Source organism: Petaurus breviceps, unplaced genomic scaffold, assembly GCF_028583685.1.
Source record: "Petaurus breviceps papuanus isolate PSGF00001 unplaced genomic scaffold, PetGlider_PUasm1.0 91041, whole genome shotgun sequence".
NCBI lineage: Eukaryota > Metazoa > Chordata > Mammalia > Diprotodontia > Petauridae > Petaurus > Petaurus breviceps.
The window spans coordinates 33455166-33517696 of NW_027187400.1; the positions used below are offsets into that span (position 1 = coordinate 33455166).

The window sequence follows — 62531 nt, forward strand, 5'->3', positions numbered from 1 at the left end:
CATAGCATACGTGTGTCCTACAAATGAATTTCAGTCAGTTTGGTTCTAATAGGAAGGTGAAAAAAAGTCTCCAATGATGCTTCCCTGTGTGAAAGCTCAGTCACCAAACATGGGCCAAAGTTCTTTAAACCTGTCAGTAATGACAAGGAAAATTATATTTAAGGGGAATTTGGGGGGCAAGGTGAGACCAATAAAAACTGGAGCTCTGCAAAGGCTAAAAACAGAGCTATTGGGACATTAACGGGAAAACCTTCAGATGCAGATACCATTACCACCCTGAAAATGGAACTTTAATGACATATGAAGAGAGCAACATGACAGTGAACACTGCTCAGACATTGACTGCACTCCCACCTTGGTCCATACGCAGCCACTCAGCTACACAAGATTCTTTAAGGAGTGTCTATCAGGGATAGACTTAAGCTTGGAGACACTAGAGGCAGGAGGATTTCTGCTCTGTGATCTAAAAGGCTTTGTCTCTGGGGCAAAGATTCTGCTTCTGGTGATGAAATCTCTAAGGGAAAAAGATTGTAGGTAACGTGGACTGGCTTATGAAGGGGAAAGACATCTGGGAAGAATTTGTTCATAGGAAAGGTGAGTTCATATGCCTTGGTATATGAGCAGATAGAAAGGGAAAGATTAAAAGACACTGTGAAGGTCAAATTGACAAGACTTGGCAACTGGTTGGATATGGCAGGGAGGGAGAGTATGGAGAGAAGAGTAACTCCTATGTTGTGAATCTGGGTGACTGGAAGGGTGGTGGTGTCCATAACAGGCACCCAGACAGCTAGGTGGAGCAGTGGATAGTGAGCTGGGTCTGGAGTCAGGAAGATCTGAGTTCAAATCCTGCCTTAGACACTTACTAGCTGTGTGACCCTGGACAAGTCAACTAACCTGCCTGTGCTTCAGTTTCCTCATCTCTAAAATAACACCTACTTCACAGGGTTATGATAAGGGCCAAATGAGTTAACATGTAAAGAGTTTTTCAGACCTTAAAGGGTCATAAAAATGCTAGTTATTATTATTATTATCAGGAATAGGAAACTTGGGAAGAGGTGAGGTTTTGAGATTTTAATACATACAAAATGCCTGCCAACTTTAGAATGCTATATAAATATCCATTGTTCTGGTGGTTTCTTTTCACCTTCATGTTCTATGGAACTCAAAAATGATCCTGGAATAACTCACTATGCTGATATTATTCTTCTGTGCTTAATATTCAGTAAACTATTGAACAGGAGGTAAATGGTTGATTTAAAAAAAAATAATTGAATACAAGTATTGGAATTGTGATGAATAAAAAAGCCCAAGAGACAGATTTTCTGAGTAATTAATAATCATTTTATCAATTAGACTAGCAAGCAATCAATAAATTGATAGTTCATGGTTTCTCTCAGTCACCAAAGAAAAACCCATGGAGACACTAAATGTCTTAAATACCCTTGTAAAAGGGAATGCCCCTGACAAGTGAAAATCAACTCTAATTGGTGGACATTTAATAAGGAAGTAGGCTAGAAGCCTTCACCTCCTTCTGCTGAGACTATGGTTTGATCATGAAACTCAGCCTCTCCAGCAATATGGACAGGGGAATTCATCTCCATCCAGACCACTCTGGTTGGCTTTCTCTTCGTAAGCTTGGTCACCCTAAACTCCAATGGAAGGGACCAAGGACAGGGCTCTTTTCTGCTGAGTAAGAACTTACTCAGATTGGATTCAGTTTACACTCTAAATGGAAATTAGATTGTCTAGTTGGGTGGGGTCCTGACCAAGACTGAACTGCATGTTTCCTTGAGGGTTGAGGAATCTCATCAATCAGTTATGTCCTTCAGAGACTCACTTTTTATGGGGGCTGGGCCTTGAATGAGGAAATAAAGGAGAAAAGCCTAGATCCTGAATTAATAATTGGCTATTAATATAATAGTAAAAAAGTGATTTCTCTCAGGATGTAAGCTCATCTTCTATAGATTCACTGAAAGCATCTTTGGGACAATTCCAATAGTAGATAGTGCAACTGGGTTCATAAGTATTTCTTCCTGTTTCCATGTGGTTTTGTCATTTTCTGATGTGTTTCTATATTTTAAAAGCTTCCCATTCTGTGTTGTTTTGAGATCACTAGTAACTTGCCCAAGGTTACAAGGCTAGTTTTTTTTTTTGGGGGGGGGGGGTGTTAAGTGTCTGAGGCCAAAACCAAACTCAGGTCCTCCTGACTCCTGGCCATCGCTTTACTCACTGTGCCACCTAGCCACCCCTGTAAAATCTATTTTTAAAGGTATTCTTAGGGACGGCTAGGTGGTGCAGTGAGTAAAGCACCAGCCCTGGAATCAAGAGGACCTGAGTTCGGTTTTGACCTCAGACACTTGGCACATACATACAAAAACACTAGCCGTGTAACCTTGGGCAAGTTACATAACCCCAATTGCCCTCCAAAAGGCAAAAAAAAAAAAAGGTATTCTTAAGTTCTTGTTGGTCAATGTTATGTCTGGGATGTTTGTTTTATATGAGACAGTGCCCCATTACAGTAAGTTTATTTGTCGACTTCTCAAAGACACTTTGGAATTTCTATTTGCAGTATGGAGATGAAGAATCATTAGAGTGTGTAGTATTAACCACTTGATTATGTATTTCTAATTATCTGGCAGGGATTTGTTATACAGTTCCATTTCTTTGCAAAGTATGAATCAATTATTGTCAGGGCTCCTTAAGAATGCACTTTGGTCATTTTTGATAGCAATCATAATAATAGATAGCATTTCTATAGTGCTTTGAGGTTTGCAAAGCATTTACATTTTTTTTTGTCTCAATTTCTGTCTCAAACCTCTCCAGAACTGAAATTATGTGCCAAATATAAAACAACTCAGCTGTCTCCGTAGTCTGAGACATCAAGAACCCAAAAGAAAGTTTAAAAAAATTTCCATGAACTAATGACTAACTTGCATTACCCTCCACACTTGCTGACAACAAGGCTGCAACCCTAAGAGGTAGGTGCTGTTATTATCATCCCCATTTTACAGGTAAGGAAATTGGAGCAGGAGACATAAATAAATTGACTCGACCAGGGTGATACAACTGGTAAGTGTCTGAGGCTGGATTTGAACTCAGGTCTTCCTGAGTCCAGGCACTATGCCACCTAATCTAACATTGAAAACCTAAACTCTTCCTCTCTGTAAACAAACTTGCTTGACTTAGCCATTTGCTTAATGCTTTTTTTTTTTTTTGCTGGCCCATTATTGTTTGAGTTTGTGCAGATGCTGTCCCTCCAAGTTCTTTTGATTCCATTCTTAGATCTTAACTCACCTCCTGATGAAAACTCATCTTTGAGAACAAAGGATAAACAACAACAAGGATAGGAACCATCACACAGGGTCCATCTGGTAGTGATTGTTGAGGAATTCCTCAACTCAGAGATCCTAAGATCCTTCCAGAGAGGAATTCCTCCCACCTTGGTCCATTTGACTGGAGGCCGATAAATCAGGAAGCAAGGCTAGAAGATAAAAAGTTTAATTAGCATCGGTTAAATGTCAATTGTTAGGTAGATAACAAAGGCTGGACATTGGGCTATATACAAAAATACAGTATTTACACAGCCTTAGTGATGACTTTGGAGAGGAACTTGGGGCTGACATTTTATGCAGTAAAAGGAGCCTATGAGGTGAGGCCACTTTGCTTATTTGAGAGGCTGAGTAATAGGGACAGGATGTTGGGTGATTTTGGAGAGAAGGTGTTAACCTTGGGGTTGGAACCATTAACCATGAGATTCTGGAGTTTGCAAAAATCATATTTGTTCTAGTGGGGATGTTTTCTTTGTGGTTAATCTCATCAGAATATTCCAGTGGGGCAGGAGATCTCTAAGATAGTGGAGGCCTCCTACTAGATAGAAATCGGTAAGGCACATCCTGACCTTGCCAGCCTGAGGGTCTCTATTTGTACAACACTGCAGTTCTGTTCTTTTGATGCCTAAGGGAGATGTGTCCCCAAAACTCATTCTCTACTTCCTCCACATGACTAATATAAGTTCTATTCAATAACACCAAGGACATATTTCTACAATCTGCTTTTACTACCCCTCTGAGCAGTGGTATTTGTTTATTCAGGAAATATTTCTGTATATTTTTAACCCATTTGTCATGCATTCTGAGAACACTTCTCAGTTTTCTTCCTCCTTTTTCATTATGGCATGTTAATCTTTCTGTAGCTGCCTTAGGGTGGCCAATCCGTGTTTTGTTAATATTCTATTTGGATATTTTTTAAATTCACTGTCCACCCATCTTACTATCCCAAAGGCTTATGTTAAGATTAGTGGTGCAAAGGTAATAATTGCTCTCATTATTAATACAATAACTTTTCTGTCAAGACTGGACTAATTGTCTACCAGGAGGCATGGCGCTAAGATCTGGAGTTTCAGATCTTCCAAGTGGCGAACGGAAGACTTATAGTGGGATCAGAGCTTTAATGGATCAGATCATGAATTTAAAATGAACTCTTAAGGGGTGGCTAGGTGGTACAGTGAATAGAGCACTGGCCCTGGAGTCAGGAGGACCTGGGTTTGGATCTGGCCTCAGACACTTCACACACACACACACACACACACACACACACACACACACAAAATAGCCATGTGACCTTGGGCAAGTCACTTAACCCCAACTGCCCTCCAAAAAGCAAATAAGTAAATAAAATGAATTCTTGAGAGAAAAGAGAAAGACCAATGGGTCACATGAACAACAAAAGAGAGGACTAGATATTTTGCCTTATCCTCAAGATGACTGAAACTTCTCCAAAACTGAAATTATGTGCCAAATGTAAAGCAACGCAAGCTGTCTCTGTAGTCTAGGACATCAAGAACCCCCCAAAAAGCTTAAAAAAAGTCTATGAACTAATGACTGACTTGCATTATTAGTACCCTCTCCCTGACCCCCCACACTTCCTGACAACAAGGCTGCCCTAAGTGAGGTGACCCATAAACTTGGAACCAAATGCAAACCCACACCCTATATTTCTTCCTTCTTTCTAATACTATGGGGATGCAAGCTCCAAACTACAAAAATCATCTCAGGCTACAATAGCACCAATGCAGCAATGTTACAAATAACCAGACCAGAGAACTGAAGAATAGAGGAAATGGGACAGGACACCATGTGTGGGCTGGGACTTGGGGGAGGAGGAGAAAGAAAGACTATATGGCCCTCCAATAAGTCTAAGGGAAAGATCCCAGCATTCATTAAGGTAAGTTCTGTCCCCCAAAATACTACCTGAGGCAGAGACCTAGGCTGGTGAACCATGAATTGCCCAGCAATTCATGAGAGACTGAGAAACTTTGAGATCTGGCCCCCAGGAAAACCACCATCAGAGGGGAGGGTGACTAAATTTCTAACTTCTTAGAGAAAACCATGGAATAATGCTGAATCTACCCCACTCTCTGTTTTTCCATTTTGTGTTCTTGCCCCAAACAATAGATTTTTGTTAAGACAAGGTCAAAAACTAAGAGTTGCTTTAACATTTAAGTTTTTTTTATCCTAGTTACATACTTTTTCTAAACATTGGTTTGAAAAATATAGTTTTAGTGTGTGTTTTGTCATAGGAAGTGGGAGGAGAGGGAAGGAAAAGAAGTGGACATTTGATTAGGCAAAACTCAAGTGACTGGGAGACCTCTACCCAGCTTAGCAATTAGCAGTTTGTGTGAGGGCTCAAAGCATCTTACAAATTATTTTGCAATGTGCATTTTAAAGGCAAATAAAAAAAAAGTTTTTCCAGAACCAAATGGAACTGAGACCTCTTTCAACTAAAACCTTTCGTCTCCAAGAAGCCTGGTCACTTTGTGCCAGGGACTCTTGTAGTCTCCCCCGCCCCCAACCCCTCCCCATCTATTTTTCCACTTATCTCTGGAATAAGGGAAAGTTGAAGAAACCTTAAGAAGGTCATGCCCTGAGCCAGCCACACTGACTTTTAACAGGCAACATTAGTACTGTTGTCATTGTTAATGATCTATGTTACACTATGTTTGTGCAAATCATTGCTGCTTACATGCTTTAACTTACTTATGCCCATTATGAATCTTTCTGTTCCCCTGGGGTAAAGTGAAATTTCCAATCTTAAGAGATCATGGTGTCCTAGAATTCACATCTATATCTTTAATTGAATTTATGTTCCATAAAAAAAAAGAAAGATTGGGATTTGGAAAATCATCAAATTGAGTTAGTTTGTTTCAGTTTTTGCTTCCTGGGTTCCCTCTCCCTCCCATCCTCTTCCTCTTCCTCCTCCCTCCCTCTTCCTCTGTTTGCTTCTCTTCCTACCTTCCACACCATATATCTTACTCCTGACCATTCCATTTCTTAGGGAAATTGTCTTCAAAAATAATATTAAAAATATAAACAATGCAAGAAGATTATTAGTTTGAAGGAAAAAACTGATTAACAGCAGAGAAAGTAGAAATCTACTAGCCAAATTTCAACAAAAACCTTTGCATAATTGGTAGATGGGACTGAAAAATGAGCATCATGATTTGATAAGTACATCCAATAAAGCATTTTCATCCACTTAGACCTACATATCTTGATGTACCTTTTCCAGCTATGGCAGCCTTTAAATCAAATATAAAAATAAACTGAATATAGAACCAGACTTTTAAACTGCTGGACCACAAAAATTTTAAATCATTGGGCAGCTAGGTGATGAACTGAATAGAACATGGGTCCTGGAGTCAGGAGGACCCGAGTTCAAATTCAGCCTCAGACACTTGACACTTAACTAGCTGTGTGACCTTGGGGAAGTCACTTAACCCTAATTGCCTTGGCTTCCTCCTTCCAAAAAATATTTTTCAAATCAAATGTTTAAAAAATATGAAGCCATTTTGGTAGTCAAGATGGCAGAGTAGAAACAGGATTTACATGGGGCTCTGGCTCCCACCTCCTCCAATTCATGTAAAAGGTGACTGAACAAACATTGGAGCTACAGAACCCACAAAAAAACCCCACAGAGAAGCTAACCTCATGCTGAGGACATCCTGGCAGGCCAGCAGGGAGCAGCCAGCTCAGCACTCTTTGAGCTGAGCACAGCCCCCATAGAGCCCAAGGTTTTACCCTCAGGGTGGGCCTGACCAGCTGCCAGCTGGAGGGGCTTCAGGTCACCAGCATCTGTGGCAGTTTCCAGAATTATCAACCCACAGATGCTAAGGACAAACTGAGAGGTCAGTGCAGTCTGGACTTTGGGATCCAGTAGTTTGGGAGAGCAGTCCAGTCTTTATCCCTTGGAGGGAGAAGCCATTGAGGCGCCACCACGTGGCAGTTTCAGCTCCTGGCCTGCAGATTGTAGGGGGACCAAGCAACCAGTTTGAGGGGCAATCGCTCTTGCTTTAACCTGCTTGGATATGGATTGCGGTCTAGGGTGGAGGTCCTGGGGTGTGTGACCAGCTTGCCAGAGTGTGTGGAGGCTTCAGAGAGGGCACCCAACTAATACCTTTGGCAGCTGAGAAAATACCAGAATTTGGGTTAAAGCTCCCCTGTCTGGTAGCAGAGTCCTACAGTGGCAAAAAGCCAAAAAGTCAAGTAACTGAGAGGCAACATGAGCAACTGAGGGAAGCAAAGCAAACAGAGGAATCCAACATTAGACTCCTATTTTGGGGACAAAAAGGATCAAAGTATGGAACAGGAAGAAGACAGCAAAGTCAGAACTCTTGCACCAAAAGCTTCAAAGGAAAATATGAGCTGGTTACAGGCCATAGAGGAGTTTAAAAAGGATTTTGAAAATCAAATAAGAGAAGTGGAGGAAAAATTGGGAAGAAAAATGAGAACAATGGAAGAAAATTATGAAATGAGAGTCAACAACCTGGCTGAAGAAAGTAACACCTTAAAAATAGACTAACTCAGATGGCAAAAGAGGCTCAAAAAGGCAATGAGGAGAAGAATGCCTTAAAAAGCCAAACTTGCCAGATGGAAAAAGAATCTCAAAAGCTCACTGAAGAGAATCATTCCTTCAGAATTAGATTGGAGCAAATGGAAGCTAGTGACTTTATGAGAAATCAAGATACTATTAAACAGAATCCAAACAAATGAAAAATAGAAGGCAATGTGAAATATCTCATTGGGAAAAACACTCACCTGGAAAATAGATCCAGGAGAGATCATTTAAAAATTATTGGACTACCTGAAAGCCATGATCAAAAAAGAACCTACAAATCATCCTTCAAGAAATTCTCAAGAAAAATTGCCCTGATGTTTTAGAACCAGAGGGCAAAATAGAGATTAAAAGAATCCACCGATCACCTCCTGAAAAAGACCCCAAAAAGAAAACTCTTAGGAATATTATAGCTAGGTTCTGGAGTTCAAGATCAAGGAGAAAATATTACAAGCAGCCAGGAAGAAACAATATGAACATTGTGGAAACACAATCAAGATAACACAGAATCTGGCAGCTTCTACACTGAGGGATCAAAGGGGTTGGGATATGATATTCCAGGGGTCAAAGGAGCTGGGATTAAAACCAAGAATCACCTACCCAGCAAAATGGAGTATCATGTTTCAGGGGAAAATATGGTCATTCAGTGGAATAGAGGACTTTCAAGCATTCTTGATGAAAAAACCAGAGTTGAATAGAAAATTTGACATTCAGATACAAGAAGCAAGAGAAGCATGAGAAGGTAAACAGGGAAAAGAAATCATAAGGAACTTATCAACATTGAACTATTTATATCCCTACATGGAAAAACAATAATTGTAACTTATGAAACTTTTCTCAGTATGAGAATAGTTACAGGGAATTATTCTCAGTAAAAATATAATTAATATTTTAGTGAGAACAAAAATATTTTGTACTCAATAAAATGTTATTTTCAAAGTATTATTTCATCTTTGTCCCATTCCTTTAAAAATTCTCCTTTTGGTATAAGTCTCATAACACACATAATTATATGTACAGTATTATATACATATAATTTATAGGAAGAGACTAGATCTGTGATGTAATCAGTACAGCAAACTCCTGGCTGAGGAAAGTCCTTCTACCAATGGGTAGAAGGTACCTGTAATGCGAATGTAAATTTTAAAGATCTTCCCTGCCCCTAGGCTAAAGTGCACCAGAAGCCTGGGGAGGGAGGCTTGTTTTTCAGTAGATACTTTTTGATTGGCCAGTGGGTCAATAAGGTTGTTACATTCTCTGAGCCAGGAGAAGGCTATATAAGCCCTGATGTGTAGCTTTGTTTTTGGGACTCACTTTGAGAAGTGTTCTGTGATTTGATCTGAATTCTGGGAAGCCGTTGTTGAGAGTCCCCCGGCTTTGAAAAACCCAGAATGTGGAAACCCAGATGTTGACTGGGTATGGATGTAATGGTTGGACAGTTTGGAAATCTGTCTACTTGATGTTTCTGTCTTGATAATTCTGCCTGTGTGCTTTGAGGTTCAGGGTGCTGACCTTTTCTCCTGAACAAGGTAAACGATATATGTCTGACTGATTAAAGTAAGCTTGTTAACCCATTTTGAGTTGCTTTCCTTTAACAAAGCAGATCTAAGAACCTGGGTGAGCAGCCACCCTGAGGACGCTTGGGGTGCTTGCTGCTACAAAATGTAATAGTAATGGAATGTGGAGATTCCCCTGTATTGGGCTCGGTTTTCAAATTGATTATGTTAAAACCCAGAGCTTGTTAATACCACCTGTGGGATGGACTTGTTGATGTGAAAAGAAAGTCCTGAACTGGGAGGAGCTGGTGACGTAGATTTGGAGAGACAAGAGAGAGGCGGAAGACCTTTTTTGGAAGCAGCACCTCGTGGAGAGAGAGAGGCTAAGAGAATTGCTGGTGGCCCCTTTGAATTGCCCTGGACTTTTGAGACCTGCCCCCTGAGCTGCCAAGGACTGAGGAGACATGGCTGTTTTGCTGGTACTTTGTCTGTCTGTTTTGATGTTGTTTTGCCAGATTTGTCCACTGGTGAAAGACAGTCCTGTTGTTGAAGAAGTCCTGGAACCTGGCTTTTGGCTAAGAAGCCCTGAGACTGTCCTGCAGACAGAGAGTGAATACTGTCCACTGATGAAGGACAGTGCTGTTGTTGCAGGGGTCTGGAGACTGTCCTGCAGACAGAGTGAATACTGTCCACTGGTGAAGGACAGTGTTGTTGTTGCAGGGGTCTGGGAACCTTTCTGTTGGTTCAGAAGCCCTGAAGAAGGATTTTCTGGTTGTATGTTTACAGAAATCCTGGGAGAGGGTTTTGCTAATGTTTTCAGGGGTTCTAGGATTGTTCTACAGAGGATGAATTAGTGAAGAGACTGGCAATGTATCTTGTGGCCTTGCTAAGCCTTGTCTCCCCAGGAACTAAGATTGCTGAGAACTTGCCTCGTGTCAAGATGAAGAAAAGACCTCCATTTGGGTATTAAGTGCTGAGCTTAAACTTGATGTAACTCTGGGGTAGATTCAATTGTGATCCAGGGGTGGGGAACTTTTGACCTTTTTGTGTTCTATGGTTGAGCAAATGAATGTATTTTACTTATGTTTGGAAACTAATCTCCATTTGAGAAGAGGGGCTTTGTGGTGGACTTAATGAAGGTACAGCCTAGGGGTGGAGAGCTATTTAGAACCAGGACTTTGTAATTGATTGAATGATTGGAAGGTCCTGGGGTGGGGTAGTACTTGGAGATTATTTAATCACGCTTAGTAAATGCTGTATTTGGAATGATGTCATGTTTTGATCTTCTCTGTTCTTGGTTGGTCACTGAGTAAAATGGAGAGCACCTATGCTGGTATTTTAAACCTGGGAAGTTGCCTTTCCTTGGCATTACATTACAGTACCTTACAGACTTAAAGAGTTGCCCAGGACACTGAGAGCTTGTGACTTGACAACGGTCACATAGTCAATATATGTCAGAGGAGAGATGAAAAATCAGATCTGCATGGATCCAAAGCCAACTATCTCTAGCTACACAATGTTCTCATACACAATTAGTTAATAAATAAAAATATATTAGGAGCGTATGTTAAAATTTTTATTGATAAAATCACTCAATCAAAAAAGTTTAGATACTATCTTCTTAGAAGACATATGGAGGCTCTGAAGTTTACAAAGAGTTTCTGTGCTCTCCCCAAAATAAGGCTGTTTTGCTGGAAGGCAATCATCTTGTAAATAAGTGTTTCTTTCTGGTGCTGTGACAGACACACTCCTGGTGGTTGGAAGACTAGATTCCACATCCATGGTTCATACAATCATGAAAGACACCTGCCAAGCCCAAGAGTGACTTCCCAAATAAGGGGGAGAGTCAATTCAGGTGGATGGGAATGTCTTCAATGAGAGTATCTGTGAGCTCCCATGAAAGAGTACAAGACTGGTGATCAGGAAACCTGTTTCTCTGACTGTGAGACCTTGGATAAATTACTTGCCACTTATTTGCCTCAAATCTTCCCTTATGTAAAACACAAAAGGTGATACATTCCTTTCTTCACAAAGATAATGTCAGAATAAGGGACATTCAGGAAGATTATCTAAAACTGAAAGTCCAACCAAAAAACAAGTACAGTTTTGAGAAAAGTGTTTCAAGACTTGTAAGTGTCCTTTCTAGCTGTTGTATGAATAACCTAGCTAAGTGACCCACAGCTTGGGTAAGACCAAGTAAGTCACGTAGGTAAACTTAGATCAGGTAGGGCACATAAACAGGAAAAGGTCGGTTGTTGACGACCAAAATGACATCACCATGCTACAGTCAAGTTACAGTTGTCCCACTGACAGATCAGACCCACGAGAGCTGGGCAAGGTACATTTTCAGTAAAAGAAAAAGGTGTGTAAACCATTACAAAGGCCGTTAATTAGTATGCCATTTACATCAGGCAGAAGAAAACAGGATCTTCTTTATCAGTTAGGTAAATAATATTTGCAAAGTTCCCACTTCCTGACTTAGATGGAATAAAAATAAGCAAGTGAGGTCCACGAACTATTCAAAGCCCGGGAGTTTTCCTTTGTAACTAACCATAAAGTGACGGGGAAGGAGAAGAGACGTGCAGAACGTGCCTATCGTAACAGCAAATACAGCGCAAAACGGAGCTGGCTACTTTCCTCCCAAAACCCACCTTCAACAGAAGGACTCACGAGTCCTGATTCTGCCACTCACTTGCTGGGTAGCTGCTGGAAAGTCCCTTGCCTTCCTTGGGTCTCAGTTTCCAGTGTGTAAAATGGCACAGTAAAACCTCAAAAGGACCACAGGGATGAGATACTATTATTGCTGTTAGCATTATTTTGTAGTTGGGTGGCAATAGCCACAAATCCTCCGGCGCCACAACCCACCAAACTCTTCGTTTTGCCCAGGAGCTCTCCATGGTAACGATATCTCACCTGGGGTGGGGGGGCCCTCAGGGCTAAGTGTAGTGTCTCTATGGTCAAAGAAACTAAAATCGTCTTGGTTAACGGTGACTCTCTAGCCGTCTCCTTCGTTCTCTATGGCAGCGCTCAATCTTTACTCGTAGTGCACAGCATGACTCTCTAGCCTTTCTTGGAGTTCTCCATGGTCATGACCCCTCCGCTGTTCTTGGTTCAGGGTATGATCCTATAGCCTATCTTGGAGTTCTCAATAGGAAGCGCTTTTCCTCATTCACAATGTGATTTTCTAGCCACACACTGATACCAAAATTTCCCCTTTCCCACGAGCAGAGGTGACTCTCTAGCGGGCCTTTCTGGGAGCTCTCCATGGTGATGGCTCCATTTTCTTTCATGGGGCCATAGCTTCCGGGGGGAGATAGTGTTCCTATCTAGCCTCCAAAGGCTCTCTATAGTGGAGCGTTCTTGGGAAAAGGAAGAACTACTTTCTATCCTCCCATAAGTCTCGCTGTAGTGTTTCTATTCTATGACTTGAAGGGGGCTCTCTAGCCTCCTGCAGCCGTCTCTGTGCTAGAACCTTGTGTTGCACCATTGATCATGGTAGAGCTGCCTTGGCACCAATAACGGGATACAGGCGCTTTAGCCCTGTTGCTCCCCTCACCCCTTAGCAACGCGTGGACTCTCTAGCCATCTATAGCTTTCTCCATGGTGAGGCAACTACATTTTGCAACTCTATAGTTCCTTGGCAGGCCGATGGTCCACCCTCCGGAATCCCCTCCTCCCCGTGGTGGCGCGCTAGCTTTTCTTTATGGCCCACAAAATGACTCTCTAGCCTCCCCCATTTCTCGCTAGCTTTTCGCACGGAAGTGACGCAACCGGGGGGGGGTCAGGCACGGCGCCCCGGAAGCGCTAGTGGCAGGCGGCCTGCGGTTGAGGTAGACGGGCGTCATGGCGGCGGCGGCAGTGGTGGCCGAAGCGTCGGAGCCTTGGCCGGAGGTGGACCTAGTGGAGCGCGAGCAGAGGCGGGAGCTGCTGCTGACGGGCCCGGCGCTGGAGGAGCGCGTGCGGGCAGCTGGAGGGCGGCTGCCGCCGCGCGTGTTTTCGCTGCCTCTGCTGCACTCCCTGGAGGTGTGCGGCTGCGCGAGCCTGCGCGAGCCGGGCCCGGGGCTGGCGCGCGGCCTCCCGCGCCTGCGCAGCCTCGTGCTGCGGGGCAACGCGCTCGGGCCCGCGCTCAGCCCAGAGCTAGGCCCGCTGCCCGCGCTGCGCGTGCTCGACCTGTCTGGGAACGCGCTGGAGGAGCTGCCGCCTGGCCGTGGCCTTGGCCCCGCCGAACCCCCGGCTCTGCCGCAGCTGCAGAGCCTCAACCTGAGCGCCAACCGCCTGCGCGCGCTCCCGGCCGAGCTAGCGCGCTGCGCGCCGCGACTGCAGACGCTCAACGTGGCGCGTAACTGCCTGCGCGCGCTCCCGGCCGAGCTCTTCGCGCTGCCGCTGCTCAGCGAGCTCGCGGCCGCCGACAACGAGCTGCAGGAGCTCAGCCCGGCCGTGGCGGGGCTGCCCGCGCTCAAGGTGCCCGCCCGCGCGCCCGCCTGGGAAACTGAGGCCCGAGGGGGAGGGGCTGCCCGGGAAGGCCGAGGCCCGGGGGGCACGGGACAGACTGTCTTGGGGCGGGGGAGGCTCGAAGGGGCTTCCCAGGCAGTAAGAAAGGTGGAGAACGGGAGGGAGGAAGGGCGGAGAGCTGCCTTGGTTTCTAGATGAAGGCTTTAGGTCAGGGGATGGGGAGTCAGAAGGGGCTCTCCCGGCCGGCCCTGCGCCCCACCCCGGGGCTTCATTCCGATTTTTCCGAGGCCTCCGAGGAGGCACAGAATGGCCGGGGAGCCGAGGGGTGGAAAGGGAGGGTGGCGGGATCAAGCTGATCATTGCAAATGTGTAAAATAAAATGCACAAGGCAACAAAATTAATTCTGTTGAAACAGTTATCAAAATATGAACGTTACAGTTTCCTGGGCTGGGTGACCCTTCATGTTCCTGCCTTCTCAATCTGAAGTCCTGCGATTCTTGCAGAGAATGTTTTGAGGGCCTGTGATCTAAGCCCCTTCACAGTAGTGGCTGTTGCCGGCCTTTTAGCCCCGTGCCCAGCGCCGGGCTGTACCCGCGGGGCACGGTAGTCTGACTTGGGGTCTCAGTGACGTCTTGGGCACTGAGGTTCATAGCTCGTCCAGGTCCTGAAGCTAGTGTGCCTTGGAAGCTGGACTTGAACGAATTTCTTCCCGAGTGGCTGGCGTTGGATTCTCTTCTCCCTACCCACCAACCACTAGGACTCTTCCTCATGTGTCCTAGGTAGCCTGTGTCTTACATCCCCAACCCTGAATCACTGCCACCATCTGCCTTCTCTGCTTCAGTGCTGAATGGACTCAGTAGCCTTGGAAGTCCCTTGTGCTGTTGACCGGGTCCACGTCACATGTGCCCCCTAATTTCGGTTGGGCCCTTGCGTCATCGAGGCAATCCTTTGAATCTTCCCTAATCAGTTTTCTGTAGATTGCTCCAAATCTTCAGTACCATTTGGACCTTTCAATCTGCCCTATCTTTTTTCTTGAGACCTCTTCTCATTTTCCCAGTAAGATGAAGGCCATCCTCCATGAGCCCCCTCTTCTTTCCCCATGTCCATATTTGGTGGTGCAGTAGATAGAGGGCTGGACCAGGATTCGGGAAGACCTGAATTCAAATATGACCTCAGACACTTAGTACCTGTGTGACCTTGGGCAAGTCACTTCTGTCTGTTTCCTTATCTGTAAAATGAAGGCAATAATAGAACCTTCCTCTAAGGATTAAATGAGATAATAGTTGCATCTTGACTCTTCATGACTCTGTTTGGGGTTTTCTTGACAAAGATACTGGAGTGATTTGCTATTTCCTTCTCCACCTCACTTTACAGATGAGGCAGACAAGCTAAGTGCCTTGCCCAGGGTCATGGAGCTAGTGAGTGTCTGGAGGCTGGACTTGAACTCAGGTCTTTTTGACAGCATGAATCCAGTGAGCCACCTAGCTGTTCTGTAAATGCCCGTTGTTCTTATTGATGTCAGTGTTGTCTCTTCTGGACTTGAATCTCTGATGCTTTGCTAAGGCTTGCTAATGTTCGTGCGCCTTTGATCCCACATTGCCACGTCCTTCAGTCTTCTCCAGAAGATTGCCCTTGTTAACATTCTCCTTCTCTTTAATCTTCATTCTCCAATGCCCACAGCCTCACCCATGTCTTCCCCATCCTTAAACCTTCACAAGGCCCTGTTATTATGTCAGCTCCCTTTCTCAGTCTTACTCTTCTGTCTACTGCCCCACTCTCTTCTGTACTCTGCAGTGTGGCTTCCAAGCTTCATCATTCACCCAGAGCTGCCTTCTGCAAAGTTATTAGTGACCACTTAACTGCCCAATCAAATGGAAAATGGGATGGCCTTTTCTTAGGCCTCACTTTCTTGACCTCTGTAGGATCTGACAGATATATATTCTGCTCTCTGGGCTTTTGTGGCAATGCTCCCTCCAGGTTTTCTACCTGACTGACCACTGCTGCTCAATCTGCTTCCCTGGACCATTCTCTGTGTCATTCCCCCTAACTGGGGTGTGCTCTGAGTCTTATTTTTCTCCCATTTGGTATCCTCCTCGTCTTCTATGAACTCAGTGATCTCTCTTCAAGATGTGCAGATCTGTTAATCCTCTGTTTCCTGTTTCCTCCCCTAAATTCCATGCTTATATCACCAACTTATTTAATGTTTCAAACTCAGTATGTCCAGAACAGCTCATTATCTTTTTTCTAGACCTACCCCTTCACTGAACTTGTGAGTGAAGTGTGCTGCCAAACTTCCAGTCAGCCATGTTCCTAGGCTTGGGGTCATGCTCAGCGCACCTCTCTTTCCCCCTACAGATGCAGGTAGTTGGCAGACCCTGTTTCATGTCTCCCATCCCTGGACCCTCATCAGCTCTCCCAATACCTTACTGACGGGTGTCCCCAATCCAATCCGTCCTCTCCACAGGCTGCCAGAGGATATTTCCTAAAGCAGGCAGGAAGTTTCAGTGACTCCCTAGTGTCTTGAGGACCAAATACTCCTGTTTGCCACTTAAAAACTCTCCCCAGCCAGACCCCTCCCAACCCTTTCCTGCCTTATTACATGTTGCCCTGCCTGCACGCACCATCTGCCATCTGGCCAGACTGGTCTGCTTGCTTCTAACATAGGAGGCTCCATCTCCTGTTTCCATGCCTTTACACAGACTGAACTCTCCCTCATTTCTGCCTTCTACAGGAATCCTGACTTGCCAACCCTGCCAGCCCTTAGTGTCTTTCCTCACCAAGATTACCTTCCTTCTGAATGACATATCTGTTAAATACCTATGTGTATGTGCATGTCATTGCCTTAGGTTAGAAAGTAAAGCTTCTTGAGGACAATGACTTTTTGTCATTGTGTCCCTAGTGTCTGGCACAGAACTTTGCACAGAGGTACTAAATAAATGCTCATTGATTACTCCATGATGCCTCTCACCTTGTATAATGGGCAAACAGGCCTATGATAGGGAACCCCTAACTGGAGAAGGCTGGTAGCCGAGTGGGTAGAGGCTGGACCTGGAGTCAGCAAGACCAGTTCATATCTGGCCTCAGACATTTAACTAGAAGTGTGACCTTGGGCTGGGAAAGTCACTTTAACCTCTGCCTCATTTTCTTCATCTGTGAAAATGGGGACAATAATAGCAGAGTTGCTTGTCATTTATGAAGAAAGCACTTAGCCCAGAGCCTGGCACATCCATCCTAAGCACTTAATAAATGTTTGTTTCTTCCGGTATCAGGAGCTACCACATGGAGTCCAAAGACCTGGCCTCTGCGTGGCAAGTGCATTGTGAAACTTCTGAGTCAGGTCCCACTGGGCCCCTCCTGAGGGGTTGGGATGCCATGACTGGAGTTCCTACCACTGTTAACACTTTCCCATCCGGATTAGTGCCCATTTATTCTTACCTTTGTTTCTTTTGCTAAGCTGGGTTTCCATAGTTTAAACATTTTCCCCAAACCCAGTGATCATTTTTTTTTCTTGGAGGGAGGAGGGCAATTGGGGTTAAGTGACTTGCCCAAGGTCACGTGGCTAGTTTTTGTGTTAAGTGTCTGAGGCCAAATTTGAACTCGGGTCTTTTTGACTCCAGGGCCAGTGCTGTATTCACTGCATCACCTAGCTGCCCCCCTAGTGTGCTTTTTTAAACCACCTTTTCATGGTTCTCGCCCTCAGCAAGTCTGCTGACAGGTGAAGCAGCAAAACTGTGTTTAAAAAAAAAAAACAAGAGTTTAGTTGTTGAGGTATTTCACTTGTGTCTGACTCGACCCCATTTGGAGTTTTCTTGGCAGAGGTGCTGGAGCAGTTTACCTCGTCCTCCTGCAGCTCACTTTACAGATTAAGAAACTGAGGCAAAAAGTGCTTCATGTCTTGCCCCAAGTCACACTGCTAGTTAAGTATCTGAGGCCAGGTTTGAACTCAGGACCTCCTGACGCCAGGCCTGGCACTATATCTGCTGCAAAAGCTAGCTGCCCACAGAGTTCAGAGACAGATGTAAAGACCTGGTGTGGTTTGGTCAGGTGTGTGTGTGTGTGTGTGTTTGTGTTTGTGTTCATCTCAGCTCTGTGATTTGCTGCTCATTGACTTGGTTGGGTAGGTTATTTTCACCTCTCTGTGCCTCCGTTTTTTGTTTTTTTTTTTTAATCTTGAAAATGAGGAGAGACTTGGCCTGTGAGAACCAAGGTCTCTTCCAGCTCCATGTCCAAGCTAATCAATGTCGAATTGGTCTATGCCTACATATGTATCTGTTGATTTAGATGAAGGATGGAGCCAGTTGGTGAAAAGAGAGGTTGGCATCACAAGTGGCATAAATCAACAGAGTTCAAATCCTGCCCCTGAAATTTGTTGCCTGTATGACCTTTTCTCTCTCTCTTTTTTTTTTTTTAAAGCAATAGGGGTTAAGTAACTTGCTCAAGGTTACACGGCCAGTTATTTCTGGGTGTGGTGTTGAGTATCTGAGCCCCAGGTCATATACTCTTGTAAGGTACTCTTACTCACTGTGTTACCTGGCCTCTCCCTTTTCTCTCTTTTTATATTGCCAGCCATTAGCATGTAGCCTGACACTTAGTAGGTGCTTAATAAATGTTTATTGAGTGACCCTGTGCCCCACTTTGCTCATCTGTAAAATGAGGGGGTTGGATTAGTCAGCATTTAGTAAGTATCCACTGTGTGTCAAGCACTGTGCTAAGAGCTGGGCATACAAAGAAAGGCAAAAGCCAACCCCTGCCCTCAGGGAGCTCACGATCTGTTGGAAACAACATGCAAGCAACTGTTCAAACGATGTAGGGGGGGATAAACTCTGAGGATAGCCAGCAAGGGGGAGGCCCTGAAATTAGAAGGGATTGGAAGGACTTCCTGTAGAATGTGGGATTTATAAGAAGTGAAGATGGAAGAGTGTGAGTATTCCAGACACAGGGGACAGCCAGAGAAAATGCCTGGAGTGGAGAGTTGGAGTAGTGCCTAGTTAAAGGAACAGCCAGGAGACTGGAAGAGAATGTGTCAGGGAGTAAGGTCTGAGAAGACTGGAAATATGGTGTTAGAGGGGAGGATCATGTTATGAAGGGCTGATTGGAAGATGGACTGGCATAGGAAGAGACTTGAGACAGACAGACCAGTAGCTGTTATGGTAGCCATGAGGTGAGGGCCTATACCAGAGTGAGGTCAGTCAGAGGAGAGAAGTGGGTTTGATGACCCCTGGGTTCCTCCTAGCTCTAAACTATGATCCCATAAGCTTAGATCTTTGATCAACTGTTAATCTCACTTATTTTACTTCCTCAGACTTTGGATCTTGCTAATAACCAGTTAAGTGAAATTCCCGGGGAACTTGCCGACTGTCCAAAGCTCAAGGAGATCAATTTCAAAGGGAACAAATTGAAAGATAAACGCCTGGAGAAAATGGTGAATGGCTGCCAGCCTAAGTCCATTCTGGAGTATCTTCGTGTTGGGGGACGAGGCAAAGGAAGGGGCAAGACTGATGGCTCTGAAAAAGAAGAAAGCAGGAAGAAAAAGAGGGAACGAAAACAGAAAAAGGACAGTGGAGAAGGCGAGGAGGAGGAAGTAGAGGAAGTGAATAAGCTTCTCATCAGGATTCTGCATGTCTCTGAAAACCCCACTTCTGTGACTGTAAAAGTAAACCCACTGGTGAAGGACGTCCGTCCCTATATCGTGTGCGCTGTTGTCAAAGGCATGAACTTAAGGCCAGGAAATGCTCTGAAACGATTCCTCTCGATGCAGGTTGTACCCTGGGAGTACCTGTTACTCCTAACTGGGTTAGAGCAGGGAGCTAAATGAAGATGAAAACTCATTTAGGAAAATGAGATGATGGGAGCCATTGGGGCTCAAATCCCCACTGAAATCCAGTTGTAGAAAAGTATTAGTGTTCCCTTCAAAACTGAGAAGGCCCCTTTTGTTAGTAAAGTGGTCTTAGCTTTCCCACACACACAAAATCTGTTCCTTTTCTTAAACTGGCAGGTGAATTTAACAAAGTTAAACATTCCCTGAAGTTTGGGACATTTTTGTGGATTTTCTAACTTTCTGTTCCAAGCTGCAGATTTAGTTGTAAATCCTTAGGGTGTGTATTGTTAAATTGGCAGGACTTCAACCAGCCTAAATATTCTTGATCCTTTTGACTTCTCCTCCCCCAAAACTTAAAGCTACATCATTGAACATAAGAAATATGTGGTGTTTAAAGGAATCTGCTAGTCTTTAAACTAAAATCTTAACTTGTTTTTTACCAGATTTTTCCTCTAGGTGGCCAGAATAGTTTTATGAAATAGGTTGTAAATATGTACATTTACCATTCATTTTTTCCCTTGGTTCGATCGGAAATGATCAGGTTGTCAGAAACTTTGCTTTTGAGAGTATAAATATTTAGGAAAAGAACTGCTTTCTAAACTCTTCCTTCTAGACCTATTTGGTTTAGTTCAGCCATAAGTCAGAGTTCAGTGTTAGCCCATTGAGAACTCAGATACTGCCTTCTGGTTTAGATAATAATGATGCAGGTGAACTTGAACAAGGAAGACCTTTTTTTCTGTTAATGTTAATTAACTAATTTTGATAATTCCATTTAATTTTTTCTCGATAAGACAGGCTATTCATTGGTTGTAGAGAAAGGCTGTCCTAATGGAGGGTGTTAGAAACTTTGGTTACCAGTGTCCAGTCACTGAGTTGTTGGTATGGACCCTCGGGGCTTAGAGATCATTTTGCTTTTAGAGCGACCTTAATGTCTTGATCATCCCCTTGAACTTGTGTTTTAGACCAAACTCCATGAAGACATCTGTGAGAAAAGAACGGCAGCAACCATAGCAACGCATGACCTTAAGCTGATCAAAGGTCCTCTGGTCTATGGAGCACAATCTCCCCAAGAACTAAAGGTACCCAGCTGTGTTGTTGCTGCTCCTGTTGGCATGTGATGTTTACAAAATGTGGACTATGTCTGCATGACAGTGTGAGCCTGAATGTCAAGAGTTTATGATTTTGTTGGTATGGAAATTCCCTCCTCCAGTGCAGATTGCAACTTGTCTGTCACTTAAGTTTTGGAGTTGGCTGAGGCACAATTCTAAACAGCATTCTATCCCCTCTGCGTTCTCTGTCCTTCACAAATTCCTGGATAAAGCTAAATATTTTCATCTGTGAATCCTACCACTAGGTGTGATGTAGGTATGTGTACACACGCACACATTCACATTCACACATACTCACACACTGTGACTTACCCATACTGAAATCCTCACTCTCTTCTCATCTTTTCCCCTGCCCCTAAATCCTACCAGGCTGTGTATAGAGATGACTTTGAAATCAATTGCTTAAACTCCTAGATTCTATTCCAAACAAGGTAATCATGGTGAGGTTTTTTTGTAATCTTGCACATTTTTGCTCATTTTGAAACAAGGAAGGACTTGTTTGGTCTCTGTTCTAAGTTCACAGCCCTCTCATTTGGTATACTCCACATCTCTGTTAAGAGGTTTCCTCGTAACCTGCCCCTTGTTCTCCAGAATTCTTCCCTAACCTAGCATCGGGGTTACCTGAGGATACCTGAGGTTTTGGCAGGGAAATTGTTTCTCCTGGGCTTACTTCACCTAACTTGACCAGCTCGCGTTGTGCTGTTCCTTCTTTCCTTTGGTTCTACTTCCTCAGATCTGATAACCTTCGGAAATTCATTAACATGCTCACCTCCAGGTTAAGGTTAGTTTGAAAGGTATCCGTATCCAACCACCTCTTTCTTGTACATTAGTCACAGTATTTGGAAATTGAGAATCTCCAGAAATAGGGACTGGAAAACTGGAGGTGAGGCGTGCCTGCCAGCTGGGAGGGCAGGTGGTGTCTGAGGTCTGGTTGCAGGCTGCTGCTGTTTTCTTTCCATTCGTTTACTGCCCCTAGTTGTTAATAATTTTCTAACAGGTAGAGCTTGGGTTTTTTTCCTAAGGCGCTCCTGGGTTTCCTATGATTCTGACTTAGTAAGCTATATGCTCTGTTTTAACCCCATTTAGAACATTTTAAAAACAATGACTTTTGTACTAGTTGATTTTCTTTGGAAACTTGTTCTAAAAAAGAGTAAGATTTTTTTGAGCTACAAAGTTAACAGGAAACTATCTGGTATTAGAGAGTTGTGTGTATCTTAGAGTGTTGGGGAATGTAGCAGGAATAAAGCCTCAGGTATAGGAATGTCTGGTACATGGGACATATTGACGAATTAGCATCATATGATCATGGTATTGTAGAATCCAACCCCCTTGGTTTTACATGTGAAGAAACTGAAGCACAGAGGCTAAAAAGGCTTGCTCTGGGTTACATGGGGTTGGTAAAGGAGTTGGGGTCTGAACGCAGGTCTTCGAGTGCCCTGATCATTCTACCAACTGCCTCTAGAAGTCTGTAAGCTCAAAGATGTCTCTGGGGGCTGTAGCCTCCTAGGTTAGATCAGCTGATTTCTCAAAGCTGGCAGTATCAACTCTCAGTCATTTGTTCCTTTCCCATTTGATAGATTGTCCCCTTGGGGCGGAAGGAAATCAAAGCGAAGGACCTTGTCCGACAATTACAGCTGGAAGCTGAGGAGCAGAGAAAGCAGAAGAAAAGGCAGAATGTGTCAGGTCTGCACAGGTCAGTCCCTGCTCCCTGGCCAGCCTCTCACCCACTGAGCCCTTCGAGTGTGGGGAGAAAGGATTTGGGAGGGGGAAGAGAGAAGGGAGCTGAGCCTCAGAGTGCTTTTTGTTTACGTTTTTTGAGTTTTATTTTCTTGATCAGTAAAAATCTTCCTTTTTTAGGCAACTAGGTGGCACGGTGAATAGAGCACCAGCCTGGGAGTCAGGAGGACTTGAGTTCAAATCCAGCCTCAGACACTTAACACAAAACTAGCTGTGTGACCTTGGGCAAGTCACTTAACCCCAATTGTCCTACCTTCCCCCCTCCAAAAAAGCAAAAAGAAAAATCTTCTGGGTTTTTTTTGCTTTTTTGGAAGGCAGTTGGGGTTAAGTAACTTGTCCAAGGTTACACAGCTAGTATTTTTGTGTGGGTGTTAAGTGTCTGAGCCTGGAAGCAAACTCAAGTCCTCCTGACTTCGGGGCTGGCGCTTTACTCACTGCGCCACCTAGCTGCCCCAGAAAAATCTTTAAATAAGCAATAATCATTTTGGAGGTTTAAAGAGAAGAGTAAGTGTTTTCTTTAAGTTTATGCCTCCCAAATAATTAGGAAATGTTACTGACAAGAATCACAAAAATTCTAAAATTATGTGGATGGAAAAAACTAAAACTCTAAACTCTAAAACTTGTGGGTCCTGGAAGCCCCATCTAGGTACCACAGTGCTGGGCAGCCTGATCCTTTTTACCTAGACCCCTTGTTTTGGTCAGGGTGAATAAGTTGCATTATTTATGATTAACATCCTGTTTATGTATAATTAGGGATAGGGACTGGACCTATTTCACGGTATGGAGAACTCCCATGTGAAGACATTCCCTCCACTGGTGGAAGTCAACAGCTTATCTGTAACTTAGAATATTAGAGATTTGCTTGCCGGGGATCCCACAGCCATTATGAGTCAGAGACTGGACTTCCTGACTTGGAAGGCTGCTCCCTGTCCACTAGACCACACTGCCTCTCGTGGAACCATGTACATGTATCTAAACTTTTTATTCTCTACAGTGTATCAGAGGCTTCTTCCTTGTAGTTATGCTCTTAATTTATTCATTGAACCGTTTTTCAGCAGATTAGGACCATAGAGTTAGAGTTGGATCTTATAACTTCAGCCCAGGCCCTTTCCGGATTGCTACATGTCAGTGATTGGGATCCAAGTGGTTGAATAATTAGCTGTGTTTTCCTCATGCCCCTGTTTTGTTTGCTTCTTTGGCAGATACCTTCACTTGTTAGATGGAAAAGAAAACTACCCTTGTCTAGTAGATGCAGATAATGTGGTTATTTCTTTCCCACCAATAACAAACAGTGAAAAGACAAAGGTATGTGCGACATCATAAACATATATTATGAATGTCTTCTGCTGTTATGTCATGGGTAGGTAAACACATCGACTTAAGAGTTATAATACTTGATGATTAAAGCATTCTTAAAATTCCACAATTGTGTTTAGTTGTAAACTGAGGCAGAGAAAAGCTTTGTCCAGTGTTAAAAATGTATAAGTGATGCGGACCAGGAAAATCTGCAGTGCATCATTCCAGATGAGTATTTTCCTTTAGGAGAGATGGAATTTTTTTGGTTTCTAGAATTCTGTACATTCTTTTAGAGTAGGAATTGCAGGTATTGACACCCATTTTGGCAGCTCTCATTTTTTATGAAATCTTTTGCATCTTCTTTAGATTAAAACAACAACCTCCGATTTATTTCTGGAAGTGACAAGTGCTACAAGTCTGCAGATCTGTAAAGATATCATGGACACCCTCATTTTGGTAAGAAGCCCAGTAAGTCAAGTACGTTAACTGTCTTTGAGAAGTAGAAACATATTTACAAGTGATGGGAATTTCGTCCTCTGGCTTTCTTACTCTTTACATTTGACATGTTTGCTTCCTACATTGGTTTATAGAGAAATGTTAATTGCCTCAAGCCCTTGGGATTATGAAGCTCGGGGTCACATCCTTCTTTCAATTAAAATAACACTTCTTTTGCAGAAAATGGCGGAGCTCAACAAATTCACTTTAGAAAATAAAGAGGAACAGCCCCTCTCCAATACAGAAGCCGATGGTGTTTCTGGTCCATTCAATCTCAAGTCTAATCAGAGTGCTGAAAAAGATGGCAGCTGTCCATTAATTGTGGAGCAGGTTCGAGTTGTGGACATGGAAGGGAGCTTAAAAGTTTTGTATCCTTCTAAAACAGATCTGGACATAACTGCTTCCCATATAACAATCATCCGTTGATGGAAATGACCACAGCTTCCAACAAGCTGTTTGTAAAATAATTTGTTGTTACTTTGGCATATTTTACAGGAGTTTGTATATGGTATAATTAAATTATTCACACTACATTTTCCACCCCCGAATTTTTTAAAAGAAGATAGATAATACTAGTTCAGTTTCCAAAGGTATGTCTGTTCAATTCCTCCTCTTGTGACAGTGAAGCTGTCTCTTCCTGATGCCAAAAGTAAAAAACCACGGAATCTCAGAGGCAATCTAGTCTAATTATATACATGTAAAACTCAGTGTTATGGTTGTTTTGGTTTTACAGCACCAAAGAGCTGGTTTCATCCATCCTTTTCATGAAATTTAAATGAATTTTGGAATGAACTGAGCAAGGTCTGTGTTCTGGTATCATGACTTCACAGCCCAAGAGTGTCTACTTTGGGCGGGGGTGGGGGAGGGGGGGAGGAACTTGAGTTGGACTGGAACTGTGGTGGGGAATTTTCAGCCGAGACCACATGTGGCCTTTTGACTGAGTCCATGTTTTACAGAACAAATCCTTTTATTAAAGGGATTTGTTCTGTGAAGTTTGGACTCAGTCAAAGGGCCACAGGTTCCCCACCACTTGACTAGAATATTAGTTTTAAAATTGGGAAGTTTTTGAGGAGTATAAAATGATTCTTTTTCTAGAGATTATCTTTGTTAAAAAGTCTGACTGACTTTATGACTATAGTACAGCTTAAAAATACTGAGTTAAACTTTATTTCCACTAAGACAATGCCTTGGAATACATCATAATTTTTGTAAGGAAGGAATAAGGAAAACCAAGTTTTTTTGACCTAATTTCTTTAACTAATATTGCTGTTAAGAATGTCTTTTGCTCTGTTAAATTATGAAAATTGTAGCCAAGCAGTATAGTTAGCCTCAAAGCACTGACATATGAAGGTGTTCTGTCTGTGACTATAGAAATATGCAACCCGAGACCTGTGGGGAGGGAATTATCAAAGCCCTTGGTGGGCCACCTAATGATGTGGTCCTAACTTGTGTCTTGGGTGGGTGTTAGACTTGGGGCTGGTGTCTCCATATTTTAAAAAGGAGATTGTTGTCATGTGCACATTGTCAGATTAGAGGTCTTTTGAGCAGTATATGTTCTCAGTAGTGGGGAACAGTGCAAGCAGCTGTGCCCTGAAGGAGCCCTTTGAGGCCTACTTAAAGCAAGAAATCAGAGGAAGGTTTTAATATTGAAACAATCAGACTCCAGTGCCCTGCCTCCCTTTGTCTCTTTTCACACCCTCAGTGGTGCTGCATTTTCTTTTCTTTAAAGACAGAGGTCAAGCAGTTATTTCCTTTAGGTTAGTGAGAAAGAGAAAACATTCTCTTCTAAAAAGTACATGAAGCCAGAAGTCTTAAATGAAGCCTGCATGCCAAAAGCTGAGCAGCTCTTGTCCTTAATTTGAGCAGTTCTCCACTGTAGTTCTAGATGCGTTTATGTGCTTCATACAGAAGAGCCATGATTCAGTGGGGTAGGCCCGACTTTCTCCCCCCACCACTGACTTCTATAGATGAGCCTCCAAATGCAGCAAGGCTGGTTCTCATGTAACAGACACACGATCTGTTGTTGGCCCAACATTTGAAGCTTTTCCAGCTTGGTATCAGGCCTCTGTGCTCGTGCTCAGCTGGCGCAGGTTTGAGACCCAGGGTCACATGCATGCCACCATGTTGGAGGGGGAGGTTAGCAGGAAATAGGTGTCTAAATGCCCAGAAAAACTATGTGTCGTTTCTGGAGTCATTGGAGGCCCAGCCTACTTCAGAACAGGAGAGGTGAAAGGAAGTCAAGCTTGCTGCCTTAAACTTAGTGTCAGTTAGCAAACTGGCTGCCTCAGTAAAAAGTCAATAGCCATCCACCAGGGTCCTTTGGGTTGTTCTCCATTGAAATTGTGGGAGGTTATGATCATCTGTGCCATAGACCATTAGTGAAACCAGTGTCCAGAAACCTGGGGTTTGTTGACAAACCTAGTGACAAGCAGGACCAAATAGCATTGTAACAAGGGACACTTGTTTGCCTGCCCTTGGTGTAATATTAACTTAACTTTTGATGGCATCTGCAAGTTTCCTGCTCTGGTGCCTCCCAGGTCATGTATTAGCTATTCATACTGTAAATAGAAGTGGCTCCTGGTCCCAGTCTTGGGTCCTAGGTAGAAGCTTGACAAAATAGGATTCATAATTGCTGAATTGTTCCATGCTAATCCGGATGACAGTTTCTCCCTCTGTATCCTGTTTTTGCTTCAAATTCTGCTGATGTAAAACATGGCTTACCCCGTGATGTCACTGTTCTGCCTTCTGTGGGAAACAGGCTGCTAATGAGTGCCGTCTACTCTTTAGAAAGCCTTTTTGGGTGCAAGACCCGTCAGATGGACAGGAGGGAAAAAACTGCTTGGGAGCCATGGGGTGCCTTTCTGGGCACTCTGAGTGTGGGGATCACCAGCCAATCCACTGCCGTGTCACTGCTATGTCAAAGTGATTGGCCAAACTCGGCCTGTTCTGAGAACCTGTACAGGGGATCTGAGGGAGGGGAAAGAAGGACCCTACTTGACTTCCCTGCTGTATCAAAAGGATTCAATAAAAATCCTTCACAAACTGGATCTTTTCTTTATTAGCGTGGTCCTTTGGTTCTGGGACAGAAACCCAAGACTTTCATTAAGTATCGTGTGCCAGGTGTGCTGTTGGCCTGGGATATTAAGATGAATAAGCAGTTACATTCTGCCCAGGGCTTAGGCTGTGAATGCAGAATAGTGAATGACAAGGAAGAATGAGGACAGTGGAAGCTTGGACAGCTACTGGGATCCTTGAGCCAAACTTAAGCAGAAGGGCAGGATTCTTCAAGGCCAGTGTGAGGGAAGGGTATTTGGGGAGAGGAGTCCAGAGTTGGGGTGGAATGTCGAGTGTGAGGAACAATTACTAGGCTGAAAAAGGCTTGAAATCCCTTCCTGAGAAGTTTGTATTTCTCCCTAGAAACAAAAGGGACCCAGCTTGAGTTGGCAGCATCTCGAAGGTTGGTGTTGCCAAGGATCTGTTCTTCCTGGTAGATCGCCTCCTGTAAGAGCCGGAATGGCTTCTTAGCACCCAAGGCTTAGGTCACAGGCTCAGAGATTGAGCCAAAGGGAATTTAGAGACCGTTTAATTCACCCCTCATTTCACAGATGAGGAAATGGTGTAGAAGGGTCAGAATGAGTTTCTCGGGGTCTCACAGCCACGTGTCAAGCCGGGTTTGAACCCAGCTCTCTCAGGCTGCAAATCCAGCACTGACCATTGTGCCAACTGCCTCATGGTGGTGGCTTATGAATACAGTCATTCTTAGTCCTTCACTCTGGTAATCGTTAAATAACCGAGGTTTAACTTTATTATTAACCAGAAACAAAAAGGGTTAGGAGCCTGGAACATTCTCAGTCTAAGCCGTTGGTGCTTGGCACTGCCTGGTGCCTACTAGGCAGTTATAAATTTATTGATTGGGAGTCAAGATACGTGGGTTTGTTCACTTAGAGCAACAAGCTTGGGCTTCAGCAGAAAGAGCGCTGGGCCTAGCGAGCCAAGAAGCCCTTTCTTCACCTGGTGGTAACCGGGCAACGGGGCCAGACAAGCTTTCCAGGGCTTCAGTGTGCAAATGTAGAGTGGGGGTGCTGCTTACGTGCCTTACATACGGTGGATGTGGGCTAAGGGGCACAACGGTGCGCGGGCTTTAGGGCGTGGCCAGTGTGGGAATTTCTTTTGCTTGACGAAGCATATCAATCTATTCCAAGAGTTTTTTTAAAGAGGGAGAGAAATATTAACCTCTCCCCCCCAAAAAAACCCCCTTCTCAAAAAGCAGAGGGCCTCAGCCTATGAAATAGGGTTGGGCTAGACTAACCTTAATAAGTAATAAAAATAAATAATCCCCGTTAAAAAGGATTTGTTCTGCAAAACTTGGACTCAGTCAAAAGGCCACATCCAAGGATCTAGAAGTGGCCTCGAGGCCTCGGGCTCCCCAGCCCTGGGCTTGATGAAGCTCTGAGGCCCCTCCCAACTCTTAAGGAGGTGAAGCCGGTTTCGCAGGGGTCTCCTTTGCCACTCCCAGCACGTACAGACCTAAGGCAGGTCCCAGTGACCTCCGATGCCAATGCACCTGATGGAAGGCACCACCATCCCCGGCTTCTTGAGCCTTGAAGCAGGTCACCTAGTTCTGGCCCAGGGCACAGATACTGCCAGTATGCAGAGAGCCGAACTTCCCAGGAGCTAACGGGACCTCGAAGTATGCGGAGGCGAGCACACATCTTCCCACTCTCAAACCGGCCGAACTTCTGGGCCAGCGAAGGAAGGGCAGAAACTAGCCGGGGCGCAGGGAGTGTTCCTAAGCGTCGGGAGGTTCCAAGCTGTCCATCCACTGCTCCCTCCCTCCCTCCTCTCCACCCCCATTCCCATCACTCCCCCCACCCCCTCCTTCCCTGGCTCCTGGCTTTAAAACCCTCAGCTCTTCTTTCTGTTACCCGAGCCTTTCCAGGCAGGTGGGGCTGGGGCGCACCCACCCACTCCATGGAGTGGGACAGCCCGGGAGACAGTGGACTGGAGTTTCGCTGCATTAGCCCTCACCGCAGAGTCGGTCGGCCCTGGAGGCGGCCAGAGCTGGGGTCTGGGTGCCCAGGACCAGGACCATGGCCCTGGGCGGTGGCCTACAGGCCCGACGGCGCGCAGAAGGCGATCGGCGGCGGCCTGGAGGCCCTGCGGCCGAGGTGCCCGACCGGGGCGCTCGAGCCCCAGAGCGCAGCCCCCTACCTGACCCGGTCTCTCTAGCCACCCCGATGGCACCCCTGGCTCGTCTCCGCCTCCCACCGCCGAGCCAGGGCCCCTTTCTGCCTCCCCTGGCCGGTTCCCCGGCTTCAGCGGCTGCCCCGACGGCGGCGCAAGTCTGGGAACTGGGAGCTGCCCGACTGCTGCAGCGCTCGGATCCCCGAGCGTCTCCCCGCCGCGCCCCGCCGCCCCGTAGCCCTCAGCCCAGACAGCCTCGAGGGGCCACAGCTCAGCGAGCCAAGCTGTCGCTGCTGCTCCTGCGGCCGCCCCCCGCAACTCAGCCTGGCTTGGTGAGGCCCTTGAGAAACCACAGCGCTCGAGAGGGGTCTTCAGTACCCGGCTACTACAGCGAGAAGCGCATCTGGGAGTGGATCAGCCAGGTGAACCGTAGCCTCTTCGCTCCCTCGGGGATCCCAGGCCCTCCGGAACAGGACAAGTCCGGGGGCCTCCCACTCCCCAGTCCTGGAATCCGAGGATGTCACAACCGGAAGGGGAGGAGTGCAACCCCCTCATTTGACAGAAGGGGAAACTGAGGTCCAGAGACCAAGGTCACACAGCTCCTTGGCAGTCAGAAGGACACGTTGATCCTTCTATTTCACGTCTAACTGGGCTCCTCCTTCGTCCCAGGGTATAAAGCATTTGCTGACCCTTTCCTCTTGCAAAGGGGATTAACAGGTCAGGAAGCTGGATGGAGGGACTCTGGCACAAATACCTGCTTTCCCTTTACTGCTAGGAGGGCTCCCCGATTTTGGTGAGACACTGGGCTCAGGAGCAGGAATGTCCTGAAGAGCTAGAGAAATTCAAGGCTTTTGCTTGGGTGGGACTTTCCCTGGCAGCCCCAAGAGGCTTTCACATGGTCTGGCAGCCAGTGTGGAGGTTAGGGCTCTCCTGGAACCAAGCTCTTCATAGGCTAGTCCACCTTTGTATCCCATCTTTCATTTCCATGCTAAGGGAGTCTCTACTGGCAAACCAACTGTTCTTTGACCTTCTAGGATTCTCAGAGTCCTTCTAGATGTACCCTGAATCTGTGGACTCATCCATCTCCCTGTGGCTGGAAAGACCACCTCTCAGGGACCTAGCCTTAATCATCATGTAATCAGAAAGCCTTTCCTCAATGCCAGTCTGTGGGGACCTTGTACCTTGGAGTTCGATGGTCCCTAATCTGACGTCTGGTTAACTGAGACTTAGCAGTCAACACTCTTCTGAACAAAGGATAGAGGACCTACAGACAGCAGGTTGGCATTTTGTCTGGGTGGTAGAGAAACTTGGATCCTACCAAGTGCTTTGCCTTCTCCTGATCAAGAGAAGTTATTGGTATCTAAAGACCCGGGATGAGACTGATCCCTCCCCTTCAGACCCTTGAAGCCCTTCATGCTGTTCTGTCTCTTCTCCAAACACCCCAAGTGTGAGATCTCAGCTGGGGACTCCCAAGCTTGGGCAGTGGACTCAGATGTTAGCCACCATCCATCTGAGAGCTTTCACCTCCTACATAGTGATGTGGCTATTTCTGAACCAGTTGCCTCCTGGGGCCACCAGGATTACTGACCACAGCCACTGCTAGGTAACCCCTATGAAAGTTCCTGGGTTAAGTCTCCTAGCTCTGGGAGTCTGTATCTATAACACCTTTGACAGGACTGTCAGTCCCAAAGACCAGCTCTGGAGGTGGAGAATTCTATCCACTGTGGAGCTGGGTTTGCTAAGCCCCTGAGCTCCTGATATCTCAAACCCGGGCTCATTAAAATGGAAGGTACCAGGAAGAACCAGAAGCTTGTGGACTAATGTCTTGGGAGATCAGGAGTGGGTAGGGAACCTGTCTTGTTTTGCACTTGGGGGGGGGGGGGGAGGTGTTGGGGAATTTCTTAGCCCAGAACCCCTGGAGAGTAATTCTTCTTGCCAACATTCTTTTGACTGGAGATCAATAAACCAAGAGGCAAAGCTAGAAGATTAAAAAAGTATTATCAGCTGATGGACAGCTGCCAGTCACAATAGCCAGCAGAACAGAGGAAGATGCACACATATATAGGATTTTACATGGCCTTGGGACAGATGACAAAAGGAGCCTATCATGTGAAGCTTTGCCACTTTATTTGGGAGGCTGAGTAAGCATGTCAGGTGCTTAGGAGAGGGAGGATGTTTCAACTCTGATAATATTGCTCAAAATTTGGTATCTTTGAGGTGAGGAGCATGTTTCCAGTAGTAAATCTTATTATATGGGGCTGGAGGTCTCTATAATCTCATCAGATGTGTAGGTGGGACCAGATATAATATCTAAATGGGTCATGTTGTTGTTCAAGTGTTTTAGTTGTGACCCCATTTGGGATTTTCTTGGCAAAGACACTGGAGTGGTTTGCCATTTCTTCTCCAGCTCATTTTACAGATGAGGAAACTGAGACCAAAGGGGTGAAGTGACTTGTCCAGAGTCACACAGCCAGGAAGTGTCTGAGGCCAGATTTGAACCCAGGAAGATTGGTCTTCCTGACTCCATAATTCACTGTAGCTCCTCAGGTTCCCCATCTAGGTGGGACCAGGGCTTTAATTAAAATAGTACACGCTTCCCTAGTAGATGGAATCAGAATAGAATAGAGAGTGATTTTGGTCAATACACAATCAGCAGGCTCCATTTCTTTGACATCTGGGGAGATTTCCTCCAAACTCACAGAACCCAGATTTTGTACATTTCTTCCATTAGGGAACAAAGAAGGAATAAGGAGATAACAGCTAACCTTTATATAGCACTTACTAGGTGCTATATAATTGCACTTTGCAATTATCTCATTTGATCATCATAACAACCCTGGGAGATAGAGGCTATTATTATCCAGATTTTACAGATGAAGGGGCTGAAACTCTAGCCAAGAAATACTTAGGATGAAGGCCTTGCACCTTAAAGGCATCTGGGCTTGGCCCTTCATGCTGCCTTCCTTTCCTGGGATTCCTTGTTCAGTATTCATAGGACCATAGCTCTAGAGCCAGAAGGGACTCTAGGGGCCATCTAGTTTTACAGGTGAGGAAATTGATACCCAGAGAGGTGAAGGTAGTCACCTAAAGTCACAAAGGCAGGATTTGAATCCAGGACCCCCAATTCCAGAGCCCCTCCTCTTGCTGTACAGTGCTGCTTCTCCACTGACATCGACCAGAGTAAAATAATTACTCTCTTGTCTCTCCTGGATTTCTGCTTGTCACCATGTTTTAGGTGCTGTGAAACATGATCCAATCAGCCGATGCATGTGGTTTTAAGAGCTGACCTTTCTTTGAAGTTGAGGACTTTGGGTTTCCCCTTCTCCCCTTTCTTTGTTACAAGAGGCAGCTTGGGCTCCCTCTGGGTAGGGGACAGGCTAGGGATGTACTTGGAAGTTATGATGATATGATTTTTTAAAAATGAGAATTAAGAAGGAAAAAGCTGATTTTAAAGAAATCTGTTCTTTAAAGGAGAGCTCAAGCTTATTCTGTCTAAACCTCCTTTTTGACACATGAAGAAAGGCAAGTTCCAGACTGGGACAGCTACCAAGGTGCAGTCGAGCCCAGGTTTTCTGATCTGACCTCTTTCCATTACACCACACTGCCAAGATTTTATCACACTCAACTTTAACATGAACTAATTAGATTAGATCAAAGAAAGAATGGGGCGGCCCCCACCACAGGCAGTGGAATACTCTCACTATGTGGTTGCTTTGGTCTAGACTTCTCTCTTTGGAGATTAGGAGATGGATGAGTGGGGTTGCTCCTTCCTATATAGTTCTTTTTTTTTTTTTGCCTTTTGCAATTGGGGCTAAGTAACTTGCCCAAGATTACATGGCTAGTTTTTTGTGTGTGTGGGTGTTAAGCGTCTAAGGCTGGAACCGAACTCAGGTTCTCCTGACTCTGGGGCCAGCACTTTACTCACTGACCACCTAGCTGCCCCCCTATATAGTTCTTACTGACCAGGACATTGAAAGCATTTTGCCCTCTGACCTGTTCCCCGTTTCCTGGCCAGGAATCCTTTTGGGTCAGTACAGTCCATGGGCCTTGGAATCAGGAAATCATGAATTCAAACACAAGCTGTGTAACAAATCACATCACTGTAAAATGGGCATAACACCCAACTCGAAGTATGGAAGTGAGGGGAAAATGAGAACCATTATTACATTGTACTTGACTCTGAACCAACATTTTAGGAAGGATGTTGCTAATTGAGAGCCCATTCAGAGGCAGACAAGCAGGATGAGGAAGAAGGGACTGGAGGTCCTGTCATAAAAAGCCCAGGGGAAACTTGGGTTGTTTAACCTGAAAAAGAGGACTTGGGGTGGGGGAGTATTATATTAAAAAATCCTGAAGGGTTATCTGTGGTCTGTGGTTATCATGTGGTGTCAAAAGGCTGGATATTAGGAAAACATCCCAACAATCATTCCCTCGTGTTGACTCTCCATGACCCCACCCGGGGGTTTTCCTGGCAAAGATCCGGAAATGGTTTACCATTTTCTTCTGCAACTCATTTTACAGATAAGGAAACTGAGGCAAACAGGGTTAAGAACTTGCCCAGGGTCACACAACCAGAAGTGTCTGAGGCTGGATTTGAGCTCAGGGAGATGCATTCCTGACTCCAGGCCCAGAGGTGTTCTAACTACTGTCCTGCCCATCCAACAATCGGCATGGGCTGCTTTAAAAGGCAGTGAGCTCCCCGTCCCTGAAGGTCTTCAAGAGAGTTACAGGTTCGACTTGAACACCTCTGATGTCCTTTCCTGCTAAGAGATCCGAGGCTGATCCCTGCAATTTGCATCAGCTGGGGCCTCTCTTTATTCTCAGCTTAGCCGGTTTCTCTCTTCCTTCCCCTGGGGCTCTGGGTTTGTTTTGGAGTTTAACAGCTGACCTCCTGCTGAAATAAGTGACTCCAGTTATGGGATGGGGCAGCTCCTGCGTCATGGAACAGATTTCCTACAAGTCCCAGCTGGGGACCCCCCCCCCCAAACCTCCAGAACCTAAGATTTCAACTCCCCGTCTGTTGGGGGAGAGAGGGTGCTGGGAGCAGGGGGTCCAGGCTCCAGAGAGGAGCCAGGGGCCAGCATCCTGATCGAGTGGGAGGCCTAGGAGACTATGCTGAGGCCAGACCCAGAGCTCTTCTCTCCCTCCATGGCCAGTTGGTGTAACCACAAAGGCCTCTGTGTACTGGGCTCCAGGCCCAGACACGCCCCATCCTCTGGCCGCTGGAAGTCCCTTGTTTTGCTTCTGAGCCCAGTTGGGGATAGAGGGTGGACAGGAGGCACATTCCTGGGGAACAGAACCAGAGGGGAGGAGTTCACAGGTTTTAAAGCTAGAAGAAATCATTCAATCCATCCCCTTCAAGGTTTGCAGATGAGGAAAGGGAACAGAGAGGGCCAAGTAGCCTGTTCAAGGTCACACAGGTACTAAAAGGTGGAGCTGGAACCCCACCCAGGCTCTTTGCACTGTTGGCCTCCTGTACCTCCTTCCCCACTAGAATGTAAGCTTCTTGAAGGCAGCTGGGTCATTGTTCATCTTGGTGTCTAGCATGAGGTAATGAATGCTTATGGATGGATCTTGCCCCTTCCCCTGGGGGAAAAACCAGTCATTCATTTTGGGGTGGGGTGTAAGGTCCCCAAGATCCCACCAAGGCCCCTCAGCAGAATCTGAGATGCCACCATCCCACCTCTAGGTGCCTGACTCCACCCAAAGGCCTTGAGCAAAGGCCAGTGTGATTTAGCCTAGCACCAGGACACAGGAGATCCCAGGATTCCAACTGCAAGACCAATTCCTTACCCACCACAGGGAAGTAGGCACATGTTAGGGGCATCTTCCTTCTGCCTCTTTGCAAGCCCTGGAGTTTCAAACAGTCCAACCCGGACTCCCTGAAGGAGAAACTGGAGGAAGGGAAGGAGGGGTGGGCAGAGTTGGCCTGAGCCAGGGAACAGCTTGTCAAAGCTTATCTCCCACTTGAAGTGCTTGGGCTAAGGGCAGGGCCCCTCAGAATCAGAGAATGGCCTGTACAATCACCCCACAAACTGCTTACTGTCTCAGGGAGGGAGAGAAAAAATTTGGAACTCAAGTTTTTTTTTAAATGACTGTTAAAAATTGTCTTTACATGGAACTGGGGAAAAATAAAATATTTTTAAAAATCAATGTACCCCCTATAAGCTCCTTGGGGGTATATCTTTCACTTTTGTCTCAGCCCAGCAACAGGTATTTAATAAATACTTCTTCAATTGGGGCAGCTAGGTGTCGAAGTGAATAAAGCACCAGCCCTGGAGTCAGGAGGACCTGAGTTCAAATCCAACCTCAGGCACTTAACACTTACTAGCCATGTGACCTTAGGCAAGTCACTTAACCCCAAATTGCCCTGCCTTCCCCCTCCAAAAGAAAGGAAAAAAAAAACTTCTTCAATGTCTGAATCATCTGGTCCAATATCATCAGTGGCAGAGAACGCATTCAAATTCAGGTCTCTTGAAAGTAAAATCCAGGGCTCTTTCCATGGTACTCTGCCTTCTAGAAATCCCTGAAAAGGAGTGGCTAGGTCCGCTCTTTTGTATTTTTCAGTCATGTCTGACTCTTCATGGCCCTATTTGGGTTTTCTTGGAAGATACTGGAGTGGTTTTGCCATTTCCTTCTCCAGTTCATTTTACAGATGAGGAAACCTGAAGCAAACATCGTTAAGTGACTTGCCCAGGGTCTCACAGCTGGTAAGTGTCTGAGGCTTGATTTGAACTCAAGTCCTCTTGACTCCAGGGCTGGTACTCTATCCCCTGCTCCAGCTAGCTGCCTCTAGGTCTACCAGTAGGGTGACAGTCAACCATACATTTACACAGTGCCAGACCCTGTGCTAAACACTGGGGACACAAAATGATAAAACCAAATTAAGCAATTATCATTGTTCTTACCTTCAGGGAGCTTATAGTCTAATGGTGGAGACCACATGTAAATAACAAGGCACATAGTTAGAGAATAATTAAGATGAGGCAAAATTAGCTGTCCTGAACAGCTCCTTCTTCCCATGGGAATCAGCTCTGTGGTCATTGTAGCACCTGGGTGGGTTCAAACATGAATCACAGAATCCTGGCTCTGGGAAGAAGCTCAGAGGTCATCCAGTCCAATCTATCCTTCATATGACATCCCCAGAGGGTGGTCATCCAGCCACTGCTTGAAGGTCTCCAAGGAGGGGGAACTTCCTACCTCCCAAGGGAGCCCACATTTGGACAGCTCTAGTGGTTAGGAAGTTATTTCCTGCCCTCCAGCCTAAACTGGAGTCCATGAAGCTTCTGTTCCCTCTTTTTTTTTTAAAGCAATTGGGGTTAAGTAACTTGCTCAAGATTACATGGCCAGTTATTTTGTGTGGGTGCCAAGTATCTGAGGCCAGAACCAATGCCGGGTCTCCCGACGATGGGGCTGGCACTCGTACTCACTACGCCACTTCTGTTCCCTCTTAATCCCACCAATCTGGGGCCAAGCAGAAAGTCTGCTATCTCTTCTGCATGACATTTGAAGGGCAGAAATGTGTCCCCTTTGACTCTTCAGGCTAAATTTTTCCATACCCTCTTTTCTTCAGGTTACATGGTGAAAACCCATACCTTCTTCTCTTCAGTCTAAGTGGCAACAAAACCCGGTTTACAGGCCACTTCCCCTAATGGGTGAGCTCCAAACAAGTGAAAACAGATGGGCTCACCACATGGAGAGTAAAAGAGGTGAGTTAGGGGGTGTCTACCCAAGTGTGTGAAGCCTCCTTGTCAGGATGAACAGACTAGAACAACTTGTGCCTCATGTCATTGGACCTTTTCAAAAAGAAGGGTGAACAATATCTCCCCCATTTAGAGCCTGTACCCTTTGTTTTTCCCAAGGCTTTCACTTCCATTTTAATACCTGATCCTCACAACAGCCCTGCAAAGCAGGGACCCTCTTCCCCCTAGATGAAGAAATTAAGTCTCCAAAGACAGTTAAATGGTTCCAAGATTAAGTTGGTGACAGAGCCTGGATTACAACCCAGGTTGATACAGCCAGAATGGATGAGGGGTCCCACTCTAGAGTGGGAATGAAGGGGATGCCAACAGCCCCATCCCTGGGAGTACTTCCTCCCCTTCCCAAGCCCAGCCCAGGTGACACCAGCAGCAGGCTTGGCTGAGGGTGCCCCTCCTGCCTCAGTATCTTCCCCCTGGCAGCAATATTTCAGGTGAGTCAACTTTGCTCCCACATTAACACCATTATATAGCCCCCTGTGCCAGGATCATGGGATTCTGCCCTAGAAGCTACCCTGTCCTTTTTAGGAGGAATAAACTAAGACTCAGAGGGAGCCGTGCTTGAGGTCACACAAGTGGCTGTTTATTCGAATCCTTCCAGACTAGTTTTTTTTTTCTTCTTTTCCATTATATGCCTCTCTGGAAAGGCAGGAGAAAAGGGTGGGGTATGGAGGCTGGGCTCAACCCCCAGAACACCCCAGGCCTCCATGGCTCAGCCTCTGCCTCTTGGGTAAGGTCACCAATCAGGAAGGAAGGCTCCTCAGGATGGGGGCTGCTTTCTCCTGGCTCCCAGAGTCTTTGTGGCTGGCACCTGTGACTAGGGGCCATCAGAAATATCAGGTCCCCACTTCAGATTCACTGGGGTTTTCTTCCTTCAGGGCAGGTCAGGGAATAGAATTCCCTGGGATTTAGTGCAGCAATTGAGGGCAAATTCAGGGGAGGGGGGAAAAGGAATAACTTTAGAGGGGATACCTCTTACAAGGTTCCAGACCTGAAAGGCTAAGACCCTCTCCCTAAGACACATATACACATAAGGGGGCCAGTGACACAGCAGTGGGATTGTGAGCATAGGGGAGGACCCTGGAGCTTCAACAACCAAGGCTATGAATTTCCCTGTTGACCCCCAGGGACCATGGGAAATTTTTGGCTTTGCTAGGATTCCATATTGAATCATTGCCACAGAAGCATGTATTTAGAAATGGAAGGAACCTTCAAATCTATATAGTCTTATCTTACAGTTGAAGAAACTGAGGCCCAGAGATAAGTGATTTTCCCAACTTTTTCATGCTCCTACATAAATGGGAGAGTCAAGATGATTTGTACCAAGTACCTCTTTGCCATACACGATGCTGCCTCCCTTTAATTTTTTTTTTTTGCTGGAGATAAATGGGCCTTCCAATGCATTTCTCTTCCTCAAAAAGTTTATGTTGAACTCAGACTCACACTGTGTCTATAGTTTCTCAAGCAGTTGAGTTGGTGGTGAGGGGCCGGGATGGGGGTAAAAGGTCACAGCAAATGGGAGATAGATTTTACCCCCACCACCTGTGGTAGAGCAGAGATGGGCAGAAATTGAACCCTAGAAGTGGCCTTGATTCTCATTCTGAGTCCCAGTAGGGCATTCCCTAACTGAATGGTTCCCTCCTGTCTAGGTCTTGTTCTTACAAAGGATGGGGCAGGGTGAGTAAAGCCTGCATAGAAACCCTGGGTTTGATTACAGTTCTCAACAACAGGGGTAAACTGTGCCCTGGTCTCCCTCATCTTTCTCGGACCTCTGGCTGTCCAGGGCAGCCACAGGTCCAAAGGAGAGGTCATCTGGTCAGAAAGGGAACAGAGGGGTAACCAAGGAGGAGATGCAGTCCTGGGCTTCAGTAACTGTGTGTGATAACTCTCCCTGGGGGTGGAATGTGGCAGGATGGGATGTGGATGGCTTGGTCTGGAGTTCTATCCTGGGACGAGGAGAGATCCATCTATGTGTGTCTCTGCATGTCTGTCTGGGTCTCTGTGTGCAGCTGTCTCTACTTCTGTCCAGTGTCTGTTTCACCATATGCCTGTATGTGTCTGTCACTCTAGGTATGTCTTTGAAAAGAGACTCAGTATGTGTCCATGTCTGTCCCTATGTGTGTGTGTCTATATCTATAGGTATATGCACCCCCAGGGGCCAGCCTGCCCTCTGAGCCAGGAAGTAAGAGGTCTCTGGGTAGGTGGAGGGCTGTTCAAAAAGGTGTCCATCCAGCAGGCTCAGACAAGTGCTATTTGCACTTGTGGATGTAGTAGCCAGTAACGTAGCCGATGATGAAAATGACCCAGAACAGAACGATTCCACCTGCCACCTTCATGGCGATGCCCAGCTTCCCTGTGCATAGTTTGGTACAGATCCTGGTATGAGAAGACAAAACCCCCCCACCCCCCCAAAAAGGGAAACTGAGTCAGAGAGGCAGGGATAGAAATGATCCCCACAGTGGCTCACAGTAGCTGCTTGGACTGGACCCTACTAGAATGGAACAAAGATTCTCTGCAGATTCAGGGAATAAGGCACTGGGGGGCAGGAGTTATACCCAGAGATAATGAGAGGGGGCTGGCAGAAGATCAGTACTAGCCACTGGGGGACCTAGAAAGGCCTCCTGCAAAAGGTGGGACTTGAAAGAAGTTGGCAACATAATTCTTGGCACACAGGGGTGCCAGCCATTGTGGAGACCTAGATACAGCCCAGCTGTTTGTGACAGGTGGGAGCCATCCTGGAGACTGGTCCCGAGTTGGGAGCTGTAGAGAACTTGGCCAAGGCCTCCCCCCACCCCGGCAGAGTCTGGGGGCTCCTTACCGCTCACAGTCCATGCCGCCCGAGGCCGACATGTTCATGCTGACCTCATCCTGGCTCTCGCTCCATCTGTTGTACTGGACAGTGCTCTCCTGGGGTTCCATCATTCCAAGGTGGGAGTGAGAGACCTTGAAGAGGGATCAGGCAGTGAGGGCAGCACCAGCCTGATCGGAGCAGAAGAAACAGCCTTTAGCTTCCCAGTGCCACATTCTCACCACTAGGCTACGCTGCCTCTCACTGGCCAAGAAGCCAGCACCTGGCTAGATGAAAGAACTCGGGAATTAAAGCCACCCTATCTGGATTCTTGCTCTACCTTACTGTGTACTTTCATCCTCCCCCAGCTTCTTCCTTCTGATTTGGATTATGTTTAGACACTTAGCGACAATAATAGTAACAGCTAACATTTATAGAGCACCTACTATGTGCAGGCCTGTGTGCAAGCTCTTTACAATTGTCTCATCTAACAACAGCTAACATTTTTATATCACCTACTATGCGCTTTATAATTATCTCATTTAATAACTAACCTTTTATAGCACCTACTATGTGCAGGCACTAACATTTTTATGTAGTGCCTACTATGTGCTTTATAATTATCTCATTTAATAACTAACCTTTTATAGTACCTACTATGTGCAGGCACTGTGTGCAAGCTCTTTACAATTATCTAGCAACAGCTAACATTTTTATATAGCACCTACTATGCGCTTTATAATCATCTCATTTAATAACTAACCTTTTATAGCACTTACTATGTGCAGGCACTGTGTGCTAAGGCTTTGTTTCATTCTCACCATCCAACAAAATTCCCGGCACAAAGTAGGTTTTTTTTAAAGCAGTAACTTGCTCAAGATTACACAGCCAGTTATTTCTGGGTGTGGTGCTGAATATCTGAGCCCGGATTTTGATCCAGGTCATCCCGACACTGGAGCTGGTGCTCTTACTCACTGAGCCACCTGGCCGCCCCTAAGCAATTGGGGTTAAGTAACTTGCTCAAGGTTACATGGCCAGGTGTTTCTGGGTGGGTGCTAAGTGTCTGAGCCGGGGATTTGATCTCCAGGTCTTCTCAACACTGGAGCTGGTGCTCTTGCTCACTGTGCTACCTGGCCGCCCCACACATAGTAGGTTCTTAATAAATGCTTGTTGATTCACTGACTTAAGCCCGTTTTCTCCTCTTTAATTAGGGAACCCTTTCACCTCTGAAATTCTGTGATCTTCTGTCAATTATCCTATTTCATCTTTATTATGAAACAGCCAGGTGACAATTGGGAGTCAGAAATCTGGCCTTAGACACTTCATAGCTGTGTGATTTAACCTTCCTCTCCCTCAGTTACCTTTTCTGTAAAAGGGGGATCATAATTAGCACTACCTCTCAGGGCAGCTGTGAGGACCAAATGAGACAATAATTGGAAAACCATTTAGCAAGGTGCCTGGCACATAGTAGGGGCAATGTCAATGCCAGACACTAGCACTGACCGACTAGGTTGTCCTTATATCCCTATTTTGTAGCTGAGATCAGAGAGGACCAAAAATAAAATCAGTTGTTCATTTAGTGAGTGAGCTAGGCATTCAAAGCTGCTTTATTTTTTGCCATAAAACCCCTCTGGGCTGTGGCCTAAAGGGGCCTGAGACCTAGGAAACTGTTTGCTGGTGATTCACTATCAGATCTCTAATGAAGAACAGGAAAGGACAGAGATAATGTTGGTGCTACTCACTGGGGGAGGAGGGGAGAGGGATGACCACATGGAAACCCCAGGACAGTGGGGGTGGAGGCCTGCCTTTGCTACTTATTAGCTGTGTGACCTTGAACACCCAGAGAGGAGCTTTCAAATGGCTGGAGCCCAGAACCAGGCCTCAGTGCCATGTCCCCACTATTGCTAAGCCTTTTGTGTTGTAGAGGCTGCAAGCTCTCAAAAAAGGGCTAAGACTGCCTTGCTTTCCTGTATTTGTATTTCCAGACCCTATCACAGCAAGGAAGCTAGTGGCTCAAGAGAGAGCAAAGCCTAGAGTCAGGAGGACCTCAGTTCAAATCCAGCCTCAGATACTTACCCATGACCCTGGAGAAGTCCCTTAACTTCTGCCTGCCTCAATTTCCCCAACTATAATCATGTCTGACTCTTTGTGACCCCATTTGGGATTTTCTTGGCATAGATACTTCAGTGTTTTGCCATTTCCTTCTCCAGTTCATTTTTACAGATGGGGCAAACAGAGTTAAGTGACTTGCCTAGGGTCCCACAGCTAATAAGTGTTTGAGGTCAGATTTGAACTCGAGAAAGGTGGTTCTTTGACTTGGGGAGATCTATCCACCGCACCATCTAGCCACACTTCCTCAACTGTAAAATGGCAATAAATAAATAAATAATAGCACTCTAAGTGCTGTTGTGGGGATCAAATGAATTAATATTTGTAAAGTGATTTTGACTCATAGTAGGTACTTAACGAATGCTTGTTTCCTTCCTAACACTGTGAGGCTCTAATAAGAACTTAATAGATGCTTTATCAACTCAACCATCAAGCCTTCATCAGTCTTGGCAACAAGTATTCAAAGGCAAAAAATGGAGTCCCTGCCCTCAAGGATCTTACATTCAACCAAGGGAAAGGTTTCTAAGGTTGGGTTTCTTTCTTTCCTTCCTCTCCCTCTCTCTTCCTTTCTTCCACAAAGTGAGGCTAGATCTCATCCATCTACCATATCCTCACTTTACATTAAAAACAAGGAAGCATTGGTTAAAAGACAAAAAAGACCCCCAACATACAAGGAACCCTTTACTGAACCCCTGGGAAGCCAGGGCCAGGAGTTGCATAGGGTGAGCAGGCTTGGACAGGGAGTGATTTGGGTTGGCTAGAACCTTAGCAGGTCCACAGACTCCAGGGCAGCCCTTTGGAATGAAGCCTTCTGCCTCTCCCCACCCTGAGCACTCCCGTGTCCACAGCTGGCTTATCAGGCCTGGGAGAAGCTGGTGCTAATCTCTGACAAGTGGAATATTGTCAGCCGGAATAGGGCCTGGGAGGGGCAAGGCTGCTGCCAGCCCCTGATAAGTACATTCTTGTTTGATAAGTCTGCTGTGCCTGCCTCCCCTGGGAGAGAGGGAAGTCAGGGCCCAGTACCATCAGAATTATATAACTAAAGGTAGAGGATGCCAGGGAGAGGCTGGTACTGGCCAATCCTATGGGCCTAGGGCTCCTCCTGACCCCTCTTGACCTCCCATTTAAAGGCAAAATCCCTTCTTTCTCCCCCCCCCCCCTTTCTTATTCACCATGACATCCCAGAGGGCAACAAAGAAAATCCAGGAGACCGAGTCAATCAGTCAGTCAGCAAATACTTAACAGCTCACTTTTCCTAGTCGGTGTTCAGTTGAGATTTGCTGAATTGAATCAAATTATGAAACATTGGCTGTGAAGGCACTGGGATACTAAGTCCCTGCCTTAGGACAGTGACTAGCACATAGTAGGTGCTTAAATGCTCACTGATGGACTAACTGATCTGGTCATCTAAGGCCCTATAGGAGGAGCTCAGAAGAGACAGAGATCCCTGAGCAGAAGCTGAGGAAGGCTTCCTGGAGGAGGTGGAGGCTTCCTTGACCTGGGCTTTGAAGGACCAAGAGGACTGAGATCATTAGGAGAGTGTGGGAAGACATCCCAAGAGGCAGAAGGGGAGGGTAAAGGTCATAGTTCTACAATAGAGCTGGGAGGGACCTCATTTTACAAATGAGGAAACTGAGGCAGTAGGGAGGAAAGCCTTGCTCAAGGTCATACAGGTCCTAAGTGATAGACCAATTGAAATCCAGGGCCACTGAAATGAGTGAGAAACCAGAATAAAGAGACAACCAGTCTTATTGGAGGAAAAGTTCCTGTGGGGGTAGGAGGGAAAGACTGAGAGGTCATTGGGCGAAGTGACCTGGGATCCAGAGGGGGTCTAATCTCCCCTCTGATACTTACTTTCACAGCACTATCATCCGGGGCTAATTCCTTCACATCTCAAGCTTCCATCTGTAAAATGGAACGCTAACGGCCCCACGGGAGCTGTAGAGCTGGATAGGGAGCAAAAAAATCTATCCTGTAACCATAATGTACCCACTAAGTGACTATCCAACCTCTGCTCGAAGACTTCAAAGCAAAGGAGAGGGGATAGTGGGTAGAAGGTCAGACCTGGGCTGACCTAGCTGAGTGACCCTGGGCAAGTCACTTCACCTTGTTTCAGTTTCTAGTGTCTGGAATGACTGAAACACTGAACAATAAAATGGTGATAACAATAACACCTATCTCCCAGAGTCATCGTAAAGATCAGATGAATCACACACTGATCACAGCTATCTATCCATCCATCCATCTATCTGTAACCATGTGATATTTGTGATCCCACATATAGGGTGCATATATACAATATATACATATGTGTATATGTCATCTATATAAATAGATCTATATATACACAATCTATGTAATATCTATACAATAACACACTAACATTTACATATATGCATTTTTATTTATATATAATTTGAGCTATATATTACTCATATACTTAATAAATACCTTAAAGTGTCATTAAATGCTAGCTTTTATAATTGTTCTTAAGCCTGAGCTGTCCCAGACTGATTTTGCCCTAGATTGGCTCTAAGTGGGTGTCTTCCTTCCAGCAAAACTCAGTCTGCCCCTCTGTGGCTCCCACCCATTATATATAGGATCTGCCTTTCCTACTGCACAGTCCTGTTTGCCATTGAAGGGGGCCATAGCAATAGGCTATAGGCGACAGGCTGGGAAGGCGGATGGGCCAGGGTTGGGAAAGGGGAAGTTGACTTCTGTCTGAGGAATCTGGACTTGATCTTGTAGGCTATGAGGGATGGAGACTTTTGAGAAGTCTCAAGTTCCCTGAAACATTCCTCAGCAACTTTCTTTTGCCAAGGACACAGGCTGAATGGGGTTCAGAGGAAGGAAACAGGGTAGCCAGTGGGGAAACTGTCACTATGGTCCAAGAGGAGGAAGGAGCTGAGAAAATGGGGAGCAGGTTTTTGTTCTGGCTGCTTAAGGGACACCAGGTGACTAAAGCTGTCGGATATCTTGAGTTTTGAAAGAAACCTAGGATGTCTCAGCTGGAAGAGACCATCTTGTTCTAGCTCCCTCATCACTGGACAGAGGAGGAAACTGAGGCACACATGACTTGCCCAAGGTCACAGAGCAAGTTAGCAACAAGGGTAGGGCTCCAGTCCCAGGCTCCTAGGGCAACACTTTCTCCATTACATCACCTCCTGTGCCTGGGATCATTCCTCTGAGGGGTAAAAGCCCAAATGCTATCTTCTCCATCCCAGAGAGCTGGTCCCTAGATACTGGGAAGCAACTTCCCTATCAGCCAACCAGCATGATGCATGCTCTCCTTTTTCCTCTGGGCTCAAACACTGGCTCCCCATTGCTTTAGGGATCAAGGATAAAATCCTGACCTTGCCCACTTTAGGTCATCCACAATGCAACTCCATCCTGCCTTTTCCATCTTATCCCCTGGTCTTAGTTTAAATCCTTAACACCCAGTACACAGTAGGTGCTTAATAGATGCTGCTTGTTTGATAAAGCCATGTGCCACTCTATCCTGCAGCAATCTGAAAGAAGCAGCTTAGCAGAAGCAGAATTGCTGGAGAGTCAGCCTTGAATGCCACTGGTCCCATGTCTGATGAATCAGGCTCTGTGACTGGGCAAATCCATCCATTCATCCACTGCAGCAACGGAAATTCTGCTGCCTCTAAAGGCCACTACTAGGTGGTGATGTGGACAGAGCACCAGGCCTGGAGTCAGGAAGATCTGAGTTCAAATCCAGCTTCAGAAACTTCTAGCAGTGTGACCCTGGGCAAGTCACATAACCTCTGCCTCAGTTTCCTTAACTCTAAAATGGGAATACTATCCGAATCTATCACCTCACGGGGTATTGTAAGGATCAAACGAGGCCATATTTATCAAGCCCTTAGCACAATTCCTGGCCCATAACAACAGGTGCTATACAAAACAGAATTCCCTCCCTTCCCCTCTAAGGCCCTTGGTCCTTCCAGAACACCATTCCGCCTCTTCAGAATGACTTTGGTGGATCATTTTGTAAGGTTGGTGAAATCCTGTTACCAACATTATTGCCTTTTTAGCCTCCAAACGATCCTATGGAGTGGGTACAAAAAGGCCTCATTATCTTCATTTCACAGATGGGAAAACTGAGTCTCTGAGAGGGAGGTGGTTTGTTTGCCCATGAGATCTCATTAGAACCCAGGTTACTGCTGCTTCCAAGTCCAGAACTCCACCCAGGATGCCATGAATCCTTAGCAATTCGGAGCGCTCACAGCAGACAAAAAAAATGTCTGTTAGTGACTGAAGCTCTTTGACCTGTGCCTCTTCCTGTTAGGGCCAACCATGGTAATCTTCCCAAACACCTGACATGCCTTTATCTCTCCCTATGGCCTTGGTTTCAGGGTCCACCTTGAGCACATTTCTTCCAGAGGAGGGGCAGGAGTTAAGCAATCCCTGCTTTCATGAGCAATGGGCCCCTCATCACAACCACTCAGAAGCCAGGATCCTAGGACCTAGCCTAGGATTGCCTAGGACCCAGAAACCAGGAAAATATTGGTCTTTGAGATGGATCTTTGGGGGCAGAAGTGCAAAAGATACTCACTGTAGAGAGAGAAGGCAATTGGGAAATCCCTGCAGGTTCAAGAGGTTATTATGTATGGACTTGGGATTTGTTTTTCCCAGAAACACAGGGCACAGAGAAGAAAGAAATCTGTCAAGAGACGTACCACGGTATTCTGGGGCACAAGACTTGAAACCAAGACAACCCTGAGTTCAAATTCTGCCTCAAACACTTACTACTAGCTGCATAAATTTCAGCAGGTTACTGACCCTCTGGTCTCAATTTCCTCCTCTGTAAAATGGAGCTGATAACAGCACCTACCTCCCAGGGTTGCTGCGAACCCAAGGGCTTTGAAAACCTTGCAATGCTGCTCTAGAAATGCCAGCTATTAGCAGTACAGAGCACTGGACTGCAAGTCAGGAAGACCCAAGTTCAAATCCTGAACCAGATACCAGCTCTCTTAGCCCCCCTTATCTGTGAAACACGAATGATAACAATGATAGGGCTAACCCCACAGATGATCTAGAGTGACAATACCTACAGTAAGAATTAAGGGAAGATGGAATCCCCTTGGTTGGGGAGTTCTTCCTACTTCTGATATACACTTAAACTCTCAGACCTCCTGGTCAGCAGCTTTCAAATATTTTTTTGTTTCATTACTCTCTTTAATACCTTATGTACTCTCAATATCTTATAAAAAATAAGGATACAAGCAAATTTAAGCACCTACTATGTGCCAGGGACAGAGGCAGCTAGATGGCTTTGTGGATAGAACACTGGGTCTGGAGTCAGAAAGATTTGAGTTCCAATTCAGCCTGTATTCACTAGCAGTGTGACCCTGGGCAAGTCACTTAACTTCTGTTTGCCTTAATTCACTGGAGAAGGAAATGGCAAACCACTCCAGTATCTTTGCTAAGGAAATATCATTTGGGGGTCACAGAAGAGTTGGGCACAACCGAACAACACTGGTATGCCAAGGACTGGGCTAAACACTTTACAAATATATCTCATTTAATGCTGAGAGTCTCCAAAGTCTCCTGGGGTACCACTCTAAGGACCACTGCCCTAGGCAAGTCTGTAAGAGTCTGGGAGAGGGCAGCTTCCTCACCAGACAGATCCCAATAAAGGAAATCAAAGGTTTACAAAAAAAGGCTCTGTAGATAAAAAATGAGGAGATATGGATTTTCAGCAGAGATAAGAATCCCAGCTCCAACCAGACCCCACCCTAACAAGTACCAGATTCCTGAGATGATTCCTCAGGTAACTGGCATAATCCTTTTGGGTGTTACTTTAGAGATGGTTATTCCCCCCCTGGGCTTCCTTCCATAAGTCAGTGAGGCTCCATAAAAACTGGAATTTGGGGGATGGAGGCAGGGGGGATGAAGGGAATAAAGAGAGAACAGGTTGAGAGTTGAGGGTCTTTGCAACATGCTAAAAAAAAATGCTAGACTAATGATGGCACTGGGACTAATGTCAGGAAGAACTGAGTTCAAATCCAGCCTCAGATACTAGCTGTGTGACCCTGGACAAATCACTTAACCCCATTTGCCTCAGTTTCCTCATCTGTAAAATAAGATACAGAAGGAAACCACAAACCACTCCAGGAAAACCCCAAATGGGGTCAGAGTAGGACGTGGCTGAAATGATTGAACAACAGAAAGCGCTAGTGAAAGCAGCCTGTGCCCCATTTAATCAACCAATTACTGTGTGGGTGAGGGAAGACATTTTAAAGACAAAAATGAAACAGCAATGGGATTATAAATTGGACCTTAGAGGCCGTCTAGCTCAGTCTCTTCATTTTACAAAGGAGGAAACTGAGGCCCAGAGAGAGAAGGGTCATGAAGGCAGAAAGAGGAAGATGCAGGATTTGATTTGAGGTCCCCTTACTCTGAATTCTTTTCACTATGCCAGGCTGCCTCCCCTCTTACATTGTAATGGGTGAAACTGCTGAGGTTTAGGGGTGCAGGGACCCCAAAACAGAAACACTCAGGTCTTGCCCAAATAAATATGACCCAAGCCTTCCTGTCAGTCAAAGAAAAATAAAGTTTATTAAAGACTCACCACACAGGCCAGACTCTTAAGGAATCTGAACATTGGCTAGGCTCTTAAGGAATCTGAGCATTTATAACGTTAATGTGAAGGCCAGATTGAGTCTGAGCACTTTCATGGAAACTTATGTGGATTTTATATGCCAAAAGACTGTGGGAGGGATCTAGGGTTGGCCAAGTGGTCTGGGGTGACTAGAGATCAGAAGCCAGGAATCCAGAGAAAGGGATTTCGATAGGATCCAGAGTGGGAAGTAGCTGGAGGCAATCTAGAGGTAACAGAGATTTGGGTAAACCAGAATGAAAAGCTTATAGCCTCAGGCCAAAGCCAGATCAAGAGGGAAGATTCAAGGAGAATTCAAGGGGATTCCCAGAGCCAAAGCCCCATCCAGACCATCTAGGCACTACACTAATCAATCTCTAGGAAATAAAAACAGCCTGGAGTCCAGATGGTTTCAGAGTCTTTGCAGTCTCCATGAGGCTAAGGAAAGGTAGACAGAGAACCCAGGTTAGAACCTGGGCTCTGACACTAAATAACTGGGGGGAGGTTTATTTGTCCTCTCTGGGCCTAAGCTTCCTCAGCTGCAAAATGGGGGTATTGCCCTAGGCCTTGACCTGAGGTTATGTAGTTCAGGGAGAATCTTGTACTCAAACATTATATGAGCAGTTCAGCTCTGGGCCTCTTCAGAGACCTAGGCCCAAGTCTCCCTAATAGGAAGGGTCAACTTAGCCTCATACAAGGACACCCACGGGCCCTCCCAGAAGACAGAATGGGTGATGAAACCTTTTCTTCCTTCCTCCAAGGTAATAGTTGGTGATGTCACAGAAACAAGGATAAGACATCACTGGCAAGTGGGATTCAGCTGAGCTTTCTGGACTCCCTGCCCCCCTCCCCCTCCATTAGGCCTTCTGTATCTGCCCCCAGTTTCTACCCCTGCTGCCACTCCTAGCCATCTCTCTCCTCCTCACCCCAAATGAGGGTTCTCTGTCCCCCATTCCTTAGCTTCCTGGAGACAGAACCAGGACAGAAACCATCTGGGCTCCAGGCTGTATTTATTTCCTAGAGATTGATCAGTGTAGTGCCTACATGGTCTGGATGGGGCCCTGGCTCTGGGAACGCCCTTGAATCTTCCCACTTGATCTGGCATTTGCCTGAGTTTTCTCAGTGTACTCTTTGTGTTTATGGGTCTTATCTGGTACTCGTGGCATCCTCCCACTAGAATACCAGCTCCTGGTAGGCAGCTGCTGCTTCCTTCGGGTCTATGTATCCCTAGTGCCTAGCACAGGGCCTGGCCCATACCACTAGCCTAATAAACACCCCCAGAGGAATTGAGTGGACTCCTTAGAAAGGGAGAAGAATTGGGTGGGAAAGGGGAGATCAAATTTAGTCAACAAGCATTGATCTTGATCATTAATTGATTAATCCTTAGTCAATAAGACTTCACAATAAAGTACCAAGACTGCTACAAAGACAAAAAGAAAACAGCCCCTGTCCTCAGGGAGCTTAACATCCAACAACAACAAGCCAACCAGAAGTCCTTGCCCTCAGGGAGCTTATAGTCCTATAATCCTTAGGACTCCTTAGGAAACGGGTAGATCCCGGAATCCAATTCCATTCAATAAGGATTAAGTACCTATAATCAGGGGACCACAACATAGACACATATAAAACTTAAAAAAAAAAAAAAAGGTAGTTTGGGGAAGGCAGTAGCAGCTGGGGTCCGGAATAATCATAATCACCAGCATTTATATAGCATGTTTTACTAAGCAAATATTATCTCATTCTGCATAACAACCCTAGGAGGTAGGTTTTTTATTGTAATCCCCATTTTACAGATGAGGAAACTGAGGCAGAAAGAGGCAGTGACTTGTCCAGAGTCACACAGTTTTAATGAGCTGAATGGCAGAGCTGGGATTTGAACTCAGATCTTCCTGATTTCAATGAGTCACCTAGCTTGCTGGGGTATCATGTACAGTAGGAGGCAATTCTAGAGTTGAGGTTATACAAAATATTAAGTTACATAGGGCACCTGTGTGGTGCATTGGATAGAAAATTGGTCCTAGAGCCAGGAAAACCTGAGTTCAAATTTGACCTCAGATACTTACTAGCAGCGTGACCCTGGGTAAGTCACTTAACCATGATTGCCTTCTTCCCCGACTCCCCAAAAAAAGATAAGCTTCACAATAACCTCCATTAAATACCATACAAATAGCCCTCTTTTCAGGATCCCAAAACATGTCATTTTATTCTTGTGCAACTTAAAAGTTAGGGAAAGATGCCTCTGACAAGCCCCAGCAGGATCAGTAAGTACATCAGCTATTTGTGCAGCAGACAGATGCTTTGTACATTCACACACCCTCAAGAGGTCTCCCTTGTACTAAGTACAGAGATGAGTCCAAGTCCTAGCCTTCATCAGTGATATGTGATAACCACAGGCACCAACCCAGGGTCATTTGGAAAGGTCTCCCCAGTGGGATGATAGCTGAGAGGGTGGATTCGCTGGCCATTCACAGCCATGCTCTGACCACAGCAAGTTTTAGTCCTTCTCCCTAGAGGAATGTTCTCCATTACTTGCCAACTGCAATCTTCCATTCTTTTCCCTGTGGTGTTTTTGTCTCTTCCGCACACACCAAAGGACCTCCCACTTTCCATCAAGTGCTGGATAGTTCGGTCTGGTCAACCAGGGAGAATTGGAAGGTCTATTACTGTCCAGGTATTGAGGAGAAGCATTGGTTTGTTTTTCTTTTTTTTCCTTTTTGGATGGCAGTTGGGGTTAAGTGACTTGCCCAAAGTCACACAGCTAGTTTTTGTGTTGAGTGTCTGAGGCCGGATTTGAACTCAGGTCCTCCTGACTCCAGGGCTGGTGCTCTATTCACTTCACCACCTAGCTGCCCTGGGAATTGATTTCTTTAATCTCATTTGCTCTTTTCAATTACATTCACAGAATCTCAAAACTAGAAGTAACCACTAGTCTATCCTGCACCTGAACAATGAAAGTCAACATTTTATTGTATCAGCATTTTTTTCAGTTGTATCAACTCTTCATGACCCCATTTGGAGTTTTTTTGGCCAAGACTCTGGTCCAGTTTGCCATTTCTTTTTCCAGCTCATTTTTACAGATGAGGAAACTAAGGCAAACAGGGTCAAATGACTTGCCCAGGGTCACACAGCTAGTAAGTGCCTGAGCCCACATCTGAACTCAGGATAAGTCCTGCTGACTCCAAGCCTGGCACTCTGCACTGTACCACCAAGCTGTCCCAAGATTACTGTGACAGGCACAGAGCTAAGCCCTGGGGATGCAAAGCAAAATGAAAAATGGTCCTGCTCTCAGGGAGCTTATACTCTAATGAGGGTGACACCATGCAAATAGCTATGCTCAAACAATACACCTTGGAGGTCATCTTGGGGAGAAGGCACTAGAATTAGGGAGGCATGGAACCTGAAAGCAGTCATCCATCCTGGATCTCTAGGGACAGAGAACCTACTAAGGGCTTAGTCCTACAATGCCCCTGTGTAATTTAAACTTCCAGGAGAAACATGGTGATAATCGCCATCTGTGGGACATCAAGATACAGTCCTTTGGATGACATCCTCAAATGTTTTCATCACATTTTCATTTTCTTGTACTTTTCGGCTACGCCAGTAAATTTTTAAACTTTCTTGTTTCTAATGTCCCATCTTTGCGAAGCTAGGTTTTCTCAGCTTCAGTGATTAGAGGTAAGTACCCTGAGAAAAACAATGTGAGGCAGATTCCAAAGTTTTAAGAAGCCCCACAGTGGGGGTGGGTGGAGTCAAGATGTCGGAGTAGAAACAGGACCTCCTTGGGGATCTGGCTTCCACCTCCCCCAATCCATGTAAAAGGGAACTGAACAAATTTTGGAGCTACAGAACCCACAAAATGACACAGAGAAGCTAACTTCCCACTGAGGATAGCATTGGCCAGCACAGCATTCTGGGGGTTTTAGCCCCAAGGAGGGCTTGACCAGCCTCTGGCTGGAGGAACTCCAGATCACCAGCAGCTGTGGCGATCCAGAATTATCAACACATAGATGCTAAGGACAAAGTGAGAGGTCAGTGCAGTGTGGACTTTGGGACCCAGTAGTTGGGAGTGCATGGGCTTTTGCCCCCGGGGCAAGAAGCCGCTGAGACACCCTGCTTCAGCTCCCTGCCTGAAGAGTGTAGGGGGACCAAGCGACCAGTCTGAGGGGTAATCGATCTTGCTTTAACCTGCTTAGATTTGGATTGCAGTCTAGGGTGGAGGTCCTAGGGTGTGTGACCCGCTTGCCAGAGTGTGTGGAGCCTTCAGAGAGGGCACCCAACCAATACCTTTGGCAGCTGAGAAAACCCCAACGTTTGGGACAAAAGCTCCCCTGTCTGGTGGCAGAGTCCTACTGTGGCAAAAAGCCCAGGGTTGTCAAGTGACTGAGGGGCAACATGACCAGGCAAAGGAAACAAAGCAGACAGAAGAATCCAACATTAGACTCCTATTTGGGGGACAAAAAGGAGCAAAGCATGAAACAGGAGGAAGACAGTGAAGTCACAACTCCTGCACCAAAAGCTCCAAAGGAAAATACAAGCTGGTTACAAGCCACAGAGGACCTTAAGAAGCAGATAAGAGAAGTGGAGGAAAAATTGGGAAGAGAAATGAGAATGATGCAAGAAAATTATGAAATGAGAGTCAACAGCCTGACTGAGGAAAATAACACCTTAAAAAATAGACTAACTTGGGGCGGCCAGGTAGCACAGCAAGTAATAGCACCAGCTCCAGTGTCAGGATGACCTGGGGATCAAAACCGGGCTCAGACACTTAGCATCCACCCAGAAACACCTGGCCGTGTGACCTTGAGCAAGTTACTTAACCCCAATTGCTTTAAAAAAAAGAATAGACTAACTCAAATGGCAAAAGAGGCTCAAAAAGGCAATGAGGAGAAGAATGCCTTAAAAAGCTGAATTTGCCAGATGGAAAAAGAATTTCAAAAGCTCACTGAGGAGAATAATTCCTTCAGAATTAGATTGGAGCAAACGGAAGCTAGTGACTTTATGAGAAATCAAGATACTATTAAACAGATCCAAACAAATGAAAGAATAGAAGGCAATGTTAAGAAGTCTCACAGTGACCACACATCTCCTTAGTGATTGTGATGTAGAATGAAATATTCTTTCAACCAATGAGTGTTGTTTTTTCAAATGGTGACTAAGTAGTTAGGATGTAAATATTAATTTAGTGGTTTGGACCTAACTGCTTACTAAACCAAATCAGTGGGTATTTCTTTTGGTCTCAAGGCACTGTGAAAAAATGACTAGGACACTCAGGGGTTGCTGTGGACCAAAATAAGTTTGGGAATATGCCTCAGTTGATTTTCCTGGCAGACAACTAATTGTTAGCCAAGTTTTTCTTTGTCTGGGAAGGAAATCTGGGTTTTTACTCCACCTTTCTGCTGAAACAGCTTTTACAAGTTACCATTGATCTTTCTTTCTCTGTGTAATTTTTTTTGGGGGAGGGTAGAGGGGAAGGCAGGGTAATTGGGGTTGTAACGTGTCCAAGGTCACATAGCTACTAAGTGTCAAGTATAGAAGCTTCATTTGAACTCAGGTCCTTCTGACTACAGGGTCAGAGCTCTATTCGCTGCACCACCTAACTGCCCCTCTCTATGTAATTTTTAGTTAATTATGTGTAATTTTTTTTTACACCTACCCTATGATTTCACTGGTATAGGGAATCCTACATAGAGGCAGCTTGGTGGTTTAGTGAACCCTGGACTTGGAGTCACAGCTGAAGTTCAAATCCAGTCTCATTTATTGACTGTGTGACCCTGGACAGATCACTTAACCTGTCTGCCTCAGTTTCCTCATAGGTAAAATGGGGATCATAATAGCATCTTCCTCCCAGAGTTTTTGTGAAGATTAAATAAAATGTGGGGGTCACATAAGCACTGCTTAATTGATGTTTGGTCATTTAAATTGATCACAGAAACTCCTTGTACCATATGGGCACATCAGCAGAGTATTATAGTTGCCTGGGCATTAAGAAGTTTAGACTAGGGGAAGCTAGGTGGCTTAGTAAATAGAGAACCAGCCCTGGAGTCATGAGGACCTGAGTTCAAATCTGGCCTCAGACACTTAACACTTACTAGCTGTGTGACCTTGGACAAATCACTTAACCCTAATTGCCCTGCCCTCTCCCCTCCAAAAAAAAAAAGGAGTTTAGATGCCCAGGGTCACTTAAGCAGATACAGGATTTGAATCCATAACTCAGAGGCCAGCTTTCTATCTACTCCACCCTGTTTCTCTCCCAATGATCTCTTCACTGCAAATCCAATGTAATTTTCTTCCACTTTTGGAAAGAAACAGTACCTTCCTCAAAGTCCAAGGACCTGAGTTTAAAACCTGACTCTACCACTACCTGTATTACCCTGGATGAGTCATTGCTTACCTCTCTGGCCCTCCAAGGTGCCACCTGTAAAATCAGGAGGTTGAACCAGATGACCTGAGGTCCTTTTTCTAGATCTCAGTCTAAGACCCTGTGTCATTCCTGACTGTCTCAGCTTCCTGGCTTCTTTGTCCTTCTGTAGCTTTTAGGATTTTCTTCTCTCCTGGTCCTTCTCCTACTCTTCTGGCCATTGCTCAGTCTCCTTAGCTGACCTGTCCTCCTCCCTTGCCTCCTCCTAAGAACTGGCATCCCCCCCAGTCTCTGGCCTGGCTCCTGTTTTCTTTCTATCGTCTCTCTTGTGCTGATCTCATCAGCTCATGCCATACTCAATGATCATCTCTACATAGAAGATTCCCTAATCTAAATATCCAGCCCTAACTTCTCTCCCAAACTCCAGTCCTGGATCCCTAATTGCCTGCTAGACATTTCCACAGGTATAATCAATCCACCACTACCTCGAATTTACCATGTTCAAAATACCGAATGACTTCTCCTTTCCAAACTTTCCTATTTTTCTAAGGGGATAACCATTCTTCCAAACACTGAGGTTTCACCATCTCTAGTCTTCCCTTTCCCTCATCCCTCTCCAAACAATTAATCAATTAGGAGCCAAGTATTATCAGTTCTGCTTTCATGGCATCTCTCACATCATGGACCTTCTCTCTACTCTTATTTGTTCCAGTGCTTATTAGTTCTTTACTCTTGCAATGGGTCTGACCAATTATGTCAAATCTACCCTCTCCCACTTCCACTCTCCTGCTGAAAGATCTTTCCAAGGCACAGATCTAAACCAAACTCAGAAACCCTAACTAGGGCCCTATTGTCTCTAGGATAAAAAAACAAAACCCTCCAGGCTTTCCAGTCTAGCTTATCTATCTTTCCTCCCCTCACTTCCCTTCCCCCTTTCTTCTTCCCCCTCCCCCCACCCTCTCCTTTCCTCATCCTTCCTTTTTTTCCTTTCCTTTCTTCTTCCTATCTCTCCCTTCTCTTCCCTTCCCCTCCCCAGGAGTTTAGCCCCCAATCCTAAGGTCAATCTTGAGTTCTGCTTAGGACTTCTCTCCAGCCTTTTTCCACTCCAATATTTCCCTCCCTAGGTAAGTGTGTGGTAAGGGTGGGGGAGAGGTATAGGGTGACTAATTTTGTCAGCCTAAGCTGGTGGGTTAAAAACACAGGCTGTACCAATTAGGAATGACTCCTTTACCTGGCCCAAGAATGAAGACGTGGCAGCCTGGGAGTGGGTAGACATTTCCTTAGACCAGATCAGCAGGAGGACCCATAAGCCTGAACTAATGGAGAATTGGCTTTGGGTCACATTAAGTGGATAGAGCATGGTATAGCCTGGGCATGAGGCAAGTTCTCAGTAGATAATATCGTTCCTTATTCATCAGGTAATAGAACACACAGGGCTAAGGGGAAAGGGCTCAGTTGCTTGGTCCTAAGAGGGGGTCTTCACCTTGGTACCAGGGGAGACAGATCCCTATGACCCAACTCTCTTATTTTACAAATGATTCATCTCAAGCAGACAGCAGGACCCATCAGCTTGTGCCAAGGGGAGAGGGCTTCACAATCTGTACTAATAGGAGGGGTTTTGTGGCAGAGCAAGCTAGGAGCCCCCACCCCTGCTCTCAGACCCCTAGCCCCCACTAGCTACTGTTATTAATTCTAATGCAGGAGGACCAAAGAATTTATTTGACTTGTCCAAGGTCACACTGGTATTTTAAGTGGCTAAGCTCCATGGTCCAGACCACAAATCCAGGATGCATTTATTGCCTTCCATTTATATAAGACTGACAAAACACTTTCCCCACCACAACCCTGTAAAGCAGGCTATGCACAAAATATTTTATGCCCATTTTATAGATGAGGAAATGGAGGCCTAGAGATGAGATGATATCACCTCAGTTTCTCAGTAAGATTGCAAAGATCTTCACAGAGAATTCAAAGATTTTGTACTAAAATCTGTATGGTGTTAGTATGTCTTGGGAGGGCAGACAACGTTAGAAAACTGGTCTGGAAGATTCCCTGCCCCCATCACCCTCAATTGTACTTATACAAGTCTGGGTCTAAAGTCCAGGCAGCTCATTAACACGCAGCAGATCTTAAGAGCTTAAAAACAGCAAAGGATGGCCAGCCCAGCACTTGGTGAGGGCCAGAAATGGGAGGATCCAGCATGAAGCCAGGCGTGGGATTCCCAAAGAACTTGGTGCACGTCTTTCTGTTTTAGTCCAGTTTTGGACCTGGATGGGAAGACAAACTTGACTTTGAGGGTAGAAACAAAAATGAAGTCCAACAATCCAGGGGCCATGGCAACTGGCCTCCCCTAAGGCAGCCCAGAGAAAGGAGCAGAAGTGGGCTGAGGCCATACACTTGGGGCATCTTGGTGGCCCAATGGTTAGTGTATGGAGTCAGGAAGACCAGAGATCAAATCCTCACACATTAGCTGTATGACTCTGGGTAAGTCACTTTACCAGGTTTGCCTCAGTTCCCTCATCTGTAAAATGGGCTGGAGAAGCAAAATGGCAAACCATTCCAGTATCTTTGCCAAGAAAACCCCAAACGTGGTCACAAAGACTTAGACGTTACTGAAAACAACAATAACATTCTGAAAGCTTGAAGGTTCTAGGGAGTTCTTGGTCTGGGGCCCAGGATTAGTACATCGGCTTCTAGGAAGATCTGGTCTGCCTGGGGCTAGGAAGCTCCCCTCCCCCCTGCCTCCTGCCCAGGATTCGACCCTTTTGATGCCAGGGTAGGTACCTAGTATTTTTCTGCCAGGGCCGTCTAGTTCTAGTACCCTTCAGATTAAATGGCCTCTGGGGTCTCCTCTAGCTCTGAAAACCCTGTAGCTGTGGGCAGCTGGGTGCTAGAATTGGCTAGAATGTTGGACTTGAATTCAGAAGGACCTGAGTTTGAATCCTGCCTCAAATGCTTGGTAGCTGTATGACCCTGAGTAGACTGGTTTGTCTTGGTTTTCTTACCTGTAAAATGGGTATAAATGATAGCACCTATCTCACAGGAATCACAAGAGATAAAACAGGTAAAGCAATTCCCAAACCTTAAAGTGTTATGTAAATGCAAGCTATTGTTTTCATGGTAGTAATTTGGGCCAAAAGGTTAACTGGCTGCTAATTTCTGGAGTCAGAACTCTGGGTAGTTAAGGCATTTCCCTCCCACTCAGCTGGATGGCACTGGGCCTGGAGTCACAAATACCGGAGTTCAAATCTCCCCTCAGATATTTCCTAACTGTGTGACCCTGGGGTAAGTCAACCTCTGTGGGTCTCAGTTTACTAAACTTTAAAATGGGGATAGTAATAGAACTTACTTTCCAGGGTTGTTGTCAAGATCAAATGGGGTATTTATAAAGTACTCAACACATAGTCTGATTAATCAATACGTGTTCCCTTCCTCTTCCCTTACCTCATCTCTTACTAAAAAGAGCCAGGCCACAGCTCAGAACTATAGCTGAGGCTGACCCAGGTCCAAAAGAGGTTTTTACTGTATCCTCTAAGGCTGGACACAGCTGGGGGCCCACAGATAACAGAAATGGGCCAGAGGCCAAGGAAAGCTCCTCTGACTGGAGGGCTGACTTTACCCAGGAAGGCTCTCTTTACAAAGCTCTCCCCTCTTCCCAGGGCCACAGCCCCCATCCAGCTCAGGCACAATCCCTTACCTTAGGATGGCAGGTCTCAGGGTCTGTGGGTCTGCTGCCCCCACTCTCACCTACAGCTCCCCACCTGTCCGCCAGCTCCCCGGCTCAGGACCAAGATGTGTCTTGGATGAAGAATCCTTCTGTGTCTGGCCTTTGGCAGAAGTTGGTGTGGGGCGTTTTACAGGCCAGCAGCTCAACTCGCTGGATTTTTCTGCGTGGGCTGGAAGCCTGGGATTAAAGAAGGTTGAGGAGGAGGAGAAAGGAGGAAGGGGGGAGGAGGAGGGGGCTGTCCCTCCAGCTCCTTGCAGAAGAAATGCGAACAGCAGAGACTAGCTGACTCTGCACTTGGGAGCAAACGGGGAAGCGGCTTGGGGCAAAACTTGGCTGCCTCGTTCGGCTCCTCCCAGCTCTGCCTGGAGCCAAACTCTTCTGTATGTGGAGGGAGAGAGGAGGAACACAGCTGCATGGCCTGGGGTGCTCAGCTAGGAGGGGGAGGGCTCCCTTCCTGGGAAGTTCTAAGTGCAGCCTCCGAGTTCCGGACGGAGGGAATGCCTCAAAGGGGCCGGGCTCGTGGAACTGACCAGGCTGGGGTGCTGGCCGCCCGGGCTGAGCCGCTTCCTAAGGCGTCTGGGAGCATCCGCCAGAGAAGAGCTAGTTAGGGGCAAAGGGGAAGTTTCTGTCTCAGGCCAGCCCTGGAAAACTGTTTTGGGATTTGCTGATGAGCTGCTGGAAATCCTACATGCCCCGGGTCTTGGATAATTAAATTGGTGGTTAAAACTGCCTTAAATTATTGATGAGTCAATAAAGTCATTGCTTATTTATTGGGGGGGGGGAATACTTCCAATCCCTTGCCTGGACTCAATCAGTTTTGCCAACTTCTAGTTGCCTGAAGCCAAAGCTGGGAAAAGAGCCTAGAAGATATTCGTGGTGTGTGTGTGTGTGTGTATTGTATTTAGCTGCGTTGGTCAATCAATCCCTCCACTGCCAATTATTAAGCGCCTTTAGGCTCTGGGGTTACAAAGACAAAAATGAATCATTCGTAGCACTTTACCATCCTAGAACCTGTCAGTGTCTCTGTTTGGCCTTATTTGTTGTGTCTGTGTATGGTTGTAGTTGTGTCCATCTGGGTGTATGTTTTCCTGTGCCATATGTCTCTTCCAGACTAGTTCTACTGGCTTCTGGAAGAACTCATTGAGAATGGGGACTGCAGATGTGCAGAAACAGCATCGGTTCTTTCTTTGTCCAAATGACAAATGACGTTGGGTGCAAAGGGGGGGGTTTCCACAGTCTGCTCCTCTCTCCATCTCAAGCCATGACTACTATCACTGGCTGTCCCTTGGATCTAGAGTTAACACCACTCTGTTGCTAGGGGCCAAGCTTTAAAAAAATTTTTTTTTATTCTTCTAAAACTTAAATACACAGTAAGAAAAGAAAAAGAAACATATTAAAACTTAAATACAAAATAAGAAAAGAAAACATGTCATATGCACACAGAACATGAGTGGGTTCAAAATATAAAGCAATGCATTTTCATTTCAAGAAAGCCTATGTAATAAATACTACGGGCTGTGTTGAGAGCTATCTTTTCTTTGCTTCCTCCTAAGTTGTCTTCAATTCTCTCCTGAGCACTTTTCACTTCTTTTTTTCCCCCTTCCTTCCCCTCCACCCCCCACCCCCACCCCCTGGGGCCAGGCTTCCTTAAAATAAAGGTGGGAAGTTGCTGGAGACCACCTAGAGACGACAGACAACGGTGGGCTAGGCCAGTTCAAGGGTGGATTGATATTTTGATAGACTCCAGGATGGGAAGTCTAGTAACAGAGATTTGGGCCCAGCCACAATGTAAGGCTTATGGCCTCATGCAAATGCCTCATGAAATGAGACGATTTAATCAGAGTTCAAGGGGGATTCCCAGAGCCTGTACCTCAAGGTCTCAAGGAGAGCTGGAGGGGACTCCCAGAGCTCATACCTCATCAAATGCATGTGTACATCAAATGTTCCTATGTATTTTGTGGGTGTGCTGCCTATGCTGAGAAAACCCTAGTCTTAATGCAGGAAAGACTGATAGGGGAAATCCAGGGGAAGAAAGTGTGTGAAAGTGTGGTAGTGGGAGTGGATAATTTCCTAGGAGCACTGAGCTGAAGCTAGGGAGGAAACACTCTGTGTCCTTTATTCCTGTTCCTCAGAATCAGAGAATCTCAGAGCTGGAAGGATTCTCCATGTCCCCTGGCAGTATTTCGGGAGCTTAATATAGTAACATTTAACTAAGCAGAAGCATGGGCTCTTTTATTAATATTTTTGAAGATCAACAGTGACCTGGCAGAGAAGAAACAGGAAAATACTTAAAAAAAACTAAAGCCAAGCACACCTTTGACAGAGAATCTCATTCACAAGATACTCGACTCTACAGGTGGTCATTCAGTTCCCAACAAGGCATGCACCCCACTCCCCTTTGTGTGCTGTCTTCCCCAATGCATTTAAGATTCTTGGGTGGCAACAGTGATGGTTTTGTTTGCTTGCATGGGTAACCTCAGTGTTTAGCATAGTGACCAAAATGTAGTGAATCTGCAACAAATGTTCTCTTTCTTTTCTCTATTCTTTCTCATCTTTATCTCATTTTCTCTCCCTGTTTCTCTTTCTTCTTTTGCTCACTCTATCTGTCCATTTCTCCATCTCTCTCTCCCTCCATCTTTCTCACTCTTTCTCCACCTGTCTCTGTCTCTTTCTTTCTCTCTGGCCATCTCAATCCACTTTAGACAATTCTACTGAAGTCAGATTCCAGTTCCCATACAATTTCTAGACAACACTAAAGTAAAATTAAAAGAAGCTGGCAACAATAGGTAGGCTCAATCAATTAGACTCTCAGGCCCAGATAAGGAACTATCTAGGTTAAACCACTGAGGGGTCAGTATTCTAGGGTAATTACTGCACTTGAATAATGAACCTCATGTGTTATGTATATTATCAAACATGCCCAGTCTAGAATTAGAGCCTCATTACTAATAATGTATGATAATGAGAAAGGCATACCCAGAAGAGAACAAACCAATCCATCCTAAGGGGTGTGTGTCTGCACCAAACTAATGCATAAAACTTGCTTTGCTTGGGACAGCTAGGTGGTGCAGTGAATAGAGCACCAGCCCTGGAGTCAGGAGGACCTGAGTTCAAATTCAACCTCAGACACTTGATACACTTACTAGCTGTGTGACCTTGGGCAAGTCACTTAACGCCAACAGCCTTGCCTCCCCCCCTCAAAAAAAAAAAACCACAACAAACTTGCTTTTGTATCCCCCACTCTTCCTTCCAAAAGAAGGGCAGAGTCCACTTCTGGCCAGAAGTGTTCAATTCCTCCGATTTCTCCTTACTTCCTTTGATATCAGAATTTTGGTATCAATTATGTTTTGCGTTTCCAACATTAGGATGCTTTTCTTTACACCGAACCTAAACTGGTTGCTTTGTGTTGTTTTTGTCATTGCCAACCATTGGTTTTGTTTTTGTTTTTGTTTTTAACAACCGGGGGTCTCCTGAGACCAAGCAGAGTAAAACTAATCCCTCTTCCAAGTGACCACACTTCAAATGCCTAAAGAGCACGACCATGCCCACTTCATTGCTTTCTACAGGTTTCCTCAATGTTACCAATGTTCTTCTGTAATGGGAATGCAAATTTGGAAGATCTTCCCTGCCCCTAGGCTAAAGTGCACCAGAAGCCTGGGGAGGGAGGCTTGTTTTTCAGTAGATACTTCTTGATTGGCCAGTGAGTCA

The 62531-nt window shown here is 45.6% G+C and overlaps 2 protein-coding genes across 6 annotated transcripts; one reads left to right on the forward strand and one right to left on the reverse strand.

The window, feature by feature from the left end:
* Nucleotides 1–13175: 13175 nt before the first annotated feature.
* LRRC47 (leucine rich repeat containing 47) lies at nucleotides 13176–27340 on the forward strand. Of its 2 annotated transcripts, none has more exons than XM_069079041.1 (7): nucleotides 13176–13847; nucleotides 19141–19596; nucleotides 20619–20735; nucleotides 22343–22458; nucleotides 23705–23807; nucleotides 24165–24266; nucleotides 24474–27340. In XM_069079041.1, exons 1-7 carry the CDS (start codon nucleotides 13230–13232, stop codon nucleotides 24717–24719), a joined length of 1758 nt encoding a protein of 585 aa, XP_068935142.1. In that variant the 5' UTR covers nucleotides 13176–13229; the 3' UTR covers nucleotides 24720–27340. The 2 variants fall into 2 exon arrangements, with proteins under 2 accessions (XP_068935142.1, XP_068935143.1); XM_069079042.1 differs by having other exon boundaries at nucleotides 24165–24254.
* A 10455-nt stretch (nucleotides 27341–37795) lies between these two features.
* On the reverse strand, nucleotides 37796–59228 carry SMIM1 (small integral membrane protein 1 (Vel blood group)). 4 transcript variants are annotated; one of them, XM_069079434.1, is made up of 4 exons: nucleotides 58794–59228; nucleotides 43986–44077; nucleotides 40053–40177; nucleotides 37796–39610 (listed from the first exon to the last, which is right to left on the reverse strand). In XM_069079434.1, the coding sequence occupies exons 3-4, from the start codon at nucleotides 40154–40156 to the stop codon at nucleotides 39484–39486; spliced, it is 231 nt and encodes a 76-aa protein (XP_068935535.1). In that variant the 5' UTR covers nucleotides 40157–40177; nucleotides 43986–44077; nucleotides 58794–59228; the 3' UTR covers nucleotides 37796–39483. The 4 variants fall into 4 exon arrangements, with proteins under 4 accessions (XP_068935535.1, XP_068935534.1, XP_068935536.1 ...); XM_069079433.1 differs by having other exon boundaries at nucleotides 40053–40213; nucleotides 58794–59219; XM_069079435.1 differs by lacking the exon at nucleotides 43986–44077 and having other exon boundaries at nucleotides 58794–59227.
* Nucleotides 59229–62531: the final 3303 nt, after the last annotated feature.

Bases quoted from the DNA above. Each gene is read 5' to 3' on its own strand.
- LRRC47 (XM_069079041.1), top strand. From the start codon at position 13,230: ATGGCGGCGGCGGCAGTGGTGGCCGAAGCGTCGGAGCCTTGGCCGGAG. The intron at 20,736-22,342 runs GTACCCAGCTGT...CCCATTTGATAG, and splicing joins AATCTCCCCAAGAACTAAAG to ATTGTCCCCTTGGGGCGGAA. The intron at 23,808-24,164 runs GTATGTGCGACA...CATCTTCTTTAG, and splicing joins CAAACAGTGAAAAGACAAAG to ATTAAAACAACAACCTCCGA.
- SMIM1 (XM_069079434.1), bottom strand. From the start codon at position 40,156: ATGATGGAACCCCAGGAGAGCACTGTCCAGTACAACAGATGGAGCGAG. The intron at 39,611-40,052 runs GTAAGGAGCCCC...TTCTCATACCAG, and splicing joins GGCGGCATGGACTGTGAGCG to GATCTGTACCAAACTATGCA.